A 72,089-nucleotide genomic window follows, 5' to 3' on the forward strand; every position below is an offset into this window, starting at 1 on the left:
CTGTAAACTTTACTTAGTTGAAAATATTTTATATTTTATTATTAAAATAAATTTTATTTTAATTTTGCATTTTATGTCCCTCGACTTGGGGAAACAACGTTAAATAAACAATACATTTTCATATTATAGCAAAATATTTTTCCCGTCACTACAACTTTATTATACTCTTATCTACACATTTATCTCAAATTGCATTTAATTTATTAATTAATTAAATACAAAAATGAATAATTTAAAATCATGCAAATTTCGATTTAATTTTCTTGCCTCTAAAAATGGTTTTGTTTCAAATAAGCCAACCGTGAACTTGAATTTTACAAGTTCGCAAATAAATAAAAACGAATGCAAGCGTTTTTAATTAAAAAAAATCAAAACATCAAAATTTCGCATGTATTTTAAGCTTAATTTCTTAATTTTATTAGCTAATTTACATACAACAAATATTAATTGAAATTTAAAACGTTTTTCATACAATTTTTATGCGACTTTTCGTCTCTTTGGCTTTTGAGTTTTGTTTTTATCGATTTTGTTTTGACTTGCAATTTTAACCAAGTTTTTGCTTTACACACAACTTTTGCATTTTAATTAATTTATTTTTTTTTTTATATTTTTTTGTTAATAATTTTATACAATGACGTAACAGTTTTACACTTCATACCGAGCACATTTTATGCTTCGCTCTTCAAATCTTGCCGATTTCTTCCGAAACGACCTTGCCAAAATCTGTTGTCTGTCTTCAGAAACATTTTTGTCTTGTCTGGTCGTTTTGCATGCATAATTGGTTTTTTGTAAGAGCGGTTTTATTTAAAACGATTTTTACAGTTCGTCTTTTGTTTAGAAAAAAAACTATTAACAAAAAAACTGGTTAATAATATTTTTTTTTGTTTTTGAACCGAGCAAACTGAATCAGCATTTCGTAGTGCCAAAAAAGGCGGAAATGTACATTTCAAATTTAATTCATTTTTTTATTAAATTTTTAATTGTAAAATAATTATTAATTTTTTACCTCAACAATTTTTTTTATTGGTTAAATATTTTCATACTCAATTAGTGCAATTAGCGAATTGACATGAACAATCATGGAATTGATTGCTATAGATATAATATTTTTTATTTATAATTACACAAAGAATTAATGTTGCCGGTAAAATATTTTTGAAGTGTTTAATATTAAAAAAAAATAATAGTTAATCTATTAGTCATTAAAATGTGAATAATTACTATAAAATAATTATAAATAAATATTTACTTTGTTGGTTTTATGATTTGGCTTGAACAAAGAGTTTTATATAAAAACTGATTTGAAGACTGAAAAAGATTTTATTGCAATTAAATATCTTGAGTCATGAATTTAACTATATAAAGAATTAAAGAATTAAATAATATATCTTTTTGTGTTATTAACTTGTTAAACATTTTGCAATCAATAATTTAAAAAAATTTATACATATATATATATATTAAATATATATATATTTAAGTAAAATATAATTTTATGTTTTAAAAAAAAAATAGTAATTTTTAATAGATAATTAGAATTAATAGATAATAAAATATTTTAAACGGTTCTGAGGTTCAAATTAAATAATAAAATCAACAAAGTAAATATTTATTTATAATTAATATATAGTAATTATTCACATTTTAATGACTAATAGATTTACTATAATTTTTTTTTTTAATATTAAACACTTCAAAAATGTTTTACCGCCAACATTAATTCTTCGTCTAATTATAAATAAAAAATATTATATCTATAGCGTAAAAGTAGCAGAATATTTAAAAAATAATGTAACATACCGATCTTATTTAATATCAGAATATAATAATTAATGTAAATAAAAGTAGTAGAATATTTAAAAAATAATGTAACATACCGATCCTATTTAATATCAGAATATAATAATTAATGGAGGATAATATATTTTTTATAGCTTATCAATTTTTTATAACGTGTATTTATTAGTTTACTATTATATTTACTATTATACTACTTCTTATACACAACTACTATTACACTATACTATTTTACTACTATTATTTATTATGCATTATACTATAAGTCGACGGACGACATCGTGTCACAGTCGCTATTTTGATTACATTTATTTATATATTAATTTAAGATTCACTAAATGTACTGTAAAAATGAAATTTTAAAATGAACGTATACATATACATACATAAAAAATAAAAAATATATAAATATTATAATATAATATAATAAAATGTAATAATATATAACAATATAAAATAATATATTTTATTTCATAATAATATAGTTTAATAATACATATAAAAATAATATAATGTGTAATAATAATATTTTGTATAATAATATAAAACAGTAAATATTAATATATATTGCTATATAATATAATAATATAATAATAACATGATGTATAATAATAAATAATAATAATAATATGTAAAAGTAAATAATAATATTATATATTATATTAGTATGCAATAGTATTTATATTACATATTATTAATTATGTTAACTATTTAAGTCAAAGCTTTCCTTATGTGATATAAAAAAAAAGATATAGAAAATCTTAGTAAGTACGTTTCTAATATTTATCTATTAGGTAAGAACAATTTTTGAATAACATAATTTGTGGTATATCCCACACAGAGGAAGATAAAGATAAGAAAGTGTATAGCTAGGTATACAAAGTGTATAGCTAGTATAGCTATAGTTAGTATAGCTATAGTTAGTATAAGTGGGCTTGAATATCATGAAAACCCAAATAATAAAGACCTAGACCATCAATAGTGTATATTGAAACAAAATAATTTATAATTATGAGTTGTGTAGAATATACAACTAACTTAATAACCGGGTTATCATTATAAGTCCATCAAAAACTTGAATTACTACCAATAATTCTCCGTTACTAAATACTCACAATTTTAAACAGACTATAACTCAAATTAAACAATTTTAAATAAATTTTAAAGACTGATCTTTATTGAATAATGTCATGCTAACAAATAGTGGAACTAGTTATGACCAAGTAGGTATTAAATATAAAACGTATTGAAATCTTTTATCAGTCCATAAGACATGTTTTATTAACATTTTTTAACATTATTTTTTTAAGATTATTTCGAAGCGCATAAACCCATATTTAGGAGACATACTGATTTTAGCCATTTTAATTATATTATAATATATATTATTTAATCTAACATAACTACTAACTAAGTTATATTTTATTTCAGTTCCTGATATTGTTATTACAAATTTTAGTTTCCAAGAATTAAAAAAAAAATAAATTTTTAAGGAAGTTTAAATTTTTCAATTAAAAAAGTGTAATGCTTTTAATTATTACAATGTCTAATTGTGTACAATGTGTAATGAGATCAATAAGATCACAAACAATGTAATATGAGTGACCTGGTGATACAAGTATTACATACGTACTATGACGCATATTAAAATACATTTATTATGTGATTTAAAAAGGAAACAGAGTGTACATTCACTTAAAACAACGATATAAAATTGAATAATTAAGGTTAATTAAATGATTTAATAATTAATATAAATAATATAAATTTCTAAATAAATGCAGATCTCAGTATCTACATGAATATACATGTATGTAACTGAACTGAACTGTAGTTGTTTTCATTTTGTATAATAAATTTTATAAATAAATAAATAGAATAAGTATCAATTATTAATGAGACCTAGTTATAAGGTTTTTAACAACTTTCAGATATATGTGAATACTTAATTATTTAGTAAACGTCACAAAAACAACAAAATCAATTAAAAAACAACTAAGTTAATAGATAAATCAAGTTCAAAACTATAATTATCCACTTTGAAAAAGTATAACTTGAAGGAAATTTAATTATTTAAATTTATTTAAAAAATAAGTAATTATTTTTTAGCAGTTTTAGCAATTTTTTTAAATTTATTTTAATGTATTCGAATAGTAAGGGAACAGTCACTATATTATATACACGTGTATATATATATATATATTAGGGTGTCCCAGGGTATAAGGGCGAAATTTTTTTTTCGATTTTAAATACGCATACCTCTTATTTTTTTTCTATTTGATACTAGTAACTAAAATAATAAATATTATTGGTATCGGATAACGATAACCCGTGCCGACTTGATCCCAAAGTTTTAACAGAAAGTTTGTATAGAAACTATAGAAGACATTTTAAACCTTCATGTTTATTCAGTAAATAAAACACAATTTTACCTGTATCTTATATTTATTAAGTATTTATTATTAAAATGATGATAATTATTTAATTTTCTTTTTCGAGTTTGTTTGTTGCACTCTAAATTGAGAGCTTAGTAATGAAATTTTTAATAAATAAATTGCCCTCACCATCCATCGCGCTTGGTGCATGGCACCTGAAGGCCGAATCTTAAATTTCTTTTCTGTATCTCCACCAAGGAATATTATTGAAAGCTCTATTAATTCTCTATAGTCATTTCTAACAATTTTCTTAGTCAATTCAGTTCGGAAAAATTCCAGCAGTTTGCCAATTTCTGAAGCATTCAGGTAAGATAACCTTTCTGTAGGATATTGTACTTTCTTAGGGTCGATATTTGTCCAGTTTTCTTGTAACCAACCTTTTGAATAATGGAATGTTAGGATTGTTGGTAACTTGACTAATTTTAGCTTCAAATACGCCTTTCAATATCAATTCGTAGATGTGATTGCGGCAGGCAAAAATAGGCATATCTCGAAATAATTTTGTTCGAGAAGCACACAAGCACCATTAATGCGACCAGTATTTGAACCAGTAGTATCACAACAAAAAATTTGCACTTTATCTTCGAGATTCCAGTCAGTAACCGCATTCCAAACTGCCTGTGCTTGTTCACTTCCTATTCAGTTGTTTAATTTTGGCACCGCAATAAGTTGTTCTTTATCACCATACGAAATAACAATCGGGAGAAGTTCTTCTCCACATTTGCGCACATCTAAAGCCGACAACAGTTTGCCATCCCAATGGACAGTTACAGTGTCTGGTACTTCGTTTTGGATATCGACTTTAATAATTTCTGCACGTTGTTTTCGTTTTTCTGTGCGAATTCTTTGAATGGAGGACTTGCTTATAGGAAAATCGTCAGTATTGTATCCAAGTGCCTCAATAGTAGCTTCAATAATAAATACAGAATTTCTCATACTTAACTGACTCCTATCTAAAGCTGCCACTTTGGAGTAGTAAAATTTTTCCTCATAGAAGTTTTTTTAGTATCGGACTGTGCACTCCCAGTTTGGATAGGTAAATTTTCTTGTAGATCCATTATTTCAGAATCAGAAGATAAATTTTCTTGATAAGATGACGTCAAAGCAGTTAAGGATAAACAATAATTAGCACGACGTTTTTGTTCCTCAATGTTTCTAAGACGCGCTTTTTCCTCTTTTTTTGGCAAATTTTTTGTCCACCCCAGCTAAATGACCAGGTCGACCTGGTAATCTCTGTCGCTGCAAGAAGATTTTGTTTTCATTTATCTTTATTAATTGAAGCGCGTCAGTATGTGCAATGTCAAACAAATTGTCTAAGTTTGTAATTAACTCTTGTCGACGCTGCTCGTACACGTTTTGTGTTTTGTTCGCATTTTTCTGCAAACCTCTCCAAACTTGGTATAATGTAATTAGCTTCTTAACACAGTTAGGTAAAGCTTTAGTTGGTATACGTGCCTTTTCTCAATAAATAATACACTCACGAATAGTAAGATTTACACTTTCATTGATACTTAGATTCACTTCACGAATATTGTAGAACAGAACTGCCAATACTTATCCATTAGAGAAAAGTTTTGAACCAGTGATTTGATGTTTTACATCCCCAATTAAAAATATTCCCTTTTTAAAACTGCGTAATCCTATTGACATATTGACTGAATCAAAATAATGCGCTTACTACTAAAACAAACAAGTAATAACGAGCACTGCAATAACTTTGCTGCGATGCGCTAAAGGATGCAAGTTCTGATAAGTATTGACAAGTCGGCACGGGTTCCTTTATTTCTAATTACATGAAAATTTATTTACAATTGTTTTGACACCATTCAACAATAATTACAGGGTATGCGTTGAAAAAAAAAGAATTGGATTTTTTTGGGACACCCTAATATATATATATATATATATTCAAGTATATATTAATAAGTTAAATATATAATACGGTAATAACTGCTGATACCATATAAACTATATAGAAGTGTTCTATTTCTAAGTACTACAATTTCAAACGCACTCTTCGGGGACTTTTCGGTTTATAAAACGAAAAAATTGCAAGAGGAGATCTATTTTCAATATTATATAGAGATACAGTTTATTTAATAAAACTTTGTCAAAAATGGTTCATACAAATGGATTTATGTGTGCATCAACTTTCGGTTTAATAATCTTTAATTAAATGGTTAATTTTTGTTTAAATATAATTGACTTCGGAAATTATGGTAGCTCAAAAGTAATTTTTTCAAGATTTTTCAAATGTTGATATATTTTTTTTCAAACACTAAGCTTTATTATTATAAAACTTTTAATTATTCACATGTCATATTTCAATACCTTATTCTCCTGAGAGCATTTTTTGTGTTATTTAAAATATATATATCAAAATTTATCATATTTTAGGCAATATATTTTAGTATTTTATTTCATTTCAAATATTTTTTTTAAATAATTTATTAAAAAATTTTGTAAACAATTTAAATAGAAATAATTAGTTTTAATTATTAGAATGATTATAAAAAAAAATTAAAAGCTAAAGAATTTATATATTAACTATACTATACTTTTTGAAACAATAAAATTTTCCTTTTTTATATGTAATTTTTTTTTATAAAGAGGTTTTTCCGAAAAATAGTGAAGAACAAAAAATCTTTTTTATATTATCTTAATTAATTCAATTTTAATTTTTATAATTTCTTAATTCTTTTATTTATAAGAATTAATAATTATTTATATAATATAATAATTATTCATTAATAATAAAATTAATAATATTTATTATTATCAAATTCTTATAATTTTTTTTTATTTATATTATTTTTAACAATTTATGCAAAATCGAAACTTTGGCACCTATGCTTACAAGATTTTTTATTATAATTTAATTTTCTCTAATATAATTATAATTTGTCTTTTTTATAGTAGTAGTATTTTTTTTTCTTAATAATATTTTACATAAAAATTTATAACAATTATATTATATATATATAAAGCTAACAGGTATGGTATTGCCGCCGTCTCTTTTTTATATAATTCTTATAGTTTTAAATTATTTATATTATTTTTATCAAGTTTGTTATATTATTTATTCGTTTTTAAGATAATCTGATATTTTTATTAGAATATAAATTGAAGTTAAATTTTATTTTATTCTTTTAACTTAACATATTGTAGGTTTATGCCATCTTCGGAGATATCTATTTATTTTACTTAATAAATATTATTCTAATGATAAAAAAAAAATTTTTAATTTTTATAGAACATTAAAAAACTATTTAATGAACAAATTTTTATGTATATTATAATATAATGAAGGAAGTTTTATTATATATATTACACTTACTAATAGTAATATTTATAATTATTTTTTTTATTATTTTATTTATTGTTTTGAGTCAAGTTGTTTTTCAGCCCACTCTGAATAAGAAGAAAAAACTATATACATATATATACTTATAAAAATTGAATAAAAAACTTTTTTTTAAGACATTCGCATAAGCTTTTTATGAACGAATTTTTTTTATTTTTTTTTTAGTATTTTTATTTTTTTTTATTATTTTTATTATTTTTTTTCGATAACTGTTATTTACATCTGTTAAATTTATTTAAGTTGACTTAAATTCGAACACAAAAAATATTTAAAAAAATGTTAGATACACTTTAACACCTTTTAATTGATTAAACATACTTAACACATTTTGAATATTAAATATTTAAATATTATTTTAAAAATAAAGTTCTTTATTTTTGCAAAATGTTAATTGTATATTTTCTAGTCAAAATACGATGAGAATGAGAAGAAAAAAATAATTTCGAGATTTAAGGTACATGTTTGCCTTCATAAGTTTATTTGAGACATTAACAAAAGACAAATACTACACTTTTTTGCCAACTCGGGTAAAATAAAATAAATTAAATAAAACTCGACTTCTACAATAATAAAAGTGAATATAAATCTACAAACTGAACTTCACAAACAAATAGTCTCGAGAATGCAATAATAAAATTTCAAAAATTTCTCACAGACCATTAACGTAATGAGACCGAAACCGAGACCGAAATCCGAACTTACCAAGTAGAAAAGTGAATATTCTGCATAGAGTCGAGGCAGCGGGAAGTGTCATACTGGTTGTTTAAGACACCGCAATAAAACAACGGCAAAATCCTTCAAAAAGTTATATAACCACGAGTTCAGTTGGACCTAAGCCAAGCAAAGACAAAGCGTTGCGAATATGCAACCATGAACTTGGCTACTGTCAGGGCACCGTAAATAAATTTCAACTCACACAAAATAATAAATTTTCAAAATTAAAATTTACAAGATATTTTCCGCATGAAATTCAATTTAAACCAGTCAACCAACCAACAGTTTTTAGAAAATTTTTAATAAATTTTTTAAAAATTTTTTTAAAATTTTTTTTTATAAATTGAAAATTTGGCGCGTAAACAGAAAACTTGTAATTTAAAAATTTTTTAAAAAATATTATATATTAATTAAATAATTTTTTTTATTTTAATTTTTTTTTTAATAATATTATTAAAAACCTTTTTTTATTTCTATTAATTTTATATAATTATTTTATTTATTTTTAATTATTTCCATAAATTTATTAAAACTATTTTTATAATATATTTTTAAATATTTAAAGTTTAATATAAACACAAGTAAGTTTTTAAATTTAATTTTTAATATTTTTTTTTTTTAAAAAAGATTTTTTTTTCAATAATAACGCATCGCTTCGCGTCCGATTCTAAGTGAGCTGTAAGTTATACTGATTATGGGCAAAAGGTAGTTTCTTCCACTACCAGCTCAGTAAGAGACAAAGCTGCGATTTATTAGCTTGGCTCGAAAGCAAAAGCAACAGAATCGTTTAATTGTTTAATAAATAAACAAAATGTTGATTCTCTTGAGCGTCTTCAATTCGCACAGTAACAAAATTTTAACTTTAACGCAAAGCAAATAGCAAAATTTTAACTTCGGTCTTAATGACAATCAGATTAATCGATTAATTAATCAAGTCTACTTTGATTATTAATTATAAAATGTAAATTTTTTTTGTATATGTATTTTTATATAAAAAAATATTAATATAACTAAATATCTAATCAAACTGAATTAAGCTAATTATTGAAACACATGTTATATATACAGATATATAACAGATACATACAGATATATAACAGATACAGACATATAAAAACCTAACCATTTTGAACAGTTCTACTACTGTCATAGAAAGTTATTAAGTATATGATGCATGATGTTACAAATAGGAGAGATGTTAATAAAAATTGAACTCATCACTGATGGCTCTTATTTAGTGTACTCAATATACGCATTTTTTTTAAAAACTCCTCTATAAGATATTTTTATTCCATTAAAGAAGATCATAAAAAAATTTCAATACTCAAATCGAAGGTGTTGAAGTCAAAACCCGTCCTGTTTGTAAAGGGGAAACATATTTCTAAATAGATAATTATAAAAGCAACAATAATAATATTAATAATTATAACAAAAATTACAATTGCAATATTTATAATGAGAATAGCAATAATTTTGCTGGAGAAGAAGGAGTCACTTATATGCAATAATTCTCCTCACTATGTTCTGGTTAATTATTTAAGGGAAATGCTATATTCTTTTATTAAAAATTTCTTATATTTTGTTTTACTTTTAATTAAAAACTGGCAAATTATAAGCTGAAATCTGACAGACTTACCAACATCGCGTTATCAAATCTCAGAAATGTTACAGGCAATTATTGCTTAGTATGATGAAGTGATAAACAATAATCTAGTCAAGGTGTAGAGAGCGTATAGAGAGAGAGAGAGAGAGAGAGAGAGTAGAGAGGGAGTATAAGTGCTTAAGTGCACTAGCTCTAAACAGCTTCAACATAATATATATTATATATACCTATAATATGTATATAATATATATTTACATTTTATTCAAATCAAAAACTCAACATAAGCTGTATGAAAATGATTTGCTAAACTGAGTTAAGTGCAATATTTTTTCTTTTCTAACATGCCTCCTTAAGTAATGCCCCCTTAACCAATAACTTTCACTTTTCTCAGTGTGATATGATATTTCTGCAATTACGTATATCAGCTTATATCATAGTCGCCTTCTAAATAATAAATTAGTTTTTCTCAGCCTTTCTATAGTACACCGATCAATTGACTTCCTCGTAAGTGCAAGTTCTGTCATATTATACCACTGTATCATACAAACGATTCAAAGAGTGATAGTGAGTATTCTATGTTTGGTGAGTCTCATCGTTTAGTACCACTGCGCCATATATTATCGGAAAATCCCTCCTAAAATATAATAACACAATAAACTAATATTATATATATTAAAACCTGGTATATAAACCAATAAACTGAACTTACGACTCGGGTATATTCTTACTTACTAACTATGAGATGAGATTGGATTGGATGCAACAATCCTAATACCAGCAGATTTTATAAGAAACCTAAATAATATCATACATAACATACATCATAACATAATCATTTTAAAAGATCAGTGTTGCATCAGTAACTTAATGACCCATTTTAAAATGTAGCTCAGCAAGTTCAAACAAAAACTAATTTTGACCGAAAATATAATAACAAAACAATAATAACAACAACAACAACTGTGAATAATAGAGCAAAACAAAATAAAAGACTCAAGTCACAAACTTAAATTTGCTGATCAACAGAGTTCACTTATATGTATGTGGACGCATGTGACGTCACATGCTTTAGCACTCCGGAAGCATATTAAAGTTGACAATTTTATGTGTAAACAATACTTAAATGTGTAACTTTTGACATGTAAACAATAAAGTTGGGGCTATTTTGCTATTTTATAAAAATTTTATTAAAATTAATTTTGTAGTTTTGCTATGTGATTTGCATAAAGTTTTTTATGATATTTGGATGTCATTTGATTGTTATATCTTGCGAAAATAAATGAATTTATTTCTTTAAATATGAGTTGTTATAAGAATGGATTTTCTTAAATAATTATCGATATTATATAAATATCAAAAATTTAAAATATATTTAAATACTAGCATTCTTTTGGTCCACCTAAAATTGTAAAATTTTAAAATAATTTTTTTTTAACTTTTTTTTAAAAATAACCTCATGCAACCCTATGAGCATATGGTCCAATGTGTGACTATATATCTATCGACTTAAACCCTAAATAAGTTAAGTGTGAACACAAAGTTTTTACTGATATTGTTAGAGTCTTCTTTACTTGACTTTGTTATTATTTTGAATATGTAAGCAATGTTATTACCTTTAATAGGTGAAAGATAAAGCTTAAACTAGAAACCCGATGTATTCAAAAATATAGCTTAAGAAGAATAAATAGAAAAGAAAACTATAGTACTATATAACCCACCAGTAACCATAGATATCACCTTAAAATACAGCTTATCAATTTTTTCTCTTATCCAATAATACTAAAGTTTCATCAAAATTAACAGAATGGTTTCCGCTTGGATCCGTAAGAATTAAATTTAAATGATATTAATGCTACACACATAAGGTTTCTTTGACATTGAAGATATCTTTATCGACAGGAATAAAAAAATTTTAATTTTTATTTACTTTTACATTTCAAAAAGAATTCGGTCAATAATATTCCATAAAAATATCAACAATATCGAATGGATGGTTTCTGTATGATATTAATGTTACATATTATATATAGTTTTTTTTTGGCATTAAAGATGTCGTCAGCAACAGGAATAAAAATTTTTTTAGTATTCAATTCTCCATTTTTATGTTCCTATTCTCCATAAAGATTTCGACCGGAAGATTATGACTACATGGATCCGTAACCAATAAATAAACACAAAAATTTTATTTATTTTTTTTTTGTTATTAAATTTAGTTTTGATGTTTAAATTATACCTATATCTTTCATTTATTTATTTATTTTTTCTGTGATATCGAATCTTCTCGGAATCTAATAGAATGGATTTGATGAGGTTTATTGGAATATTAGTATACAAAAGAAAAAACTAATAGTTAATATATACTAGAAATAATTTATACGGCACAACCACGTTTGCCGGGTATCTATATATATATGTATATATGTATATATATATATATATATATGTTATTAGCATACAAAAGAAAAAACTGATAGTTAATATATACTAGAAACAATTTATACGGCAAAACAACGTTTGCCGGGTATCTCGATATATATATATATTAATATTATATTAATAATATAAATATATATATGATATTAGTATTAGTATATATATTATATATATATATTATATATATATATATATATATATATATTAGATTACACATTATATATAGTTACTATTGACGATATATAAACATATACTGATTATTTTATTATTCCATAAAACGGATGGTTTTCGGAAATTCTCATTTAAAATTCGCGCGCTGTATATTTTCCGATATTTTAAGTTTATGTAGTTTGGCAGCACTGTCCTTAATTACTATGCCAAAAATGAGCGCGATCTGTCAGACAGTTCGTTTACGGCAGCTGTTGAAACCAGTTCACCTCAGTAGGGCGTTGCGAAAAAAACAATGGAAAAAAATATTGAACAAAGAGTTTGCATCAAATTTTGTGTTTCGAACGAAATTTCGTGTGCAGAATCGTTGCGAATGCTACAAAAGGCTTATGGGGAATCAGTTTTATCGAAAACTCAAGTTTATGAGTGGTACAAAGCCTTTCAGGACGGTCGTACGACCGTCGAAGACATTTCGCAACGCACTACTGAGGTGAACTGGTTTCAACAGCTGCCGTAAACGAACTGTCTGACAGATCGAGCTCATTTTTGGCATAGTAATTAAGGACAGTGCTGCCAAACTACATAAACTTAAAATATCGAAAAATATACAGCGCGCGAATTTTAAATGAGAATTTCCGAAAACTTTTCAGTCTTAATGTATCTATTATTTTATTATTATAATTATTATATTATTATTTATTATTAGTATTATGATATAAATTAATATTTTGGAAATTGCCAGTAAGCAATTAGCTATCGTTTTTTATATATAATATATTTTTTGAAGTCTACATATTTTTTGATGTAAGATATATATAATATATATACTGTATATGTTATATATAAAAGAAAATGTTTTATTAAATTTCATAAATTTTTTTTTTGTTTGTGAAATAAAATGGAAGAAACCCCTCCTTTCTAAAGAAAGACGCGCCCAAGCTATTCATGATGCTAAAAATATTTCCATACAGTTTGTTTCTATTCATAAATTGGGAACCCAATTCACGTATGTACAGACTAAGGTCGTCCCAGTCTTTGCCGCCTAGTGATGCGTATGAAGTGAATGTAATTGTTTCAACCGACTTTTTTATATTTTTAATTGCCTGGTATATTTTCGTACTAATTGAAATGCGCGACAGAGTTTCGCTTCTGTGAGTTTTGTAATTACAATTTAAAATAAGTTCTCAAATAATTTTTATTAGATATTCCATTTGCGTTACTGCCGCCCATCTTACAAGAATCGAGTAGTAAAATTTTATTTCCTTGTACGCAGTCGCGTGCTGCTTTTGTATTCAATTGAATTTCATATAAAATTTATTCTTGTGAAATATATCAAGTATTCCGATATACATATGAGTCGATTTTTTATTGACGTGGGAAAATAATTTCCGTATCCATCATCTGGCATAAAGTGTGAATATAAAAATAAAAATAGTGTTTATTTCACATACATACATACATATATAAACAATATAGGTTTCATATATTATTGATCATTTTTCTTTATAATTTTTTTATTTATTATCATTTGTTTATATTCATAGTAATTCATTTTTAATTATCAGTTTTGATTTAAAAATACTTTCTCTATTTAAAGCAAGAACATAGAAATAGGATTAAACAGGGTACTAGCTTCCAATAGAGCGGAGCACTGCAACAGACCTTAACCTGACAGAAGACATTCCGTTTTCCGAAAGAAAGCCAGAATGTCGTCCATTGTGGACCTCCTAATATCAGAAGAGGAGAGTAGTTCTAGTCCCAGTGACCTCCTCCTGGCGCAAATGAAGGCTGGGTAGTCACAGAGAATGTGACTGAAAGTTTCGTCTGCTTTTAAGCAGAGTTGACAATCTATCTTTTCGAACAGACCCATTTTGTTAAGGTGATAACGCAATCCATGATGACCCGTTAAATATCCCACCAGCAATCTCAACTCTATTCTGCTACTATAACTGTAGGAATGACCCAGTTCTTTAGTCTGAAGAACGTAAGACCATAAATAATGATAAGAACTAAAAAGAACTCTCTTGAGGTAGTTAAATACGCTAGTCGCTTATTGTTTATCGGTAACATACTTCAATAGCAAAACCATTAAAGACTTTTAGATGTTAACTATATATATAAAAAATAATAATTATAATCAATAATTAAAATAATATAAAAAAAATTTTTGTTGTATTCACTACTTTTCAAAACCTCTATAAAAAATAATTAGAAATTTCTTCATCAAATTTTTTTTATAAGTATTTAAACTACGTAATTTTTAAATACTTAAATGTTGAGTTCAAAATAAATAAATGATCAAAATAAAATAATGTTATAATTAAGCTACGCAACTCAAAACAAACACTTATTTTAAATATAACGTAATTAATGAAATAAATTATATTGTATATGCATAGTGAAATAGTATGCGATAACATATCTATCAGATACATTTGCCGGCCAATTCGTTTAGCATCATACACCTTGACATTGAAACATGTAAACCTACTGACTGACTGACTGTCTGTTGCGCTATTTTGAATTTATTTGAAACAGGCTTCGGCCTAAAAGTCAATGTAACTATAAAATTGGTTTATATCTGACATTAAACGACATTAAATAAATAACAGCAACTACAGCAATAACAACATTGATAATTTTTTAATTAATTGTTTTTCTAAAATGTCAAGATACTGTTAATGTAACTTCCCTGCATGCGATAAACTTCACATTCTTTGAAAATGTTTAATAAGAGTCGGCAGTGTAGGCGGTTCACCTTGACCAGATTTTTAATGAAATATTTGTGTATCTCTCTTTTGATACCTTTCCTTTGGAGTCGATCTGCCTCCAATATTAGCATAAATGCTTATGTATCTACAACATGCCATATGTATCTACAAATATACATATTACTCTGCAGTCATTTAAGTATTCATCAATATGTAAAGCATTTTTTTCTTCCATTCGTTTATTAACTTTGGTTTACTGGTTCAAATCCGGCGCTTGCTGGCTTGTCATCTCACCAATGGAGCAAATCACTTTTTATGGTTGCTTAAACGGTGACTACGTGCTTTTGCCCTAATGGCAGTGGTTTGCGCACACTTCCGTTTTTATTCAATTGCCATTTTGTATTGTTGGAAGTGTCGCATTACTCCAAATGACAAAAATAAATAATATTTTTATTTATTTGACAAATGTTTTGATATGAAAATACCAGTAGCTTTGCTAATTTGCAACAAATTATTCATTTTTATTTGATTTTTATTTAAATTTTTTATTATAAAATATATATTCGATCGAGTTGACAATGTATGACACTACTTCAATAGGTCATTTCATTGATAATGAAATTTATAATGTAATCAATGCTTTTGAAAATAATAATTATGATATTTTATCTATGATTAGCACTATCATCCTTTAGGGTTAAAAATGGAGGATTGAAAGATTTTGACTGCTTCAAGTTTTAAACTCAATTATCCTATATCAATAGCTATATTCATGCTTTTATAGATAGTGATTATGATACTGCTTACTCTATGATTATCATCCAAGATGGGGTTTGACTTCTTCCAATATCAATCTCAATTATCCTATATCTTTCGCTAAAACAATTAAGATTTTCATATCATGAGTTCTGATATCTAACAATATATGTTAACATCGTTAAGACGATATGTTAACATCGTTAAGACGATATGTTAACATCATTAAGACGATATGTTAACATAGTTAAGGATATACTTTAAAAACTTTGTTGTCGTACCACTTGAATTCTTACAATAGTTCAAGTTCAGACTCAAGTTCAATTATAAATTTCCAATTTTAATATTTATTATAATATGTTATTATAAAATTATTATAATATTCATTTAATTTATCAAGTGTTATTTCAGTTTTATAATAACAGCGTTTAACTAGATGAAGATTGTTAACAGATCACAAGACAGATCACAAGATCCACATTATACCATTACGTTGGTTCAAATTAAAGAAGAAAACACTCATACTATGGTATCAATGCTGACAGTTCATTGAATTTTAGAAAAGCATACAATTAGATTTACTCTACCCTATAATGGTTTTTGTCTGGACTATAGCTCTGCGCATTTCTTTTGTGGAAACCTACAGGAACAATAAACAATTAAACACTTTCTCTGTGAATACTCAGCTCATGCTTCATGCTTCTGAATACCAGAAACAGATTATTGGGGAAATACTAGTTCGATAATTTTTTAGACTTATCAGTATGGACAAATGATCTATTAAATTATCTTAATTTAACAAAGTGGATTTAGTTCTTGTATTTTTTATGCTTAAGCTTTCTTGCAAGATAGTACAGGCCGTATGCACCACTAGAAGAGAATGACAGCAGTAGAGGAGTAAGTAATGTGGTAGTAAAACGACGAAAAATTATGTTTAGCGAAAAAATATTTTTTAACCAGTCCCTGCAATCAACCAACTATCCATGGCTATGCAGCTAACGTAGAAACTATACTCCACCTTATAAGTCAGTGCCTAACATTGACTAACAGAAGATATAAAATGTTTGGGGCCCCTTTTCTTATTGACCTGACAAAGCTACTATTCCTTAAATTTAGAGACATGCTTATCTTAAAGATATGTTAGGTTAATTTCTTTCCACTTGAGTATGGAAGTTACGTTTTCTCAAAGGGACGAGACTAGATGTTTCTGACTACTACATTTGAGGTGAACCTTGAGATACGGACACTCTATGGTATTAATCAGTATTACAAGTAAGCTTTGCTGCACAAAACTGCTACTCCAATCTTACTTAATCTTCATATTAGCAAGGATTCCACTTAAAGTTTCTATTTAAAACTAATTATTAAAGGTAATACTATGAGATAAACGGTTTAATGAAACTTTTTTAACAAACTCTGTCATAAATTTTGTTTCACAAAGTTAATTATACCCATTTATATTCCACCACTATTTAGATTTTTCAGTTAAATCCGTTATTTATTTTAATATCATACTGCAGTCATATTACATATTGCAGCCAACTAAGCATATTGACCAACATTGTAGCACACAAAATCAATTTACTCACTTGCAAAACGATTATTTGAAGAAACAATACTTTCAATCACGATATTAAAATTAAATATAATTTATTAAAAAATACACTTACTTCTTGAATGAGTTAATTATTTTTAATATTAGTTTATAAACTTTAACTTAAGTTCAGGGGCGTATGAGTAATGCAATCATTCGCAACAGTTAATGATATCAAGATTTTGTATAGAATTCCAAAAAATTGCCATAATAATTACTAGTATTAATCACTAAAAATAATAAAAGTAATTTATAATTATAATAAATAAAACTAATAATATTTCTTAATATATTGATATTCAGATGTCTGAGTTGGTAAAGCACCTTTACTCTATTTTATCTGTGGACAGTTTTAAGTCTTACTAAGAATAACTGAATACGGGGCTTTATAATATGATGGATCTGATGTCTTTGAATCTGCCTGTGTTTATCAAATTTCGCTGTATTTTTAGGATGCTGAGAGTTGGATTATTGTGACTGTCAATTATATTGAACAGTTTCAGAGTACGATCTTTAATGTATTTTTCGACTGAATCGACTCTCAGATCTCTGTGGATATCCGCTCATCTTACGTACCATGGGGCGTTAACCAGTTTTCTTAAGGCAATATTTTACCCTCTTTGAAGAATTTTTAAAGTTGAGTTTGGCGTTTGGCAAAACGCAATACTGCCATAAAGTAGTCCAGGTTTAATAATCTGCTTAAATATGCTAACTCTATTCTATATGTTTAGCTTTTTGCTGCTGATGAGCGGGTGAAGGGAGTGTAATATTCGGGCAGCTTGAGCTCGTTTGGACTTGAAATGTGCTTTCCAGGAATGCTTAATAAATATATTTTTATAAAAAAATTTATTTTAAAAAATACTTATATTCAAAATATAAATAAAATAATATTATAATTATAATCACTATATATATAATGAACATAATTTACAATTCTATAAAAAATAGGTATATTAACTTGTTAACAAATTAACTTGTTCTTAATATAGGTTTCTAATAAAACTGATATTATTTCTTAATAAATTTATTTTTATATAAAAATATTTAAAAAAAAATACTTATATCTAAAAAAGATCATCACTATAAAATCACTATAAAAAATCAAAGTAATTTATAATTATATAAAATATTTGTGTAAATTAATTTATTTCTAATATATCTACTATAACTAACAATATTTTACAATTAATATGTTCTAATTTACAAAACTATAAATTTTTTAATAATACTCGCATCTAAAAATTAATAAATAAAATACTTTTTAAACTCATATTATATATAATATAATTAAGAATTCAAAATGTGTTGATTTTGTTTTAATTATATTTGATAGATCATTCAATCATTATATATTCGACCCATACATAGTCTCTCTGGGTACTATAGCGTAATCATTTGAATTCATTTTTTATCCTAAATGATTATATATTAAAGGAAATATAAATGATAGTTATAAGCACAACTCTAGGAAGTAGTATATAACACAGATACATAGAAACATAGATAGTTTTTATGACTAAGTTTATTAGGGTATAGTATTAAGGTTAGCATAATTATTGACGCCAACATTGTTATTTTATCAATAATATTAAATACATGCAACGTCTATAATGTTATACACTGACTTAGCTGTGTTTATCTAATCCCGGTTGAAATTGTCTTCTGAAGGTCTAAACAAATAATATCAAAAAAGAATATTATATATTTATTTACAAATCATATTCAACACTTAGTTTCAATAATATTATGAATACCATAATATTATAATTTATTGAATATCGGGAACATATATATTATATATTTGTAAAGTACGTGAATAGTTCATATAGATTTAATATATAACAAATAACAGACCTTCCTAGTATTATTTTTTATAGCTCCGTGCTTGAAATTTAATGGTATTAAAAGATGTGAAAAGATGTGAGATGCGTGGATAGACGTTGTTCAAAAACTATAACTGAAAACATCGAGTATATTAATTGAAGTATTGCAGATAATCCAGGAACTTCAATAACTTCAATGTTTAATACAGTTTGGCGTATGCGGTATTATAATGCCTTCTGTATTAATCAATATGAATCTTTATATTATATATTTATGAAGTCTATTTGCACTTCTCTCAATTTGTTTAAAATAATATATAATCAAATAATTATTGAATATTTAATAATTTTTTTCCGATTATCGAAATAATGACTGAAAGAAGCGCAATGCCCTGAACTAGATTCTGACTGAAATTTACATAAAACAACCTCAAATTGACGGTCAATGTGAACTTTAACGTAAAAAATAAATTCACGATCAATTTTTTGTTTTAATGAACAGATGTTCTCCAGCAAAATGCAAAGTTTTGAAACCAAGTAAATGCCTTAACGCACATGAATAAGACTTCATTTATCTTTTCTTAAATGCTGGGAGCAAACGAAGCTCATGTAAAGTCAATAAAATATCTTAACCACAAAAGCTGTTAGATTTATTGGAAGCTAATAGAGACAAAGTGCATTCATTAGACAACAAGTGTTAAAAACTACGGCCTCTACTTAAGAGCAAATGAAATATTGTAATCTTTTTCTGTTTCTTTTTTTTTGTTACTAATATTGTTACTAATACTAAATAAATAAACATAATTTAACTAAAAGACATTTACATGTTGCGATTATTTATTGTAAAGCTTATAGATAACTTGTTTTGGAATTATTTAAGGCGTTACGTTATGTTATAACATTTGCATATAATTAATTATAATTAATTATATTATAATTAATATAATTATAATATTATAATTAATATATAATATAATATAATTTAGTTCCAAGCCTGGCATTTGCAGCCCAACAAATTATATATGGACTATAAACTAATCATTTTTGTGACCATTTTTTGCGACAGGCAAATAGTTAGTGGACCCTTACTGTCTTAGCAGCCAGGTCAAGGGCTACTTGGCCCATCTATTCCAAATATAGAACCTCTGACTTGATCTGTAGAAACAAATCTGAGGTTTCTAAGCTAATATCTGTCTTTACGGGTCACTGGTCCATAGGACGGCATGGAGCTAGACTTGGCCTTCGCTGTGGTACCTCATGTAGTGCGTGTCTACCAATACTTGAAGAAATGACACCAGAACACCTGATGTGTTTTTGTCCAGGTCTGGCCAGAACTAGGTTTAAGTTTCTAGGGGCCCCTTTCTTCAACTCACTTAGCGATATCTCCTGCATCAGCATTAGCCAGATTCTTGCTTTTGTTAATGCCTCTGGTTGGTTCTAGTTTGATCCTCTATCTACTACCCACTATTACGAGGTTTTTGTGGACTCAAAACGGCTTTCATCCTTAGCTATTTGAGGAGGATTCGTCCTCCCTCCACCACAACTAACTAACTAACATAAACTAATCAAATAAAAATTCGAATATTTCCTAAATGGTCAGTTCAAAGACAGAGTTGGGACTATTAAGGCTCTGATAGTAACTCGAAGAAGACTTAAATATACTCAAAGAAATTAGAAAACACTACACAGTATACCATCAAACACAGAGTAGTATTCTGAATAATTCGAAGAAAGTTTTACTGTAATCGAAAAAATGAGAAAAGTCTACACAATATACCACCAAAGGCAGAGTAATGTCCATTAAGACTCTTGGGGTTATTCGAAGAAAGTTTGACTATACTCGAAGAAATCAGAATACACTACGAAATATATTAATTAATCACTAGCAAGGCTCTGGTAACAACGAAACTGGTCAAATTAGTAGTCTAGGAAGTCCTAACACATGATTAAATTAAAACTTAATTATCTGAATAACTTCCATGTGTTTTTACTTTAAATTCCTGAAGTAATTTAACAAGTTTAATTATTGCTTAACAATAAATGGCTTTAATGTTTTATAGTTTTCCTAACTTAAGTCTAATTTAATTTCTGAATAATTATATCCATAAATCGAGACAATTTTTGCTAAATATTACATATATAATAATAGGCCTTTAGCAATTTTTTTTTTTAAAATATTAATACATATTTTTCATTTTACCACAGTCGTGACATTTGATTTTGCAAGTATGTATTGTAATATGACCTACAACCCTCAACCGGTAAGCTCATTACACTAATCACTTCAATGCATTGTTCATATTAAATGAATTCTCATTTTCCAATAATTCCTAAAATTATATTTACGTTGTGTACAAAGGAAACTAAAATACTAATTTCAACGTTATCATGCCTATATATCTTTTACCTTAACAATTTTGTTACAAACCGACTATTTTTTTTAACATATATATATTTCTCTATAACACACATAGGTATATTGAAATGTCTTTTCGACTTAGAATCTGATGCATTTCTGTATATAAAACTATAAACTCATTTTGGGTAGTTACTTGGAATAGACGCTATAGGACATAGCAAGCTAATTTTAACTGTTTGTTTTCTTCATCTGGAATTTCAAAAAATGCTTGCAAATATTCCATCGGCTAGCCTAAAAACTATTACTACTATAAAGTATAGTATAGACTAGCATAAAAACTACAACTATGATATTTGATTAGATATATGGATAGATAGACGTACAGACATCGCTAAGTCCAATATTTTTCTTATTATTATTGTTAGAGGATGTGGAACTGCGACAGTAGGGTTTATTGTGACCCCTTCTGGATTTAGAGTGGGTCTCTAAGCTCTTTTGCGTCAATAAATAGTAGTATAGAATCTAGTTTACAGAGTTTGATTGCCTCTTCCGTAAGAATATACATTCCCAGGAGTCTATTCCGTATATGCATTAACGCAGGGCACTCTAACAGCACATATGTGGCTGACTCTTCATACTCTTCACAGAATCTGCAGTTTGCATCCGTAAGTATACATAGTCTTGTAAGGTGGTGTTTTAGTTTACAGTGCTCTGTTAGGATTCCAGTGATGATTATAAGTTTTTCTTCTCATAGGTTCATACAATCCTGGTATCTCTTGTTGTTATAGCTACCAATAAATGATTTGGATTGTTGTAATCCTGGTATATTATCCCAGTAATCCTTTTTATTCTGGTTTTCTTTTATGTTTATGAGAGGAAGGAGCGTACTATGTACTAGTTCACAAAAAGTGTTCTGGCCCCATCATCGGTGTGGCTGCTCCTTTCCTGACTACTTTGACTCTTCTTCTTACTACGAATATATATGCTCAAATGATCGTCCATCGTCTCCAGGGTGTTATAAATTTCTTCACAAGTCTAATATATATGTAACTTAAAATGGAATACACTTAAGAGCATAATTTGAACCTCATTTATATATATATTATTTTAAACATTTATTAATTTTTTTAATTTGTTTTTAATTTTATTAAAATATAACTCATAAAAAATATTTAGACCAACCACTTTGACAATTTTATACCCATTCAGTTGAGCATTTTTAGCAAAAGTGCAATGAAATGTGTCAAAAAGGCAACCTCATATTAGCATAAAAACCTAAACATGTCATTTACATTTCTCTTCAAATGGCACTTGTTGACCTGATGAGCTGCAAGTTGCACACTTCTGTCAAGATACTTCAAACTGTTGGCAAAATATTTTGTCTCTCGTATTCATTCTCGTATTTCACATTTCATTTGAAATGAAAGCAAAATATTTTTAATGAAATTTTATTTATATTTTCTTAAAAGTCAAAATACTTTTAATAGGCAAACCACTTAAAATTGAATATTCTTTCGACTTTATAATAAGGAAAATGTTTATAAAGATATTTTTAAAGAAATTTCAAAGGCTTCGAACCGGAATTTTTCCCGTTCCGGTTCAAAACAAAAAATCGTATCGGTTCGGTTCCGGTTTTCACTCCAACAAAAATATCTGTTTTTTTTGGTTTTCGGTTCGGCTCCGGTTTAAAGCCCTGGAAGTTATTAGTAGAATTATTTTATTTAAAATTTTTTAGTGCTGTTAGTTAGCAGTTAAGATGTGTGTCTTCAATGAAATTATTATTCTATGATTTTTTACTATTTTATTATTTTTAGTTACAATGTTTTTTTATTATTTTCTCGCGTTTTAAGTATTATCAGCTAACAAATTGGTTTTTTCTTACTTTTATGTATACGTCATAGTTCAACTAAGTTGAGCACTGTCTGTATGCATCGGTGAAGTGAAGTTGTTCGTAATTTATATGAATTTAATTTAGTAGGCTTATTCATTATATTGTATATATTTGCAATTTATGACTCAATCGCTTAAGTAAATGCTATTGATGATTTATTTACTATTTCTTACTGAAATTTATTAGTTTATTATTTCCTTATTATTATACATATCGTTTAATATATTTTAAATATTATCTTATTATTATGTTGTTGTTATATATACGTTAGACGAATAGACGAATTTATTTTGAAAGAGAATCTTTACTGGAAGAGGAAGTAATCAGTGTGCTTAATGGGGATAATGATCCTGATTGGGAAAGATTGATTAACTATATTACTAGTGCTTTGAAATACAGAAAACTAATTATAAACGAATTTATTACTTTTTAATTAAAATTTGAAACATAATCTGTAAATTTTAATTTGAATTGTATATATTTTCATTTTTGAATTACGAATAATTTTTAAGCTAGAGGGCAACTCAAAGTAATCATTGTGTTTATATCTAAAATTACATTAATATAAATACATATACATAAAATAAAATAAGCTTAAAATATTTTTAAATATATTCTCTTTTATAAAACAGAAATTGTATTCATATCATAAGTTGGCCTCAAACAAGATCTTTCGACTTTTCGTTAATCGTTCGGAATAATACAACCATCAGTTAATCAGAATAAAAAATTAAAAGATCAGAACTCAATATTTTCTGAACCAATAACGATATTAAAATGAAATTTTTCTTAAATATAGTTTTTAAGATGGGTTTTGTTTTTGAGTACAGGGTTTCTTTTTGAGCTCAATCACCTTACCGGAACCCCTCCAACTTTGAACGCAAACATATATAAAATATTTAACATTGTATTCAAAATAAAGTTCATCTCTAAAATTATATTTAAGAAAAAGTTAATTTTAATATCTCTACTGATTCAGAAAGTATCGAACTATGATGGTCTTTTTTTTTATTTTGGCACACTGTGCAACGGTTCTTAAATAATGAAATTTTTACCTTCAAAGGCAATATTTTTTTTGAAATGCTATTAATACTGGGCTTTACAAACTGAATATTTTACCGGCTCTAATAAAAGAGAATTATATATTCTGTAAGCTACAGTATGTTTTGGGTTGAGAAACACTGGTCTAAATGAATTTAAAAAAATTAAAGAATCGATGGATGCCATATTTTGTTGCATACATTTAGGCTTAATTTACTTAATTAAAAACTTTGCTGCATGAATTAAATTATTGAGTAAAAATTTATACTCAATTGTTAAACTCAAAAAACTAAAATAATTAGTGAAAGAAATTTTAAAAATAATAATATTCATTTATTATTTAATTTTAACAATACTAAAAAATTTTATTAAAAATTATTAATAAAATATAAATAAATATTATTATTAATAATACTAAGCGCTCCATAAGCTGGCAAACATAATTCTACCTTTTATTACATTTTTATAAAAATATGTAAAGTGCTTTCAGCTAATAATTGTCAGTGTTATTATATGACAATTTAATTAAATAATATTTTAGAAAAATTAGAAACAAATATATAATTATATAAATAAAAAAATTAAAAAAATAAATATAACAATTTTTATTAAATAATAAATTTTAAATATAAATATAAATAAATATAAAAATATTATTAGGAATTATTTCAAATCAAAAATAAACACTTTTCTTTTACATGGATTCAAATCTATTTAAATCCAACTTAATAAGAAATTATTTTTAGAGATTATATACACATAAGCATTGTATATTTCTTTACATTTAATTGTAATTATATTAAAGTTTAATTTAATTTAATTTTCCATCATTTTTTATTCTCTTCTCCAGGACAAACTGCTTAGTAAACTCGAAGAAAGTGAACCCGATCCTCCCACATCACAAGAAGATGAGTGCGTTATTTGTATTAATGCACGTGCCACGATGCAAACATCGCCTTGTGGCCATCGCGTTGTGTGTAGACGTTGCTTTGTGAAGACTATACAAAGTGCAGTAGCACAACGTTTACTGCCTTTGCGTTGCGTTATATGTAGAGCACGTGTAAATCGTTTGACTTCCAGTTCGGGTACATGGCGCATACAAGAATCAGCGAGTAGTTATTCCATGGGTGCCAAAAGTTGGGCCTCTGCTGGTGTAGGACCAGGTGGTTTACCTGCTTCAGCAAGTTCCTATTCTATGGGTGATGCCCATTTGGGGCACAATAACTTTCATGTATCAGTACAAGGACGATATCCGCGTAGTCCTAATGGGCGAGTAGCGCAATCATCTAGTCTTTATTCAATGAGTTCAACAGGTTCCTCTACAATGTCTGGTGTTTCACATATGTCGGCGTTCTCGAAAACGTCTTCCATTTCAAGTGGTCTCTGCTCGCCTGCTTCACCTATCTCACCATCAGCTAATTCATATACACAGACTGCAACAGTGTTAAATAATCATTTAGCACCACCAATACATAATATGTCACATTCATCATCGTCACCGTCGGGTTCATCAGGTGGTTCATTATCGCCACGTGAATTTCATCATGTGCATTCACATCATGCCGGTTGTCCTAGCGGTTGCTCAGGTGAATATAATTTTATTTTCTTTATATTACTTTTCATAAAGTAATTCTATTTGTAGGTGCAGTACCAAGGAAGCCACTTCATTCTTTAAGCAACTCATCTTCAAGCGGTTCGTGTAGTAGTGCAGGCAGCTGTATTAGTTTTCCCCCGCCTACAAATACCTATCCCGGTCGACGACATACCAAAGGACGTTTAGTTGATTTGCAAAATCGCTTACCGCCTATAAAAGAATTCCGTAGCCCTGCCAAAGTACCGCATCCTTCACCAGTGCATATAAGTAATCCACGTTTTCGGTATGTGTTTGTTGTCTATTTTATTACATTATCCACTTACAATTTAGAACTTAGAATCTTAATAAAAATTAATTCAAATCTATTTTTATATTAGTTATGCTTCCTACACAAAATCTGCTACGAATGCACATGAAACGGCTCCGTTGTTACGGGAACCTCCCTCGCCTCCCAGGCGTCCTATGAATATACAAATTAGTTCATCACTTTCTACATTGGGGCCGCCTCCACTTAAAGCTGGTGGCGCAAAAATAAGTCCAATGACCTCAAAGAACGCATTGCCCAAAAACGCGTACGTAGTTGGCAAAGATAAGAAAGGCAACGCCAACGCAAAATCTATTGGCAACAGCAACAAACTGAGCCTGTCGACCAATTCCAACAACAATAACAACAGCAACAACAACATCGGCGGTAAAAAAATATTGCACGACCAGAACGCTAATGCGGCAACAGTTAAATCAACTGCCACGAACTCCAAAGCGCACACACAGCATTCAAGCTCTTCCACCAGAAGTTTTCCATTGTTCTCAAGCAATAACCACAGTAAGTCATCAGCATTCCACAAATAATACAGATAATAATAATTTAATTAACGTTGGGGCTTGTTCATTGAGCGTACGAATTTAATTATTAAATCCGCATGAAAGGGAATTGTTATTCCATAATTCGAAATTAATTCATGTTTATTCTCATCGTTTCATTTGGTTGGGAAAATATTTTTATATAGTATTTAATATAGTACATGGAATCCAAATAAATCAAATAAACAAATAGAATAGATAGTGCTCAAAGGTTAAATTAATATACATAAAGTATTTATTAAGTACTTGATTAGTTAAATTTATTAATAATTTTGCTTTTATTATAATCGAAACTAATTCCTCATGTGCGACTCTTAGTATCACAATAAATCACGAACAAATTTATATATTATTTATATTATCACACATATATAAAACCCTGTTATCAAACAAATATAAAATAAATTATATTAACTCTCACTCAATAACCTCCAAAATATTGCCTGAACCTACTATTAGCGTACATATACCTAAAAGTAAAAAAAAATGCTTTTTCAATAATAAAAATTTATAGCTAAAATCAAGTCCCGAAAATCTCTAGGTACACCTTTCCAAAAGCTGTGATCAAATTGTTCATCTATAAAGAGCTTAAAAATATTACCCGGTATTTGATTTCAGATCAGAAAAAACTTTGTCAGCCTCATTTCTAAAATAATTATTTTTAATAAGCAACACTAGTAAAACAATGCATCCGGGATCATAATATATGACACTAAAGAAATCTACTTTACTCTCAATTCAAAAAATAAATATCTCTAACAAGTAAACTAACTAATATATGTTAATCAAAGAAATATATCTGAGCATAGCAGACAAACAATTGGGCAGACGAACCCTGCTGTCGGATCTCTAGACTGACCTGGCCTAAACTAAACAAAAGCCGTAGCAGTCAATTGCTCAATTAGTTTTACAATTGTTTTAATATGAAGACATGCTATTTGACTGAGTCTATCCTATAATGACTGTTGTCGAGGTTCTGGCTCTGCAGATAAGAACAAAACTGTGTTCCACCTCATGTGTCAGTGTCCGTTCTTAGCTAGGAGAGGAGCTAAAGTTTTCAGAGCCCATTACCGAACTGACTGTACTGTCATTCTACAAAATTAGAAACTTAAGTTTATAGTCCATAGACTTATCAGGTTAATTCATCTTCACCTTGCTTGTATGCTGACCTCTAATCTGTAGATGTACTAATACTAACTATGTGGTACTAGAATGGGTCATTATTTGAATTCAAGAGAATTTTGAGCATTGACCGCCACTCAAACCTAACCCAAACTATCTAATATTACAAAAAATGTTTAGTTTTAAGATATTGATTTATTTAGTCTATTTGTTTGTTTTATATACATCTTATCATGGTATTTTATTGTAGCGTTAAGTCTAAATAAATACGATTTTACAATGAGATCTTGACCATACTGAAAGATTTGTTGCGACGTGTGTGCCTAAATAAATACTAATTTTTAATGAGATGTTAACCATACTGAAACATTTGTTGCGACATATGTGCCTAAATAAACACTAATTTATAATGCGATTATAATTATAATGAAATATTTGTTTCGCCGTATTGCCTAAATAAATAGCTTAAGATAATTAATTATGTGCCTGATTCAACATCTTAATTACTCTAAGATAAGACAATAGATACAGGATATATAATTTTCTTATACAATAATCTTATTCTCTAAAATTTATATCTTATTTTTCCTGTATTCCGCTTCCTTTATTTAACGTTAGAGTGCACAACATTCTATATTTTAAGAGCTTCTAAATGATTCCATAAGTGAGACATTTATGCAGTTGTATCAGAATGGACTTATAGGTTCTAAGTAAGTTGATTAATAGATCAGTAGTTCCCACCCTTTTTTGGACCAAGGAGCATTATGATATTTTTTTGTTTTTGGTAAAGACTACTAAGTTTAAGAATTATTTATTTTAATATATTTTATGCCTCTGTGGTATTATGTATAAGAAATTGTAAAAGTGCATATGTACATTATATAGATCATAAAATAGATATATAATTACTTGAAAATTTTTTGTTATTCTTTTGTAATTAGTGAGGTTTCAGTAGACAAACTACCAGCAATGAATCCATAACTGTTAAACTGGATTCTCAGATCATTTTTAACCAACTCGCAGGTCACTAGATTGTCTGTCACATTAATCTAAACTAACCTAACCTAACAATAATACCAAATAGTTTTTCTAATCGTAAATAAAAAAACCAAATCATATAATTTTTTTGCAGTGTATCAACATTTATAGTTTAAAGTCTTATTCTCTTCTTTTTTCTGATAATAATTTCAGAGGAAAAAGCTGACAATAAAAAGAATGAAACGGTTGAGCGTAAGAAGAAGGAAGAAAAGCTTAAATTGAAAGCAGAAAAGGAAGCAAGAAAGGTGGGTCATTGTGGTGAAAGTGGTGGTGGTGGTGTTAATGAAGGTGGTGGTGGGTTATTATGCTTCTATGGCGGTTTGGCTGCCTGGAAAGTGATGTCGGTAATTGGCTTCATTCATGGATGTTTTTGATTTGCTTGTCCTTGTTTGTTTCTTTTTGCATCCATTTTGATTTTATATTTTTGTGCATATTTAAATATATATAATTTATGTATTATGTATATTGTAATATCTAATTTTAGTTTCGCATATGTCAAAAATAGACTTATATGTCTTTAGTGGGTTAATGACTTGAATTATAGCGAATCTCAAAGGAAAATAACTTTGTCTTGCATGTCGCATGTGTGAAACTTTTCAAGAAAAAACTTTATTGAGAAGTTTTCTTTGATTTTTGTTAAGTTTTTCTTTTCTTGAAGTTTAACTGAAGTTTGCTTGGGGTTTTCTTAACTTTTCAAAATATTTATATGTAAAATATATATTTGTAATGTATTGATATTTATGATAAATAATCCAAAGAGTTTTCTTTTATATAGTTTGGATGTAAATTTTAATATATATATATATATATAAATTTTTTTTTCTCTTTTGATAGGAAGAGAAGCGTCTTGCAAAGGAGGAAGAACGTCTTGCTAAAATTATAGCTAAGGAAGAAAAGAAAAAGGGCAAGAAAGAAGCGAAAGAATTACTATTAGCAAACGATGGCAATAACAAAAAATAAAAAAAATTTAATATACTTAATTAATTTAAATATAAATAATTTTAATTATTATTAAAACATTGTAGAAGAACGTTCTTTTTTATATTGTTATCTAACTAATCTTATTTTTCTTTATACAGAATTTGTGTTGCATATTAAAATGTAAATAAATAAAATATATTCAATTTTTAGTTAATATTTAAAAATATATAAAATAGAAATAAAAAACGATTTACTTAATAATAATATTCTCAAAAATGCCAATCTTTAAAGCAATATATTATCAAAATATTTTTGAAAAAAATTTTTAATTTTTTAAAACTTTATTGCCACTGTATTAAAAACTTATCTTATAACTCTTTAATATCTTCTATATAAAGTTTTTATATTTTAATCACACCTTATCTGCACTTTTGACATCCCAATATGAAAGAAAAGCCAAGGTTTTAACACTTTTTTTGTACAAATTGCAAAAAGTTGTTTTTTAGCGCAACAATTTTAAAGAACAAATATTTTTGACACATTTAAGCACCACAAAAAATGACTGATTATAAACCATGGAGTGCCAAAATATTTTAAAAAATTATTTATTTAATTCTTTATTACTTAATTTTTAATAATAATTCCTAGTAAGACTTAGTAAACCTTTTCCTAGGCTCTATGAGTACGAGAGTTTATTAGAAAAGGACTTAAAATTTTGCACCTTTTGCACAGAGAATATTAAGTTGCTTTATTGTTGCTATTTTTAATTAAATAAAATAATATTTTAATCCATGTTTGGATTATTTATGAAAATTTAATATCCAATAAGTTCAATCTTAAATTTTATATAGTTCCATAGACCTTAATTAATTTAATTTTTATTCTTAAAGTCAATACTGACGAAAGAAGCTATGTTTCTTAATAGAAACTATTGTTTTAATAGAGAAATATTATTTTCGTAATACCTAATAAAGGGGTATTTTACATTCGTAATACCTAATAGAGAGGTTTTTTTTTTGTAATACCTAATAGAAAGATATTTTTATATTCGTAAAAATTATTTACAAGAAATATGGTCAGTCAAAAATTCAATTACTTATTAAATAATAAAAATTTTGCTGTTGTAATTCACTACTGTTCAAAATACCTCTTTAATTCATTTAAATTTTTCAATAGTTTATATAGAATAAAGGAAATCTAACTCTCTTATTGAGCCACCCCGTAAAAACATCAATATTGTAGTAGGTTTACTCACAAATCACAGCATTTAAGGTAACCATGTTAGAAGATTAAGTCTCCCTTTCAATCATACCCGCCACAGTTGGAATAAAGACGATGAAAGTACCACCTACCTGCTTTGTTTCTGTCCAGCACATGCGTGATGCCCCATTTACCACTTTAGGGGCATTCTTTTTTAAGGATCTTGATCAACCGCACGACCTTCCCTTAAATAGCAATACAAACTTTGCCAAAAGTTCTAAGAAGAGGTTGAGTTTTTCATTTTACGGTAATACAATGGACCTATAAACCTAAGTGAATTCCTTGGCATCGCCAGTATAACCTACTTCCCTACCTTATTATGGAATAAAATATTCTAATCTTATTGAAAATCAGTCTAACAGTAAATTTGTTGAATGCTCTCTTTCCGTAAAAAATAATGCTAGCAGATCTTTAGCACCGAAAATCACATTAATGATTGTTGTCGAAGGATTTGTTCTCATTGGGATAGAAACAGTGCTTTACTTTGTCTTTGTCTGAGCAACCTATATAAAATATGCTAGAAATTGTTTTCTAGATATTTTGGACAATACATAAAATATTATCTAATATATTAATACATATATATAACATATAAAACATACTACGTTTACTGATAATATACTTAAATACTTAAGGAAAGTACATACTATAATTGCAATCATACTACCCTTATAAATTATATGTGTATTCCGAATAATCTCTCAGCTAGATTTTACTTGCCTTTAACGACAGGCATGCTTTACTTGAAGAACATATTTTCATTCTATATCTGAGGAAAACTCTGACGGACAATATAACCACTATTATATTTTTCTAAACACGTGTAGATCTGTGCGTCATAATTAACATTATTTGACGTTTAAGGGAATAACGATGAAAGGAATAGACCGCTCAACCTCATATCTTCAGATCACATGTCATGGAAGATCATTCTTTTTAGTTTGTTGTTCAAATACTAAATTATTATGATACAGAATGAATCAATTAAGGTTTCAACATTATATATAGGATATAGGATATATATCATATGAAAGTCTCAATACTTTATGATTATAATTATATATAATTTTTAGCTTATTTTTATTTGTATGATTTATCATCTAATTTATAACTGAGTACTCTTATAAAAATGTAACCGATATTCACTTATCTATGTTATATCACGGCTTATGTATTGCAATTTTTTTATATTTATTTCAAAGATATTTTTTTAATATCAGTGGCAATATCATGCACATTCTAAATAAAATTATAAAATTTATAATAAAAATGGGTTAAAAAAATTATTGAACTGGAAACATAAAAACAATTTTTTTTGTACAATAAACAGCTAATATCTGGTAAATCTGATTTTTTTGATAATTGCATAGGATATATAATTTATATATAATTTATAGTTAACGCAAACAAAAATTCATTGAATATGATGGAGACCATACTCCCTTAACATTAGCTTATGTCAATATGACTTTTTTCAATGCCTATTTTCTAAAGGAGTTGAAATCCATACCTGAATCAGTCTACAAAAAGTGTGTAGGAGATTGGGTCAGCGCAGCCTTACATCTGGTATATCATAACTTATTGGCTCCATCTAATTAATTAATAGATAAGTTGTTTATATTTTATTAAATAATTCCGAACAGCTTTTAAACAGAATACATATGGTAAACTAATTAATCATTGAAATGTATAAAAGAAGGTGTCTACCAGTAAAGAATAATGTATGATATGATAGAACCGACTTCTTATCATTTTCGAAGTATATACATATGATATGGATATTTAATTATTATTATTATCTATTATAAAAATCAAATATAATTTAAATTGGGTAAATGCTTTTCAATAGTTTAAAGTCAAACACTGTACATATAAATCTATTTGTATACATTCAATCATATATAATAGAATATAAACGATCAATAGTTATGCATATAAAAAAGGTTGTTAATTAATGTTAATTAATGTTAAATAATAACTCAATACTTAATAAACAATTACGAATAGAAACAGTTGTAAATTACAAAACAAAAAATCTTGATAAATCTTAATAAAAATTACAAACTTATTAAGTTGCAGAAGCTGTAGAACTTCTTCTATACTAACTACTACAAATCTTAATTATTAATTTGAATTTTAATGAGAAATACTTGTATCTAAATATAAACTTCACTATATAACTATAATTAACTAACTAATTATTTACAATTTATTGACTTAAATTACAAAATGACTATATAAATCGTTTGAAATTTCTTAATTTAATGTTGACTCATAATCAACCAATGCCAATTAAAAAAAAAAATAATTATTAAATATTTAAAATTATATCGAAAAAATAATAATTTTAATGTACCTATATGGCGAGTTACTTGTACTTATTAACTAAACTATATCCACTTATTTACTGTTGTATTTTAATTTATTTGTAGAACGAATCTAAACTAGTTTAAAAATATTAATATGTACTCGTATATATAGTGTATATATATATAGTATATACTCGTATATATGTAGTATATATATAGACATATATATATGTATAGAGTCTACATATAGAATCATGTAAAATGTTTTCTTAACTATACCGTACGTAGATAATTGTATGAACTATTGTATAAATTTCAAAGAATATAAAAAGAACACTACATAAACAATTATTTACTTATTAAAAAAAATCTTAATATCTAATAAGAACTAAGTATTGTATGAATTGACTATATAACTGATTGATTGAACGAAAAGCAATGATTTGATGTAAAAAATTTCAAAAAAAAAAATTTGTTTTAAACGTCAAATATGTACAATAAAAATGTTATTTAGTTATATTAACTTTATATGAATTTAAGGAATATTTATTTTGGAAACTTTTTCGGACATGTTTTGGAACTACAAAATTTCTCAAAAAAACTTTCCGCTTTAAATCTGGTGAGTTGTATGTTTCTCAAATATATCATCAAGGATACAATAAACCCTATTATTAATAGTATTTTTTAATTGTACAAAAAGAGGAATAGTTTTTTATGCAGAAGCTATTCAAGCCAGTGCACTTAAGCACTTTTACTCTTTATTAACTCGAGTTATCTTCAAAACCTCTCTTTACGCCTTGACTGGATTAATGTTTATCACTTCATCAGACTAAGCAATAATTGACCTCCGATCTGCATACCCCCGAGAAGCCTGTAACTATCCTGAGATTCGATAACGCGGTGTTTGTCTGGAAGTCTATCAGTTTTCGCAAATAATATCAGGGCTCTATCTTTTATGTATTTTTTGATCGGATCAATCTTGTGGTCCCTGAGGATGCCATTCGTCCTAATGTAGCATGGTACCTTGAAAAGTCTTCTCAAAGCCTGGCTTTGTGCAATTTCTAGCTTTCTCGATACACATTCATATAAAAGTGACGAACGAATTATTTGGTTATATATCAGCTTCCTGTCCTTAGCATAATAGGAATATTGTTTTATTTAATTTTTTTGTTCATTTTTTTTTTTGTGTCATTAATTATTTTTACCAAACAAGATCTCGTAGAAAGGCAAGTCATACATTCCTTAAGTACTTCTTGTTGTAACTTTAAAGCGAATTTGATTGAAGGCTTCGCTACATGCATTTAAAAGACCCTGTCAAATAAACTTACTTATTACAAGCAAATAAACAATACTAATAATCTTTCCGCATAAAACAATTTAATATAATATGGGCAGGATCTAATTTACCCATAGTAAATAGGAAACAATTTCCGAATGTTTATATAATCAGTTAATGGATTACACCTTGCGACAGAATCCAGGCTTAACATCACGGTGTTCTTTACTCACGCATTGGTATATTGCGCCGATGAACACCCCATTGGAATGTCCTTAGTAATTCCACCGAAAATGAACATTCTTACCGTGTAAGTTTGGGTATTAACCACAGCCACTACGAGTCTAACATCTACTGTTCAGCACCCACTAATCCACGTATTACCAGATCTGCATTTCTGGTCAAATGTCTCAAATGTCGTGTCACTTACTACCATGCACACTTCTTACATAAGTGTCGGCGTGGCACCGAAATTTTAGTCGCCTCTTAGCGACAGGCATCCCTACCGAGGGAATATTCTAACCTCTTCACCGCAGAGGGATACTCTTTGCGACAGTAAAATCTTTTAATTTTCTTTGTTGTCTTTTCATTTCTATATGAACCCTTCTAATATTTAAATTAAATAATTTTCAATTAGTGTGTAAAAAGTGGATGTGTATAAAAAAAAAATTATTAATTATATGTGCTTTTATTATTATATATAGCTACAGATGTAGATAGGCGATGGGGGGTTTTAGGTTAGCTAAGCGATATTTATGTATAGTATGAAAAGTATAATAATATTTTCAAGTATGGTGAAAAGCACTAGGTATTTAAGCTTTGAATTTGCCAAGATTTTTTGTTTGATAAAAGAATCTTGTTTAATTCTCAATACTTGACAAATTTGTGAAGTTCACAGAATAGTGGAGTGCATTTATATATAATAATAAAAGCAATAATAAAAATTGTATATAAGCTTTTATTTTTTATTCACCACCTAAAAATAATTAAATAAGTAAACTCACAACTACTCTAAATTAAATTAAATAAAACTTGTGTACTGTATTGCCAGTGTAATATAAAAATTCTGGTCATCGTTAACTGATATGGAATTATATACGACCCAGCAATTAAAAATACACCCAAAAAATTGCGTATACCAAGAATCCGTCTTTACGTGCAACGGTACACATATTGATATTTTCCATAAAGGAGGCAGTATTGAAAAAGATTGCAATTCAGTTCAGAAACATGATCTCAAATTTATAAAACCATCTGAATTAATAATATCTAGCAACACTTCAATTCAAAATGAAATGAGTTTTATAAAAGATAAAACTTTTGCCTTTAATAAAAGTGTATATAAGTACTTTAAAAAGAAAAGTTTTCCACCTCAAAATGAAAGTCAATATTCGAGATTTAAAAGTTCCCTTAGAAATATCATTAGGAAAATAATGGAAATTTTAACGAGTAGGGAAATTTTAAATAACGATTTGATCGATGAAACTGACGCACGGGAACCTCACTTGGGAATTAACTCAAAATTTTCCATTTATATTTCAACTACTACATATATAGTTCAAATATATCTCAAAGAAGAGGTGTTGAAGTTTGTGATTACGTTACGTATGGAAAACAAGGTTTGGAATATAATGAGACCATATTTTAATTCCTTAACAATTTTAAGATGGCAAATATTACCAGATTACTCTTTGATTGCAATACCGTTACCAAAATGCTCTCTCATTCGAATACCGTAAGTTTTATATTATATATTATATGCTTATTATAAATAATTCCTTAAATATTTTTTTATTGATAGAATTGAACTTTTACCGATTGATTCAATTGGTACACCTTTAATTTCGGAAAGAAGTAAAACAAAATATATTAATTTGAAGCAGTTTCTTTCGAAAATCTCAAAATATAAAAGCATACCTCAAATCGGAAGAGCGTGCCAAATTTTGAACAAAATACTTACTTTAAATAATAATAAATTGGGTTCAACTTCCACAAAAAATGGACTTTTGACCTATAGAAAACTGAACACCAGGAAGAGTAACAAGAAGCAATTGATTTTCACGGTAGAAAAGTCAAATTCAGAGCCATTGAATTATAAACAACTGTCAAATAAACAAACTTCTTCAAATATTTGCAATCAACATTTCAACGATTTAATATCAAAATTATCAAGAGTTGAAAATATGATTTGCAATATCATTGAAAATAAAAATGAATTCAGTCTAATGGCCATCAAAGACAAACTCATAACTAACGAGTATCAAGATAATTACTGTCAAATTTCAAACGAAGAATCTACCATTTCAGAAAATGATGGTGTTAAGAAAGAACTAATATTAATCTATTCTCGGGATCATAAAGACAACAGAATGAGCTGTTTTGACGAAACGATGTCTTCTGATATTTTGACCACTGGTAATGAACCATTAAGGTCAGAGAGAAATTTTGATAAAATATCAGTTAAAACCACCACATCATCAAAGCGTAGCGTTGACTTCAAACAGTTGATTATGTCAAAGAAACAAAACTCAGAGCAAACTCAGACATGTACAAACATGTCAAATGATTTTAATCAACTCACACATTCAAATGTCTATGTCGATAATAGAAGATTGATTCTAAATTACTCAAATAGTGTACAAATCAATATAGAAAGATTGGGAAGGTCTGATAGTGATACGGCACTTCACACGTTCTGGACCGGAAGTGAACAATCAACTAGTGAAATGGAATCTTCTGATCAAATTTCAAGTTTGGAACATTGTATTTCGTATAATTTTACTGATGAAGAACAATTTACTGAAACACCTGGAGAAATCGATGCCCTTAATAATGCAATAATATTATCATGCATGTTTATTTTAGTAATATTTCTTGGAGTGTTTTAAGGTCAAACATCTGTGACAAATGAAAGCCTGAAATTATAGAAAAATGAACCTTCACTTGTACTTGAGTTAATGACTAACGCTTTGGCTGATGTGAATTCAAAGTCCTTCCAAATAATTAATAACGGTTTTTCAAAAAAAAAAACATTTATGGAATCATTTTATTCCATTCGAAATTTGAAAAGCAATATAATGGATGAAGAATTTGTTTATTACCGCACACTGTTTTGAATGATAAAAAATAAACTAATTTACACATATTTTTGAATAATAAAATTTTCCAAAACTAAAATTATTTTAAATTGTTTTAATTTAAATGTAAATGGGACCTAATCTACTATATACACACATTATATTTATACATCATTTAAGAAAAAATCTATCAAGCTCTCCAGTTATTTCGCCAAGTTAACAATGAACCTACGTATAATTCTTGAAAAAATCTTTTCGAGGGACTACGAAGAACTATTCGAATCTTATATCGGAAGTCTCATAAACCTATAAAAAAATAAAATCTGACAGCGCTTGAATTAGGACTACACGTATCTGCGAAACCCTTTCACCTTAAATACTAAATCACTAGAGGTTGTTAGATATCTCATAACAAGTGCTCTTGGAAACCATAGCGATTTGTTGTAGATTCAGTTCTTATTCGAAGAGTCATCAACATATAAAAAAAAACTAAATTCTGACAGCTTATGAAACAGGTGAATATATATCAGAGCAACTCTTTTAGATAGAATATTAAATCAATAATATCAATCAATTAAATCAATACAAACCCATTTATTAAGTCAATAGGTAGGTGGATATATAATAACAAGAATTCCTGAAAAACGCAGCGATCTTTAACTAATATCGAAAGTTACAAAAACTTTTCAATGAAAATAACTTCTGACTACTCTTGATTTAGGAAAACATCTATCAAGAAACTCTTTTACCTAAAAGACATTTAGTCCAGAGGTGAATGGATATCTAATTACAAGAGTGAAACGGACTGTTACAAATCAAGTTTTTACTCTATCTAAATTAAACTGATATCGGAAGTCGCATAAACTTTTCAATGAAAATGAATTCTAATAAGTTTATTAAACGGGAAAACGTTTATCCAAGAAACCCTTTCACCTAAAATACTATATCACTAAGGCAGTGGATATCTAATAACTAATTAAGTTTGAAATTTTCTAATATAAAGTAATATCGGAAGTCTCAAAAATCTTTCAGTTGAAGACGCCTATCACAAAAACACTTTTACATAGAATACTAAATCATTAGGGATGGGTGGCTGTCCCTAGTGATTTTGGCCCTTAAGAAGTGCAACGGCTGTAACACTCGTATAGGTTTTTTTACTTTACTAGTAATTTCAATTATTTTTATATATAATATTATGATGTATATATAAAAAATTAATTATTGATTTTGAACTATATTTATATATGTAATGTATAATATATACATTCTATATAATTGAAAAATATTTGCATTAAAACTATTAAAAAACGCAAGTTTTTTAAAGCTTAAGTTTACACTTAAGAGACAAATTTTTCAATCAGAAAGATGCCTTTTAATGTGAATGGATTGCTCTTCACCCATTTCAGTCCTTAAATGTAAATTATAATATTTAACCTTATACTAACGTTCAATATAAATAAATAATTTTGTGTACATTATTCTATATCTTATTATATCGAAATCGTTTATTTTTTATTAAGCATATGTATATAGAAATATAATTACAATGGCTGGAGTGTTTAATTTTAAGTTGTTTACATTATAATATTCTCTGCACAATACAAATTAATATCAGAATTTGAAAGCTTATACATACAATATATATATATATATATATAAAGAATAAAACTTATTTGGCAGTTCTTACATCTAAATTTTGAAATGAATTTAGGCAATTTTGCAGAGTTGAATAATATTGATAACCTAATTCACCCTTGCATCCGTAGCCACCCAATTTATGAACTGCCGCATAATCATAGCAGTCGACCACATTGTCATTGTTGCAATCTTGACCGAATTTCGACATATAGTTTTGGATTGTATTCGCTGCACAGTAAGCATCATTTACACAATTTGGATAAGCTTTGAAGCCACAAAGAGAAAATATTATATTAAACCAGTTTGATTCGATAGCTATGTAGAGCTACTTACCCGATTCAGATTGTGGATCTTCATTATTTATAGTCAATTTGCCACCATCGGCCCAATACGCCCATGTAATACGGAAAAGTCCACACACGCCTCCACTACAAATAGCGGTTTGATTGCAGCCACTAATAGCTTCACATATGCAACCAAGACATATATCAGTAACAGGTTTTTCTAAAATTAATAAAATTGAATTAATTATTACTTATAAAACAATAAATTTATAAATTAATATAAATATATGTAATACATATGTATACATATGAAATAGATAATATAGCACCTCAAATAGTTTCAAAGGAATATTTATTAAATATATATATATATATATATGCTTTTTTTATATACGGCTATAGGTCGAAATCAAGACCATGACGTTTAGATATAGATTTTATTAATATTAATTTATGTTAGATCCTGATACTGATGATGACTTTCAGATAGAATCAAAATATAGAATACATATATTAAAAAATATTAAACAAACATTTAATTTTAACAAAAAGTGACCTATAGCCGAATATAAAAAAATATTACTACTAAAAAAAAGATTTGATGTATAAAAATTCACAAACATGAGTACTTGACACGTGAAAAATTTTCATTATAATCTATAAATTAAATAGATAGAATACTGATTATCATTTAGAACATTAAACAAATTTTTGATTAAAATAGTCTTACAAATCTGTATATATAGTAAGTTTATTCTATAATAGTTACAATAGATTTGAATATGTCTATTTTTGTGTCCAAACCTTAAATTAACTGTTATGGCTCCATAACCACTTATATGGGTTATCGATATATGCAAATTTGTACAATACAATTTTCGATGATAGTAGAATGGTATAGAAAAATAGAAAATAAAATATTAATAGAGAAAACAACTTTTAAGGAAACAGAGCTCTGCGACTAGAGTAGAACTTCGGTGCTACAACTAACCCTAAACACTAGTAGTTATAATAATTTATATAATTTTTACAAGTACATATTTAAAATATTATGTTTCTGTTTATATACTATATAGTAGAATAGTATAGAATAAAAGAAATTAAAATATAAATAGAGAAAACAACACTTAATGAAACAGTGCTCTGCGACTATAGTAGGTAGTAGTACCGGTTCCACGAACGGTCGGGTCTACGTTCCGGAGCCACTCATTACCTACAACGATCAAGTACCATTCAACACCTCCCAAAGGGACTCCACAAGCAGGTCCCGACAGGTTACAACAACAACAACAACTATAGTAGGTCTTCGGTGCTACAACTAAACCTATCCACTAGTAGTTATAATAATTTACATCAGTTTTATAAGTACATATTTAACATATTATGTTTTTGCTTATATACTATATAGTAGAATAGTATAGAATAAAGGAAAATAACATATTAATAGAGAAAACCACATTTAACGAAACACTGCTCTGCGACTATAGTAGGTCTTCGGTGCTACAACTAACCCTAACCACTAGTAGTAATAATCATTTTTATAAGTACATATTTTAAATACTATGTTTTTGCATTTCATATAATTATTAATATTTTTAGAAACCCTGTCAATAAAACAACAACTACTAAGACTATTATTTATACAATAATTATTTATACTAAGATTAATGCTAATACTCTGATGTTGACCCTAATTTTTGTTTGCTGATTAAATAATTTATTTATTTTCAAGTGAAATATTGTAAATAAATCTAATAAAAATTGATAATAATTTAAAACAGAATAGAGACTATAAAGAATATAAATTTAATAATGCAGAATAAAAATCAAATTCAAATTTAAAAAGAAAAATATACAATAAGAAAAAATCACATCTGACCCATAAAATTTCTTAATCAAATTCATTAATTATGCAAGTATTTATTCGCTCATCTTCACCGCAGATCAAAAATAAATATGAAATAATTCTAGGCACTAAAGCGCAAAATAAACACGATTTAAAATAAAAATTAAATTAAAAGATTAAATTAAATTAAAGAATTTTTAGGGTTAACAAAAAAAAGAAAATCAACTAAAAACTCGAATTTATTTTCGCAAACAATTTTTTTAATTAAATTCCATGCTAATTGATGTAGGCTGAGATATAAATTGGAAATTAAAAAATATATATTTATTAAAATATTAAGTGTGTTTAGTCATTCAAGTTGAAAGGATTAACTTTTTATATAAATTTTGTCCTTGCAAAACCACTAAATACTTTCCCAAGTGATTTTCCGAGAATCATTTCAAGTTAATTTTATTAAATTTTTAAAGTTGAAGGTTTTTAAAAATAAATGTATTTTTTTTCTTTTAAATAATATATTATCTCATGTAAAATGAAATTTTTATATTGAAAGCAATTTATTACTCTTCTTGATTCCTGTGAGTTAACGTCATGCATTGCAGATTGCAGCCGGCATTCATTAATTTCAGGGCCAATGTTAATGTCACACACAACTTTTACAAGCGCTGACATTTCCTGAAATTCCACCTAAAATCCAAAAAGATACACAGAAATCTATATTGCAAGTAGCTTTAATGGCCAATATATCGAGATAATTTCTCACTCACATTCAATTCAGCAGCACCTATCGTACATCTCGTTTCGTATGTACGTACGCCCCTGAACCCAAGACAGAACTACAATATCTCAATAGCTACATAATAGCCTAACTAGTTTTGCAGCTTTAATGATATGCAATAAGTTTTTTAAGTGACAATTAATTATCTCAAAATTAGCTGTTATCTTTGTATTGAAACTTGAGTAGTTAGTAACATCTTTCATTTTTAATCTCAGCAAAAATTAGTATTTTTATTTAATTAAAAATATTAAAAAAAAAAAAAATAATGCAACCTATTTGTTTTAAAAAAAATGTAAGACGATAATGTGTAGTCTGATCTTAAACTAAAATCGTATAGGAGCTAACTTAGTATATACTAGCGATTATACAGTATACACACTATCATTGATTTTCATATTATCTATTTTAAAAAAATTTTATTTAATAAATTTTTTAATATAATTACCCAACGACAAAATGAAGATGTTTGTAGTTTATTCTATTATTAAGAATAAGAAAATAACTATTTAGTAATAATTAATAAGTAATTACTTTAAAAATAGATTTATTTGTAATAAATCATTTGTAGTATATTTTAATTTAAATAATAAAATTATATTTAAATATTAAATATAAAATTAATATTATAATTTTATATAATAATTAATATTATTATATTTATAATATAATAATTTATATTATTATATTTATACTATAATAATTTAAATTAAAATTCTATTGTTTATTAAAGTTAGTCAGACAGCAATTTGTGCTTCAAGCTCGGTCAAAAAAAATCTGCATTGGCATAGGGGCAGTCATTTAACATGTTCCCACTGCAGCTAATTAATTTATGTTAATCAAATTAAGATTTAGTCGTTTCCATTAGCATAAATTGATTTATGCATATGAAAGAGCTTTTCTGTGCCAGAAAGTGCTGTGAACGATCTAGGAGGGTTTCTGTTTGTTTATATCTCAATTACAAACAAATAATATTTAGTTTAATATTGTTAACAAAAACTAAATAATTGATCATGGAAAACGCGGAAAACGTCAACAATGTTGTGTTTATTTATTAATAAAAAATTTATTAATAAAAAATTTATTAATAAAAAATTTTTTAATAATAAAACGTTTTGAAAAGTTCGTACCTCTTTTTAATATTTAGATTTTGTTTCATGAGTCAAATATGTCAAATTTCGACTATTTTCCTTTTGGGTAATATATTTTGCAAAGTTATATTGGACACTTTTGGTGTAATTTCCCTTGATTTATTCTTAGCTTAGTTAAAAACCATTAAACAACCAACCCTCCCGTCCCGATACAATGGGGACACTGTATCACTCCCTACGCACTGTATCACTCCAACGTCTCCCATGGCGAAATCAATGATAAGACGAGGAGTATCGCCAAACTACTGCTGCGGCCTATAAAAGGACCCTGCAGTCAGTAGCAACACGAACCGTGTATGAACAATATCGGGAGATGAGGAAGGTAGAGAGGCGCCTATTAAGATGAAAGAAACGAGATCAAGAAAGGCGCGAGCGAGAGGAAATCGAGATGTGTAGAAACAAGAATGATGCCCGTAAATTTTATCAAAAAGTCAACCGTCTGACTCAAAGCTTTAAGCCTGGTGCATCAGAAAATAGTAATCTGGCGCAAAAAGTATAAAAGAAACACTTCTCCAAACTACTATCTGGCGATGATAACATCAACTCTGCCTTTGGAGAAATGCTCTCTGTGTCCCCAATCGAAAATGATGACGTTGAAATTCCACCACCTAGCCATAACGAAGTGCGTGTTGCTATACAGCGACTTAAGTGCAATTTATATATAGAGTAAAAATTATAGTTACTTGTAGTTTATTATTTTTACATTTTATATAAAATAAAATAAATATCTACAATAACCCAGCCAAGGTCTAGAGAGGGCTTATGAAGAAATCTCGCAGTTAATAGAGAGTAAAAGTGTTCAGGTGCACTGACTTAACTAGCCTCAACATAATAATAATAATTATTTAGTCAAACAGAAAAGAATAGAATAATAACTGACAAACAAAAGTACCGTCATGCCTGAATATTTCTTTAAAAAAGCTCTATATAAACATTTCTAATGTTTATTCTGTTCTAAAATAAACAGAATCATTTAAGCGGAATATAAAAAAAAATTTTTTTACAAATATTCCAATCACGCAAATTATAATTAAATCAAATGTGTTACTTTTGTTAATTAGTAGAAATAAATTTTTACTTCAAATATTTTGATTTCAATCGATGTATGCGTCATCCAAACATGTCCATCAGGGAATTAAAATAAATCCCGATTGACAGTTTTAATTTCTTCTTTTTTTTTTTTTGTAATTTCTTATTTGTAATTCAAAACTGTTTAATTGGATTAAATTTATTATTTTGGGTTTTGCATATATTATTTTTTAATTTATTGCCAATATGTGTTGGAATTTATAAACGATTTAATATTATTTACACTGACAATACGTATATTTCCATTATCGAAATTTATAATTAACAGTTCATTTATATATAAAAAATATATAAAAAATAAGATCTGTTTATATACAATATAAATTAATATGAATCATTTAATATTAAGAAACGGCTTTGTATATTATTTGAAGTAATACTTTAGATGACACCAAATGTGTTAATATATAGAAATATGTTCAAAAAAATAGAAAGATATAGAAACAAAAATAAACTTATTATATTTTTTAATAATAATAAAATAAAAGAAATAATATTGTAATAAAATATACTTTCTATATATAGTTTAAGTCATGTTTATGGGCTACCCTGCATCAAACTCCAAGTAAACCGCATTGCCTTGCCCTAGTACTCTTATTTTAAGATGCAAACACTCTTAATTAATTGATTTTTTAGAAAGTTTCTGTATTATATGTATTCTTAAGTTAACAACAACCTACATTAGTTGATTGGTTATATTAGCTGATCAGCATATATCCACTCATATGGCATATATCTAGCACATAATAAGCAATTATTATACGTTTTAAAACTACTTTCTTGAAAGTAAACTAGAAAGACTGGAGCCATTCTATTGAGCCATATATTTGAGCCATCTTATTGAATTTATGAAGTTTAATAGATCTATCATTGGAACTGGTCTAAAAGTGTATGCGTTCTGATTCCCATATCTGGGCAACCATAAAAAATGCTTACTTATCTAACTTTTCTCAACTTCTACTTCTACAACTTCGGATGAATGTGGTTGTTTCATAAAGTCATTAGGTGTAAAGAAAATAACACTGATGGTCAGGAATTGATCTTCTCCAAAATCGTAGCAAATATAACCAATTTATTTAGTTAAAATCAGTCAATGATTTAATACTCATATATTAAAAATATTACTATAAAGAATTGGTGAAATGGAAAGCTTAAAACTATATGGAATATAGAATTTGGAAGTAACTATAAACTAACCCAGAAAAAGAGAATATGAAACAGATTACATTTATTATGTCACTTAAATATGAATGCTGATAATCATTTCTCTGTTATGTACCCATCAGATCTCCCTAACCGTTAGGGCCTAACGTTATCTAAAGAACTAATTCTTTAACAAAAAATTCTATGTGGAACCATATTGGAAACACCGGTTAGCGTAGCTCAGCAACTTTCGGATCAACTCGGGTCTTTTAAACCTAACCTAACCTTATGTTGTTTAAATAAAATGTTGTTATATGTAACTGAAAAATAGAATTTAAGTGCAAAAATCAAATACTCAAAAAATTGTTTAGATCTCTCAGAGTTGAAGATATTTGATAAGAGTAATAAAGATGATAAAGATACATACATTAAGACTGAAAAGTTTTCGGAAATTCTCATTTAAAATTCGCGCGCTGTATATTTTTCGATATTTTAAGTTTATGTAGTTTGGCAGCACTGTCCTTAATTACTATGCCAAAAATGAGCGCGATCTGTCAGAAAGTTCGTTTACGGCAGCTGTTGAAACCAGTTCACCTCAGTAGTGCGTTGCGAAATGTCTTCGACGGTCGTACGACCGTACTGAAAGGCTTTGTACCACTCATAAACTTGAGTTTTCGATAAAACTGATTCCCCATAAGCCTTTTGTAGCATTCGCAACGATTCTGCACACGAAATTTCGTTCGAAACACAAAATTTGATGCAAACTCTTTGTTCAATATTTTTTTCCATTGTTTTTTTCGCAACGCACTACTGAGGGGAACTGGTTTCAACAGCTGCCGTAAACGAACTGTCTGACAGATCGCGCTCATTTTTGGCATAGTAATTAAGGACAGTGCTGCCAAACTACATAAACTTAAAATATCGAAAAATATACAGCGCGCGAATTTTAAATGAGAATTTCCGAAAACTTTTCGGTCTTAATGTACAAAAATCTTTAACTTTAATTGATTATCAATTGCTCAAAAAATTGTTATTATCTATTAGAGTTATGCTCCTCCTAGGATTTAAAGGATTAAATATATATAAAAAAAATATTAGAGTTAAAGATAATTGCCAAATAATAAAATAAAATTCAAGAAAAAAAAATGTAAATAAAAAATAAATATAAATAAAAATAAAAAATAAAAGATAAGTACAAAAGCAATGTATAAATAAAAAATATATAAATAAGCAAAAATTATATAAATGAAGATAAAAATATATAAAATATATAAAATTATATATAAAAAAATATATATAATTTAAAAAGAGTATATAACATATATAATTAAATAATATATAAATAAAGAAAAATTATATAAAGAAATATATTTTATTTATAAATATATATAATTTAATAGAACTACTAACTAATAGTAGTTCTAAAATGTATAAATAAAAAGTATAAATAAACAAAAATATGTAAATAAAGAAAAAATATATAAAAAACTATATAATGTAAACAATGTGTATATAAAAAGTAAAAATATATATGTATAAAGAAAAACGATATAAAGAATAATATGTGCTTTAAAAAAATATATAATATATAATATAAAATATACAATATATAATATAAATATAATTTAATAGAACTAACAGAGCTATCAAATAATAGTAATTCTAGTAATAACTAATAACTAGTGAAGATTATATACCTATATAAAAAAATACAACATTTAAGTTGAGTTTAGTTAAGTATCTGAGCAAACAGCAGATAGTCGAGATCAACTAACTAACATTGTATAAAGTATCTTAAAATATTTAGTCAAAAGATATTAGAGCAAGAAGATTAATATAAATCAAGTATTTATTATTATATGTATTATATATAAATATATAAAAATATATATATATAAATGAATTTGTGTTCATATATCTGCTAATTTTATTAAATTATAAAAATCATGACTTCTTTCTAATCAACTCATTTTGGATTTATAAATTAAAAACACAATAAATCGAATTCACGGATTTTCTTAGAAAATTAATATGTTAATTATTAAAATAAAATTAATGATTTAAAATAAATATATATTAAAATAAAAATTTTATTACAAATACTTTCTTGTGGCTTTTTTAACATGTTTAATGCATTTTTCGTTAACAGACAAAGTAATTAAGATTTGAAAACCGTTTTTCTTTTCTGCCAGTAAGTATCTTATAGTATGTATATTACAGTATGTATCTGTAAGATACATGAAATCTGAAATATTTTGCTACATAACAAATGACGTAAGCCCAGTTTACTGCAAACACCTTGGGTGCCAAAATGTCATATTTTTTTCTTAACCTTTTTGTGACAAAACATATATCACTTTGACTAATTATTTGATTTTGAAATACAAATGCCAATTCCAAAACGATATTCATACATTTAACGTACTCTGAATATTAATATAACCATTCTAAAAAAACATAATAATAACAATAATATTATTAATATAAAAAAAATACAAAATTAATCACAAAAACTCAGAGAATGAAGGTCAGAAGGTCAATAACCAGTTTAAGTAGCGGATTTTGTTAAATATTTATTCGATTTGAATTTAAAATAAATATATTTAAATCTTTGATATACGACATTTTTTAGCCGAAAAGATTTCTATAGGAAATTCCCAAAAGGTAGTCGAGATTTGCATTTTCTTAATCTGCGTTGCAAATCTCCATTCGGTAAGCAACAATTTATAGACACGAAATCCAATCGTGGCTTTTCATCTTAGCACTGCGCGACGTTCTCGATTGGATTGGTTCGGTGTGGAATTGATATTCCATGAATGAATGAAAGAGCTTTGGCTTTTAACAAGTTTATACAAATTTAATTATATAATGTCTCATAATAAAATTCTATAAAAATAACTTAAGATCCGCATAGGTGGTTTTTTTGTCTCAATAAAAATATTTCTTTATCTCATAGATTGTTATTTAAAAATATTTAATTAATTATTTATTTCAAATGATATAAAAAAATCTAAATAATAATATATTGTTTATCTGAAGACAGCACAGCTTCTCTATAGCTACAGTTATGGCATTAGCAAACAATACCAAACTACTTTAAAAATAACTTCTATATTACTTAAAGAGTACTATGACACTATACATTAAGACTGAAAAGTTTTCGGAAATTCTCATTTAAAATTCGCGCGCTGTATATTTTTCGATATTTTAAGTTTATGTAGTTTGGCAGCACTGTCCTTAATTACTATGCCAAAAATGAGCACGATCTGTCAGACAGTTCGTTTACGGCGTGTTGAACCAGTTCACCTCGTAGTGCGTTGCGAATGTCTTCGACGGTCCTACGACCGTCCTGAAAGGCTTTGTACCACTCATAAACTTGAGTTTTCGATAAAACTGATTCCCCATAAGCCTTTTGTAGCATTCGCAACGATTCTGCACACAAAATTTCGTTCGAAACACAAAATTTGATGCAAACTCTTTGTTCAATATTTTTTTCCATTGTTTTTTTCGCAACGCACTACTGAGGTGAACTGGTTTCAACAGCTGCCGTAAACGAACTGTCTGAAAGATCGCGCTCATTTTTGGCATAGTAATTGTCCTTAATTGCTGCCAAACTACATAAACTTAAAATATCGAAAAATATACAGCGCGCGAATTTTAAATGAGAATTTCCGAAAACTTTTCGGTCTTAATGTATTATAGTATTACATATTATTCTATATTTCTAAAGAGTACTATAATACTATATTATAGTATCATATATATTATATTATATCGTATATATCAAATACTATATTACTAAAGGGTTATACTAGTAGTAAAGGGTTATACTTAGTGGCGTATTAGGGTTTGACGCCTCTAAGTTGAGTAATCGGTAAATCCTATGGGAAGACACTACAATATATTACACTCACAACTAACCTTATACATAGGCATCCCAAAACAGGTGAATACTGATAAATGATAAAGACACACTGAAATGTTTAATCGCCAAATACCCAGCTCTATACTGAGGCCAACAATTGACGATTACAAAACAAAAACTCTCAGTAATAAAGCATCTAACTGAATCCTTAAAGCACCGATTGAAAGTTGAAAAATGCCAACTCACAGAAATAGACTGCCTATAAAGAACTTCAATGCAAGTATCCTATCCGTCTCATGTCCAGTGCAAACGTTATTGAAGTTATTGGCACAATAGACCCATCCGTGGTTCTAGCACTTAAACATCTATATAGGTAGATGTCAAGCATCTGTTACTTTTAGAGTAATATTGTGCGGCTCTATATATATATAGCTAAAATCGCTATATATCAAATATGGAGCAATATGCACGCTCTTACTTACATAATAAGTAAGAGCCATAATAACCTGTTACCGGGTTTAAGCCCGTCCACGCCCTGGAAACTACAAAAATGTCAAAATATTAATCTAAGAAAGACATTTGATATTTCTTTGAATGTCAGAAACTCTCATATACATATAGATCTTTCTATTGAAACCATAAAGTTTAAAGCATCTTATCTATTCAGCAAAATAGATGGTAACCCGAATAATATTTTAGCTCAACTTGAAAGAATTAAATTAACAAAACAAAATTTACCTCTGTCAGTATATTTATTGTATTATACATTGAATAAAAAAATGCATTTAACAATAAACTTATGTAGAATACCAAATTTCCCCAATCTTGATTAATTGAAGTGCACCCATAGGCAGGAGTATGGGTTGTAGATGTAAGCAAACCTAATAATCCACAATTCACAACATTAACCCTATCGATTTCTTCAAACTGTCCTTAATTACTGGAATGGTATTTCAGTTATTGACTTTTTTGAAAATTATTTTTGGAACTAATTACTGAGATAGTTTTACTGGATTAAAGTCTCTTATATAGATGTTTTGGACATACCAATTATTCATCATTAGAGATTTTTTTACCTTATAGAATAGATATAATTATTTTACTGGGTAGATAGTTAAATATTAAATATCTTTTAAACGATTATTTTTAGACATGTCACTAAGAAACAACTACATTTTCAGAGATAATCAAGCGACAATAAACCTTATACTATATCTCTGAATAACACCTCAGTGCATTTATTAATTAACCTAAAATTGACTTCGGTTCATAGGGACACCAACTAAACAATACCGATCTAACACACGTCTTCCAATAATATTAATTAGAATAGATATATAGCTGTATAAAACTGGCTATATAAACAGCATACTTTTAACTAGCAGTCTATATTTTGACTTTCCTTTAGCTAGCTTAACTAGTTATATTAAACAAAGAAAATACTTTAAAATGCACTTAAGGTGAAACGAAGAGTAGACATGTGACACAATCTCTAACTCTTCTTAATCTTAACAATATTGTATTGACTAATAGGAAAACATTTCGACTGGTTAAGGTCTATTTTCAATCACTACTGTCATAACTGTAGGTTTGTGCAAGAAAAAAATTGTCTAAGTCTCTCTCCCCTAGGTGTTATTTCAATATCACCAGTTTAGGTATAAGAAACATTACCTATTTTATTAAAACGGTACCGTCTTATAAAAATGGTGCATTTACCTAAAGCTTCTTAGAACTCCTGGCAGACTTTGAAACTATGGTGAAAATCAGCTTATCCCCTTAGACCTATTATTAAACAGTGGTACAACATATAACTGTGCTAAAGTGCATTTCTTAGGGATTAAATAACTTGAGTCTACTGCAAGTCGGGCGCTACTGGTCAAAACAGCTCAAAAGCACTGAATTAATTGTTATTCAGGAACCTCTTTAGGCCCACATAATAATTTAAATAAGAAACGTGTGGAAGTGTTGTTTGTTTAAGCCGGTAAAATTATATATACACTATTTTAATTATATACTTTAGAAATTTTATTGCCTCTTTAGAATTTTTAATTAATCAAATAAAATTGTTTAAAAATAGTAAACAAAAAAAAAATAGTCATAAAATTCTAATTTATAAAATTTATTTAAATATGTGTAAATTTGAAAATAGAGTCGACAATTGTAGAAGTAACTAAGATAAAAATTATTGAAAAATTTTTTTATGATATAAATTTATCGAAAAGTAATTAAAGAGGATATGAAAAAGCCGTCTTTTTCGTCATCTGAAAAACTATATTTATTATTTAATTTATTTAAATATACAGAAATATTGTCTAGAATTTTAACCATTAACCACATTTACATTTTTTCATAATTATTTTCCCTATTTATATTTAAATTAATAAACTATGTATGTATCTTATTAACAATTAGATGTTTTGTTTTCTATTCTAAAGTGAGTAGGAGTACGAAATTGTCTATTTGGAGGCTAAAAAACTGGAATAATTGATTGACTGGTTTCTTTAGAACTCGAGTGACAATAATTTATTCTCGACATATGCTAAATTGATTCATCGAAAACTATTAAATTTTTTTTGTAAATTTTATAGACTAATACGTGTATATATATTGCTAAAGTATATACAACTTAAATAATATCTAAAAAAAAAAAGTTAATACGATGATATCAAGTTCTCGACTCTAAAGTTTGATTAATTCAGAACACCGTAAACTTGCTAAAAATATTCTCATAATTAAGTTTCTAACACAATAACAAATAAATTATACTTGTATTATTAAATTGAGAGAATCAACTAAAATTAAACAATAATAATTCATAGCAATAATGCATAAAAAAATGTTTAATAATTAAATCATAAATTATTCTCACCCTGTCCGTTAATTATTACGGCAAACCCAACACAAATCAAAGCAATTGCGATTGCAGTAAAATATTTATTCGCCATATTAGTAACTTAAAATGAATTTGGATTTATACTAAGAATTATTAAATAATAATTAAATAAATTTATTTTTTCACACTGAAATTATTATAAATTATTTCCAAGCGCAATTATCACACCGCAGTCTTCCGCGTATTTCGAGCAACTGATTTCAGTTTCTAAAATCTCGGAAAGTCTTCGAGTTCGAAACTCGCAAAGCACGAAATCGGATTTTGTCGATAGTCGAAGATGAGCAATAATTTTCAATGAAAGAAAAGCTTCTTTAAAAGCTTCAATCAAAATCACTGCCAAAAGAAATGCGCAGACAAAAGACTTAAAAAACAAACTTGAAATTGATCAATAAATACAGGGTCAACAAACAAATTTTGTAAAAGATTTCAAACAATAGATATCAAGTCTAAATTTCAGATATTACCTTAAAGGAGTTTTTTTAGTTGAACTTTTTACTTGAAATTGATCAATAAATACAGGGTCAACAAACAAATTATGTAAAAAATTTTAAACAACAGATAATAAGTCTAAATTCCAGATATTACCTTAAAGGAGTTTTTTTAGTTGAACTTTTTACTTGAAATTTATCAATAAATACAGGGTCAACAAACAAATTATGTAAAAAATTTCAAACAACAGATAATAAGTCTAAATTCCAGATATTACCTTAAAGTAGTTTTTTTAGTTGAACTTTTTACTTGAAATTTATCAATAAATACAGGGTCAACAAACATTTTTTTTTGAGATTTCACCTAAATTAAACCTAAATTCTAGATATTACCTTAAAATGGTTTTTCTTGTTAAAAATTTTATTGTAGAAAATGAGTAATTTCATTTTTATTTATTATTTAAGTAATAGGCTATTAAAGCACCCCGACCTAAAAGATCTATTGTGCGCCTAAAGGCCCAACTAGGACAATTTTAGACTGTTTATAAATCTTGTAATTGCTGTGGGCTTAATTTTACCTATTTGATTTTGGATTAAGATCCCGCTTCTAAGGTAATCGAGTCTACGTCTTGCCACCGCCGGGCAGTTGCATAGAACTGCCCGTATCATTAGATTAAATTTGACGAACGCTTTGACGAAAGAAAGTACATTCTGAATATAAACTATTGTTTCCAATATAGCGGTATTTGGAATAGTATTAAATTACAACAACAAAATTTTGTTATATTATTAATTAATAATTAATTGAATTTTTGACTAACCATGCACTTGTTTCCAGTATTACCCAATACCCAGCATCAGCGGTCTTGTAATTATTTCCTATACTTAATTATTCGTAATATGAATATAATATATCTATGGAGCTCAAAATTGCACAAAATATTGTTTCACTTACACATTATTTTTAAAGCAATGTCAAACATAAACATAAAAAGAGATCGCGTCACGTAGATCGGGTAATTAATGATAACATTGGAGGATTTCCTTCACCTACTCAACCAACTCTGGAGAACTTAATGGTTTCAATAACAAGTTTTATATTTTTTCTGTTGGAACTATTACTTTAGAAAATAAATGTAACAAACATTAAAGATATTTTCTACGGAACTTAAAATTATAAAAAAAATTATTGAATTTTTTTTTTACTTCTCTTCAACTTTCTTTAGTGAAGAAACTGGTTTCAATAAACAAACTTACAAGTTTTTATTTTTGATGTGCCTTTGCTTGGACTCATACCATATAAATGGCTAGGTTTCTTCGTCTTGTTCCTGGTGAACTTCAATTTAAATACCACAATCCAATCGCACTTCCTAACAATCCCCCTCTCACACAATCATTACACACACACATCGTAACCCAAATATTCGTCATGCAATTCCTTTTATGTTAACTGCTTTACAGATTTCTACGAGCTACATCTGTCTACTACGAAAAGTAGGCTTTAAATATGTTTTAAGAAGCAGACGTATCGCAAGATATCAGAAATTGTATAGAAAACTGCTAAATAACACCGCATTGAAGAACCTTCCAAACACCCGCCATTAAGACTTCCCAACACCCGCCATCAATTAAGGCTCGAGTTATTGTGTGCGCTGAGTAAGCGAACAGATAGATGACGTGATGGCATTGACGTTTGCAATAAGGTGGACAGCTTTAATGAGTCCAATTGATTGTCTTAATGTATGACATGCAATGAAAAATAATTTTGACAGCAGCTGTTTGTCCCTTTTTAAAAAACTCTTTGATTTCGCACAAAGATGGTGCAGATGCGACATACAAAGGTAGCCGCTTGAAGTTCGTAGTGTTGTATTTTGGCATCATTAATTATCTTTCAAGATTTCCTTAATTTTTTTCTTAATGGTAAAAAATAATCACTAAGAAATGTTTTTCGTAACAACATTTACAGTAGCGGAACTTTTAAATAGCTTAAAGATTGATTCACTTAATTTTACTTCACCCTGAAACTCTGCACGCCCAGAACTATTTTAGCACATTTGATAAAATTGCATAAAAACAATTTAATTTTCTTGGTATAAAATTCTTAAATCTTTATGGATATAAGCGCTTTAATGGACTCATTTAACTGTTTTACATAAACTATTTTAAATATATGGACACAAAAATTAATATAATCAAATTGTATTAATACAAAAAAAATAAAATTTGTGATATAAAATAAAAAGTAAAATTTACTTAGATTTTGTTGAAGGCAGCAATATCAACAGATTGTACGAAATCTTCGAATTCCTGAATTTGTTCAGTAAGCAAATCGATGGAAACTTTCTCATCCTCAATGACGCACATGATTTGCAATTTGTTAATGCCATAACCGACTGGCACCAATTTGGAGGCACCCCACAAAAGACCATCCATTTCAATGGTGCGAACTACTTTTTCCATTTCTTTCATGTCGGTTTCATCGTCCCATGGTTTTACATCAAGCAGAACAGATGATTTGGCAATGAGCGCAGGTTTTGTTGATTTTTTAGCAGCATAAGCAGCAACACGTTCTTCACGGATTTTTGCTGCCTCTGCATCTTCTTCTTCATCAGAACCGAAGAGATCAATATCATCATCATCATCGGCAGCAGCAGCTGGAGTTGTTGGTTTAGCACCAGCAACTTGTGGCAATGGTGCACCACCCCATGCAGCACGTTCGGCAGCTTCAAATGAAGCAATGTGACGGTACCAACGTTGTACATGTACCAAATCACCAGTTGGTGCCTTGCCTAAAGCATCGAACACAGATAAATCTGCTTTGCTGGGTGTGTAACTATAAGAAAATTCAAATTTATTGCGAAAATATTGCTTACGTGTTTATCATAACCTCAACTCGCTGAACTTACCCGCTAATATAGCTGTTGTCGGCCAAGAATTTATTCAATTCCTTAACGCCTTGTGGGGTTTTTACATCACCGAAAGCCATTTTTATTTATCTTTAATTTTAAACCTGCTTTTTGTTAAAATTTGTTCGATGCGCCTTCAAATTGCTACTGCTTGCAATCGACTTGACAACCGGAAAGAATGTGCCCGCACTAAAATTAGTGATACCAAATCAATTTTTGACAGCTAAGGCCGCAGTGTTATATTTAGTAAACATACTTGTATATGAAATATAAGGAAGACATATCATTCTGTCAACATATATTATACATTAAATTAAGATCTTATGTCGCTAATTCACTAGGATTTGTTTTTAATTTCATAATAATAATTAGTACATTACTTATAAGTTCTATTATTGGCGCTTTCAGCAGCTTTGAGGTATTGATTTTTTAATAATATTTGTGAAAAAGACTGACAGGTTAGTAATTGTTAAAAAGTTAATTATTTTCTAAGGAATTTTTAATTTCTTTGTTCATTAAAAAATGCAGTACATAAATAAATACAAAACAAAATCTTTAAAATAAAAGCAAAAAGTTATAAGACAATTGCAAGAAAAATAAAACAAAGTAGTTTGAAAATTATAAAAACATTTTTATTCACGATCTCGTATTGCCTTTTTGTATATGTATATAAAAAAAATTCAAAAATTCAACCGCACATTTTTTTGAATTTCTTTACTTGTCATATATTTTCTGGTTTAGGCAGTGATGCCAAGTTATTATTAAGCACCATTCAGTTTAGCAACTTTAAGCGAGCGACTTGCTGTTTTTTACCACAAGTAAGAAACTACCGAAAGCTACAATACTAATACTACAAATACCATTGTATTTGTTTATAAATGAATTATAGCTCTACAGCAAGTAGTTCTGAAGGGGTGTATTAGTTTTCAAGAATTGAGTACGATTACAAATGAATTTATATATATTTATATATTGTTTAAAACTACAACTGTGATATTACGGTCAGCAGTACGGTCAGTCCAAAATTTCAATTTATTATATATAAAATTTTTGTTGTTCTAGTTCATAAAGTTTTGATTAATACTTTCCAAATAATTCATCGAATTTATCATAATGTTTCAAACGAAATTTCTACTTCATTTTTATTCGATTCCAATATGACAGTTCCAGGTTTCTATGCATGTCCTGGAATAGTGAGTGCCACAATTCCTTTATAAATAATAAATAGAATATTTCACACAAACTATAATGTGAAATATATAGTATTTATATAAATAATATAAATATTTTAAATATTATGCAATATTATTAAAATATTTATATTGTCATGATTAATATGAAAATTATAAATATTATATACGAAATCTAAAAATCCTTACAATTTCATAAATGCAAAATGGTCAATAAAACTAAAAACATGATTTTTTTTATTTTTACTGAAATTATTGTCTATACTTTTTGTGTAAACTACTTCTTTCTGAGAGGAAATATGATTTCATTTTCATTTTTAAATATACTTGAAACATACAAAAACAGGAACTATTAGTTTTTTATTCAATCAAACCACATAATAAGAATTAAAATTCATGTTTTCCTAGATTTTTGCTTAATATCATTTAATTTTTCTGAATAAATTGCTTTTTAAGAAAGATAATATTATTTTATTTTCATTTTTTACTTGGTTTAACTTTACTTTAAAATTACGGAAACTAACCAACTATTTGTTCAATCAAGCAAAAAGGCTTGTAGCATTTTAACAGATGATTCACTAGTCTTTTAATTGAAAGTGTTGCTGTACTTTCTGTGCAAACTGCATTTGTCTGATAAGAAATATGATTTTATTTTTATTTTTAACTAAGGCCGTGTGAGGTAAAGTAAATTGAAATTTTCTAGAGATTTTTTGCACTGCTTTTATGTAAATATTTATTCTTTTATTTATTGAGGTTATTTATTATATTTGGTTAAAAGTTTTTAAATTTATTTATTAAGCATCTTATAAAATTTTCACATGGGTAATATCTAATTTTTATCTACTTCACCCTGCTCGAAATTCTGGTAAATACTAACATTCACTGCTATATATATAATTTATATAATTTACTATTTCCCTCAATTTACCATAAATTTAATCAAACTCGCACAAGGTCTTAATTTGACTTTTTTTTTTATATATATGCGATCAAGTCTAATATAAGAACTTTAAAAATTCTATTTACAGCGGTTAATTTCATTTGAACTACAAATGCAACCTTGCCTTGGTAAAGTATGCGAAATGTCAACGAACAAATATTGCCAAAATTTCTATGACCAGAGAATGCGCAGCGTAAAGCATACAAAAGAGAACTGTTTTTCTCATAATACTGCTTTAGTCCGTAAAAAGATCGGAAAAAAATCTTAATTTAAACGGTAAAATTTGTATAAAATAATAAAAAGAAATAACAAAATTTGCAATTAAATGTATTGAGCTAATTAAAGCATATATGAATAGTGTTAAATAAAAGTTACAGTGTATTTTGCAAAATCTCCGTAAATGTAAGGAAATTTTTTTTATACAAAAAAAATCTCATATATTTTGTTGCTTCACCGTCGTTTTTAGCGTTGCGTTATTATGTGATATTCGTGCGGATGGATTAAGAGTGGAACTGTTGGTAGGGGGTCAAAAAGGAAATGTAGGAATCAAAAAGGAATAATATGTATAGTTTTTTCCGTGCTCCAAGTGTGAAAAAGTGAAACAAAATCGCGGATACAAAAATTTTGTGGTGATTTAAGCGCGAAGAATTAGCAAAAATAAAAGAAAATCCCATGCTAAACGCTGTTGCAATATTCAACAAATTGTGTGTTGCTGTTGTTGTTGTTTTTTGTTTTTGCAAAAAAGGAAAAAGTGTTAAAAAATAAATAAACTTAAACCAAAATCTCATCTCAGTGGGTTTTTCAAAAGTTTTAAATATTTTAAAAATGAATTAAATTCTAATTTTAATTCTTTCTCCCCCCTGCATAAGCCATATCAACAATTTCTTTAATTTCTTCAAAATAAATACAGTTTGTTAAAATTATTAACTAAATCAATGATGTCAAGACCTCAAAGGCTCCAATGCATGTATAGACGACTTAGTCCAGTGGAAGCCTAAGTAAAATCGTTTGTGTTCTAAAATAATTTAAAAAATTAAATTTTTAAATTCACTTTAGTGTTCTTAATTAAATTGAATTTTTTTTTAAATTTTGCTTAGATTTTTATTTTATATATTTTAGCTTTTTATTCTCTATTTTTGTCTGTCAAGGTGATTTAGTTTTTATTTTTAATAGATTCATTCTCTAAATGTTTGGTTCATAATTAAGAGTGAATTAAATATAAATAATAAGCAAATACAATATAAGTAAATTATTATTTCAAATAAAAATAAATAAATAAATAATCTAAGTGATCCAGACTATATCCTTTTCAATATACTAAACTCAGTAACAGGTTGGAGTCCAACGAACGATTCTATATATTTTTGTATATATATTTTTCAACGGACAAATTAGTTGATTGCTTAAATAATACACAACTTTTTTAAACTATTTTTAAAAAATGTATTTTATTATCAATAATATTTTGAATATAATTAAATAGGGTTAATATAATAATTGTTTGATATAAAAATATTAATTAATTAAATATTTATATATTTGGCAATATTTTTTTATGAAACATTAGATAAATATATAAATATTAAAAAATATGTGATCAAAAAAAAAGTTGTACTCAGATCCTGGCCACAAAACCCTTAGAAATCAATACACTTTTGGTCTTGTGAATGTATCTAAAATCACAATGGTTAGTTTCAGTTAATATAATACACTATATTGCTGTTGTTGTGGTGGTAACCCGCGAAGATCTATTGTTATAGTTCCTTATAAGAATGTTGAACGGCGCTTGATCGTCAAAATCAACGAGTGCCTCCGGCTTGAAAGCTGGATCAACATATTATATATCATATATTACCGTATATCTTGAAACCATAATAACATATACTACAGATATTTTTGTTTCAAACTAAACTTCATATTTGTTTATCATAGTTTATATATAAAAATAATATATTATACTCTCAAGTACTTATTCCTTCCTTTATTTACACAAATCTTCAGCAATTTGTAATATCTTAAATAAATAAGATTTACTAAGGACGTGTGCGAGTTAGGTTAAGTTGATACTAAACCAAATGGGAGATTTTTTGGGATTTTTTGTACTGCACACATTTAGCCATTTATCAGCATGACTACATTATCGGCACAACTTAGAATTTTTCTCATTTAGAACGCAACTCCTAACTCGCACACGTCCTAAATCTAAAAATTACTACTCTGATTAAGTTCGAAGCTATATATATACTTAGATCTGGTGTTGTTGTAGCCTTATTTGATCTAGAGAGCGAGCACGTATAAGGATAACAGAACTTGCACAATGATTAGAATGGGGGAAATAAAGAGATATAAAGTAGGAGTGGGTGTATGATATTATCTATGATCGTTGTTATTGTTACTTAAAGTAGTTGTTTGTTGAGTCTCTATTCGTTGACTTTCGGATATTGATTTGGACGGTTCTACTATATATATACTAAAATTTTAGGAGTCGTTCTGAGAAAACTACTCAATGTTTATATAATACTTTTGTAATAAGTTATCTAGATCATAGCTATACATGCGTTTGGGTTGGTCCTGATACATGTACCACTGGGTTCGGGAGCCATTCTGCAGAATCTATTCATTTTCATATAAATCTAATTTAATATGTTCGCTTAGTTTGTAGTTATACATATGTTTAGTTTCTTAGAGTTTGATTGGTTGTAATATACGTATGTGTACTAAGGTTTTGGGGGCTATTCTATAGAATATATACTTTTTCATATAATTTTTTTTAATATTTTTTCTAAATTCGTAATTATACATCAGCATCGTTGTTATGTCATTTAATAGAAAGTATATATAGTATACATAATATAGAAAATATACTTTGAGAGAGAAAATAAAGAGGGAGAGAAATTTGAGTGATTTTATATATTGTTTTTAAATACGAAGAATAAATCATCCTATAACCTACTGAATTTAATAAGTAACAAAACATAACCTTATGAGACTGTAGGTCTCCCTATAGTCTTTTATTAAGAACCCTGCTAAACGACTTTTAAAACATGTCTCAATGTGTGTGATATATATTTTTGCCAATTTCTTATTCTGTTTCCCGCATTCAAAGTAAGTCTCTTATAAGCTATTTACATCACATTAGATTACATTATTGACTTCGAGCTTAAGTTGTTGCTTTTATACATGTGTTTATTGTTTTAAAACTGCTTTCAAGAAACTAAGCAGAAGAAACAAACTATAGAGATCTATAGAGACTATAGAGATTTTTTACTTATTTCTGCTTGTTCACTGGCAATATGGAAACCCTTTTAACCACTTTTCTATTATGAGTTTATATGTATTCTTATTAGAATGTTGCTTTTGAAATATATACATAAAGTATATTAAATTTTCCGTCTTACTATTTCTGTAGGTGATAATCACTACAAACTTTGTGTACTTTAATTGTTTCGAGGTTGGCAAAGGTCCAAAGTTTTTTTTAATATCATTACTTTCCATTTAAGCTGTACACCACAATGTTTTTAGCATACATATCTCTACAAAGCAACGATAAACGCCTCCATTGGAATTCGAAGAGATTTGGGTAATACCAATTGAACTATACGTTTCGATATAATTTCCTCATTGAGAGTAAACGAAGTTCATTTGTTATTCTTTAAAGCACAGCATCCGGTTGTAAAATACAATTCAACATCAAAATAACGACTACAATCAGTCTTTCTGCGTAACTTTGGATTTTAACCACAGTCAGCACGATACTCCCATTAAAAGGGTCAACCTTCTATCGGTCAAGTTAGCCGAAGCTTTGGGTCCTGATCCAAGGGTACTAGATTTAGACCTCTAGTTGGGTAAAACTCGCTCACTCACTACCATTTATACTCCATGCAGTATCGGGTGTTGTCTACTGAATATAAGTTGTCTCTTATGACGGGTATAACCTGCCTTGGGAATAATCTAAATCCTTTCCTGCAAGGGTAAAAATTTAGCGTAGCGTTTTCATGTAAACTTTTGATTTAATTATTGTTTTGAAAACTAAGAAGCTAGTGTGTCTTCTATTTGCCAACTATCGCATATTATATAGGCATGTCCTTATCCGTTTTGTCATACTATGTCGTTTATATGATCTTCGACATCTGCTTAACTGTGTAACATATTTAATATACCCTTTTTTCACAATTATATGAAGCATACACAAATAATAAAATATTTAAAAAACTTTAAAATAAATAATTAATATTAATTTGAAATATTGTGCACAATTTTTCCCTTAAAATAACAAACAAATGTGGTTCGCACCACATGTTTGCGGCTTTTGTGGCGAGAAGTCCAAGCGCCCAACAAGAATTTATGCTAACTGCTGGTGGTTAAAATTTTGACATTTTATATTCGTACATAGTCCGAAGTTGTTTTTTTAGTAACCAATAATAATTCAAATTTTTTTATTATAAAATTTAAAAACAAATTTTAAATAATATAATGTGGTTATCTCTTATCATAGTACACATTCTGGTTTTTAATGCTGACGATAAAAACTTTAATTTCTATTGGATCTATTAGTCTAAAATAACCGATACAATTATTAACATATAACTAAGTTTAGAGGAAGAGTTAGAATAATAAATACTAAGTAGGGGAAAGGAAAATTTTTTTGTAAAATGAGGTTTGATGTGCTTTTGCATGCGTTATATATTTAGCTCTAGACGTAGCTAATGAATAATGAACCGAATGAATCGGTGACGTACAATTTAAAAAAAAATCAGTATATATTTTCTTAAATAATATAGTCACATACGAAGTGTTTTATAAGAAAAGTATGATAAATGTTAAAGATGACTTCTTGATAAAAAAAAAAATGATAAAATCGTATGGGAAAGAGGGAGGTGGAAGTTCAATTTGCAGTTAATATTGACTGAGATATAAGCTGATAAAAAAGTGTATTCGAAAAAAGTATCGATCCAAATATTCCTAATAACTTAAAAACAGATGATAGAGTTGTCATCCTGCAAAAGTAAGGACTTAGCCAAGAGTATAGAACTGTCGGGTTGGTTTATCTTTACCTAATGTGGGAGTCATTTCCTTTCGGCGTTCTTCATATGCTAACCTCTAAGTTCTATGTATGAATGAACTTCAATCCAGTAATTATTTCAAGATAGTTTTAAGTACAATATAATCTTTCATTTCAAAGGATGTGATTATAACTCTTATCTTCTTCTTCCGTCAGACAATAGTCAGTCTTATATTGATGAGATGATAGTAAGCCAGTCTAAGCTCTATATAATTATGTATTTAAATGTTTAAATTTAATTTTAAATGTTTACACTTAAAATAATTATAAACCTCATTAGTATATTTTTGTATTAATTTTGTATAAAATAAGTTATTTACTGCATATTTATCGATTAAATTGCGTTAGTGTGTAAACGTACTGATTGATTTAAATTTTAGAATCATAAAAAAAAACTTTTATAACTCTTGTAAACTAGAAAAGTCTAATGAATAAAAGTAACTAATGAAAATCAAAGTAATAAAAATAATATTTTCTTTTAATATTATTTTAATTAATTGAATTTTTGGCTGACCATACAGCTGTTTCGAGTATTGCCAAATACCCATCATCAGTGGTCTTGGAAATAATTCTTATATTTAATTATTCGTAAATAACTTTTTGAGACTGCAAGTACCAGGAATCGAACTTGTGCCCTGCCAAATTTGAAGCTCAGAGTCAACGTTCATTAGCCTAGCCCACTGAAACAAACAAAATAATAAAATTTAATATTTATTTTATGCAGAATATAACTAAAAAGTTAAAGTAACAAAACCTCGTTCCAATAGAAATTTGATGCATAAGATGTTCAACTTTTTAAACATTACATTTAATCAGTGGTGAACCCTTATATAAGGAAAATACCTTGAAATGTATGATTATTAAAACAAATGTTTTGCTAAAAATTGTTTTTAGTCACATAATGTGTACATATTGTAGAAGTGTAAGTATATCTCTCTTATCTGAAATTACCTCATTGAGCATTGCCACCAACTCCATTTCATTTTAACAAATTTCAGAAAAACGTACTTCGGTTTCATGTTCACAAAACATAAATGCACTGTTTCCGATGAAACGTATCCAAAGAAAAAAGTTTAGCTTAAAAACACATGCTTCTTTTATCTAAAATACTCTTAGTAAAAAATGCCTGACGTAAAAATTTTGTAACCGCTGGCAACAAATCATAATTTTCAGCGCAGTCCGTACACAATTAACAAAAAACTTTACCTTGAAAAAAATAGAAAAATCATAAAAAAACTGGAGCACTTAACGCATGCCGTCACGCACTCCAAATAGGGTTACCCCAATAGTTTTCAAGATTTCTCGAAAGAGATTCGGAAAATTTAAGGACTCTAATAATATATACAACAGTCACTATACTTAGAACAAAACGCTAAGTCACACAGAACTGCTTTAACTATTTAAAATAGTAAAAAGTCCTTTTAATTGACTTATAAGATGTTTCTATTATTTATGATGGGTAATTGTTTAGGATTTAAAGTCAGAAATGAGCTACTCTAGAAATTAACTGGGTACTAGCACCCAACGGAGAAGGAACACTGCAAGCAATGTAGTTAACACTGGATTTTGTGTTAAATCCAGTAATTGGTTTAATTCTGGAACTCTCTTTCTCTATATTCGTCTGAACGAACGAAGGGTGTTAAGGGTGTTAAATATTTACAATTAGCAATGAATGAATGACTATCTTATCAAATGAATCAGCTGTTGGCAGATGAGAGATATATCGTATTCGGCAAATATATAGAAAGTAATCATATCAAAAGAAAATCAAATATTGCCATATGAGAGATATATTGTATTTCGGCAGATATATAGCCAGTAGTTATATCAAAAGAGAATCAGCTTATGTCATACAAGAGAAGAGTACTTCGGCAGTTATACAGCCAGTAATCATATCAGAAGGGAACAATATGAGAGATAAAAACTTCGGTAGGTATATAGACAGAACTCATATTAAAATAGAACCAACTGTTACCATATGAAAGAAGAGTAATTACTTCGGTAGGTAATAAACCAGAACTACTAAACGATGGACTTACCAAATCAGATATCCTCCGGTATCGGTTGATAACGATATATATTCGATATCCTTCATATAATTAAGTTGTGGTGTGTGATGAAATACATGAAGTGTCTGCATTTGAAATAGCTTAGGGACTGCAAACAAGTACCAAAAAAACTAGTTCTAACTGCACCGATTGGTGACATTGTTAGAATCATGTCAATGGATTGAAAGATTGTAAAATGTACGCCAAAGAAAAAATAGAGCGATCATGTAGAAGGCGAGCTTAACAAAAAGGGTGTTCGTGATGGGTAGCCGACCTATCAGATTAGAAAAAAATAAAACGCATTGTTTATAGAAAATAGAGTCTACTAAGAAATATAATTTAAAGAAGTAGTAGTTTTGTTTAATTATAATCTACCAAGAACTGTTACGCTAAGAAAGAAGATTGTAGTCTTCTTGGTAAACTATACTTTACCAATAATCGTAGTACTAAGAATGAAGACTGTAGTTTTGGTTAATTATAGTTTACCAAGAACTGTAATGCTAAAAGAGAAAAAAAAATTCTTCACTGATCCTAAAACCGGGTACTCTATTAGTAGCAAAAATTCCAATCAGACAAAAATTTCGCGTATAAGAAAATAAACTGATTTAGAATAAATCTCATAAGAACACTATAGTCCCCATTATGTGTTCTTTGGGTTGACTTTGCTACTGAACTGTTAATTACTTTTAGCAAAATTAGAAAACAGCATTATGTGATGTGAGCCTGCAAACATGATGGCAATTCAACTCTAGTAAAACCTGTAATGCTTTTGAGCCGCACACAAAATCGTTTAATATTTTTTCATTGGTGTAGCCCCAAGATATCTGGGCTCTTACATATTTATTTAAATGTGAAAATGTTCATTTTTTCATTTGTTTTTGGTTGTTGTACGTCAATGTTAAAATAATGCAAAAAAAAAAAAAATATATATATATGTAACAGCATTCAAAAATTTCGACCGTGCACTAAACAACGTCACAACAACATCAGCAACTACCAAACATCTTTTAACCCCCAATTATACACCTCACTTTTTATTTGAATATATCTGATGGTTGTTACCACAAAATGTTGCCCACTCACCTCCTTCAACATCACTCCCCAATAATCATTCCATTCCATAGCACTACCTCCACCCATAGACCTCAAACCGAACCACAATAGCATTGGAGCCACTGACAACATTTATGTTCCGTTTTATTTTTGTTGCTCTACATTCATTTTCATTTTTATTATGCTTTACTTTTATTCTTCATTTTTCTCTTTACTTTGCTATTTCCGCTTCCGTTTTGTTCGTCATAACACGTTGCTCTGCTCGCCTGCTATATAATCATCGTCTGCCATCGCTACAAACTTACATCCCCGAAAAGTTGGAGGCTATAAAATCTATGCAGGTTTATTACTGAACGGCGGAACCGCGTGAGAATGAAACAGTTTACGGACGAAATTTTTGAAAATGCCGGAACGTGCACAGCATCCACACCAACCACATCCAACAGTTGTAAAAGTAAATGTCTGGCGATTATGTATTTTGAATGTATGTCTGCCATTTTGCATCCCCATTTTGTTTGCTACTCTAAAGGACTACATTCTGTAGTAATTTTCATTCTCACGTTCTGGGCTTGTTTTTGCTCTGTTTCGTTGTTTAATTACGTCGTGATTTGAATGATTTAAGGCTAGAAATGTTTTTCCTGTTCATCTTTATTGCTACTGCCGCCTTGCCGCCTTGCCTGTCCGCCTGCTGCCTGCCTGCCAGCCTGCCTGACTTACAAAATTATCCTGCTTACATGCGTTATTACATACCTAAGGAGGACAAGATCTGGGGTAGGAATGTAAAGGGTTTAATCTGAAACTGTCTCGTCATGCCTTCATTTTGTTTTTGTTTTAGTTTTGTTCCTATTTTTGGATTATTTGTTGAATTTGTCAAGAATTATAAAACTTAAAACCAAGACAGGAAACGTATGTAAAATATATTTTGTCACAATATGAGATAATCAGTAAAATTTAAGTATTTCTATGACTAATATGTTATAAAAAATTCTTTACTATTTACTTCTTTTCTACATTTTGTTAAAAAATAAAAATAAAAATAGTATTGTGAGTTATAATATTTATATGTGATTGCGATTTTATTACTAATATTTTAGAAATATCAAAAAATTATTCTTGTTCTATATATGGAGAGAATTAAAAACAACCAAAGAGAGAGTCAATGTTTTAAACCAGCTGTGGGGCTTTGTTGCCATTGCTGTTAACTAGTCTCAATATGTTATTTATTGTCTTTAACTAAATAAATAAATAATTTGTTTATAGATATAATGTTAAACCAATGTAAAATATGTTTCAATCGGTGCCTGCCTTAAGAAAGCACTACCGACCTCTTCTTTCTGTACCTATTCATTAAATATATATCTATTTATTGTGCTATCAAGCATTTATTTTCATTATTAGTAATAAATTATAGATAATTTACCAGATTAACCAGAAGTTTTTGTGACCAACTTATGCTGATCTAAATATAAATAATAATATGTATAGTCTAAAACAGGACTGTTCAAAGCACGGCCCGCGGGCCAACTGCATCCGCCGCTTATGTTTCTGCGGTCCGCCTCTAGTGCTTTTAATCTAATCTAGTACTAGTAAAACTACATTATTTTTTATGGTATATCAAATAAATGAATTTAAATTTATAAATAAATGAAAGAAAATTTAACATTATAGCCGTATTTTTATTTTTATTTATGAACATTAGTATTAGTTTTAGTTTTAGTAGTATTAGTTTCTGCGGCCCTCGATTTGTATTGACCCGCGATCGCATCTGGTCTGGACAGTCCTGGTCTAAAGTATCGTATTCTTGAACTCTTAGTAATATATAAAACATAATTTAACATATATTATTCTGGTAAAGGTAAATAAGCTTTTTATAACTTCTTGCTTGTCTTAACTATAAATCAGAATATATATAACTTAGACTCTAGAGTATCATTTTCCACATTTTCTTAGAAAACACCAAATTAATTTCCCTTTAGCATTAGCACTATTTTTATCCCGTTAATGACCGTTAATGATGCGTTAATTAAAAATAATTAACAAAAATTTGCAATGAAATTAAGTTTATATTATTATATTATTTCTTATATTTAATTTCTTAAAATTAAAAAATCCAAAAAAGTACTAAATTAGGTTAAATAATATTATTGGCACACGTACGCTCTAATGAACCATTTTAAATAATGTCAACGATTTGACATCTTCTTTCTGGAAATGACCTGTTATTTCTATATTATAAATTACGTGGTGGTTACGTTTCTAGCTACTCACGTCATAACACCTGTAATAGTAACAAACTTAATCCATTTGAAATAATATGAGCAAGTAATATAAGCAAATCATCGAATCTCTGCGGAAAATAATTCTATATTTGCACAATCAAGGCAAATTTTATGACGATATTGGGGAAATGATGGACAGAAGCTGCTATATTAATTGGAGGATTGTTCAGCTTTCTACCAGGGCAACATCATTCCAAAATGCATAGTAGACATGCTGATCTAAACCTTTGAGCGATTGTGAACGCAGCAAAATAATAAGAAAGGTGGAGGTCAACCTAAAAATATCTTCAACCCAGATCGCAGCTGATGTCAGATAATGACATTATATAAGTCATTATCGCATAATGCTCAGGAGTATACTGCATGAAATTAATTACAGTTGGTGTGATGTTAGACGAAACCCGTTTATTTGGTATGTTAACCATTAGATTCATTAAGCCTATGCAAAGGAGTACTTAAGGAAGTTAATCGATTTTTAAAACAATAATCTTCTCGGATGAAAGAAAATTTAATTTACTTTTCTTCGTTGCTTGATGTCTGCTCAATATTGTCTGTGAGCAATTGGCTGATTCACTGTAATAAGAGCTCCGTTGAATTCTGATAATAAGTTATAGAGATGATTTTATAGAAGTACCTATACAAGATTCATATGCTTTGAAATCCAGCATATCTTTCTGACAGAATATGTATTGTATTTGATTTGAACTTATAAAAGAGCCGATATGGTCTGTAGTCACTGCTATAATCTTACTTATATTAATTTCTAAATTTAAATTTAAGATCGTTTCTATTAATTTTCATAACGCTGAAGATCTTTATAGTTCACCAGTTGCTCGTCAGGATATTTGAAATCTTCCATATATATGAAAGATGTCACCATTAGGTGACAAAATATGGAATATGGAACTATGCAATATCGGACCTTAAATACGTTTTTAAGATTTTATCTAAAACTGGTATCAATAACATATGATGACTTCTGTTTTCACCTTAAACACGCAATAATGAAGTATCTTTACAATATAGTAATCAACATTTATAAAAAATCATTGGCTATTAACTTCATTGTATATAATAAATAGGGAAACAAAACCTTTCACTTCAATTATCCTTAAAGAAATAATAAATAAGGCTACAAGACCTTTCACTTCAATTATCCTTAAAGAAATAATAAATAGGGCTACAAGACTTTTCACTTCACTTATTCTTAAAGAAAGAGTTTATTGAACTTTATCAACTGTTTTTATAGAGTTTTATGGTGTATGTATCTTAGATGTAAAATATATTTATATTCATAAGTTAATTCATTTAAATAGATATATAACAAAACCTTAGCAACTTAAAAAGTCTACACTCACATCGCAGGGATAAAAAAATTTTCCTTGTAGGATATGTTAAAGAGTGTATCAACCTTAATGGAATTAAATATCCTTATTACAATATAAAAAGGTATAAATTTGTTTCCCAATATGCATCGATTGTTTCCCTTAACGGATTTAATCCCAACATATCACAGATACCTTCACTCAACCTTCAATTATGCTCATACCTTGTTCCTAACATTGGAATCTCTTGATTAAGGGTTGATTACAGCTTTGATTTGTCTGGAGTGTTTTGCTCTTTTCATGCATTATTTCCCTTTCAGTTCGGTTAAGTGATGATGAAGCACACCACACATCCTATGTGAAATTAAAATTTAATTCCGTATTCAAATTAAAATCACTTTCGTTTACAGAAGAACTTTAAATAATTTGCTAGTAATAATATATCATATAATATATAATATAAAATAAATTAAAGTATATATTAAATAATGTTAAAATCTTTAAAGTTTTTTAACACTAGTGTTGTTTTAATACTGTGCCATACGAATAATAATCGCTTGTCGAAAAATTGGTAATGAATCTCTTAGTTTTATGGCAGACATCCTAATCTAAAAATGAAATCTATAAAGATTTCTGACAATATAAATATCAAGGACATCTTGACAATTAAAAATAATTTTTATAAGTTCTTTTGCTTTACGACTTTTTTATGGTATATTCGTAGATGTATGTAAACAAAAGTTAATATGATGTAATGAAATTAAACATCCTTCCACATGACGAAAGTCGTGAATTTCCTTAAAGGAGTCCTTGTGAAATTGAACCCGTCAGCATTTTGTTTTATAGTCAGTTTATGACTATAAGAAATAAATAAGTCATACTACCACTACCCGTTTTATTGTTGTATTTTCACTCATTCACTCTGGTCAATGAAAATTTATCCCTTCAGTTTTATTCATTTTATTTTTTCTAGTAAAATTTTTTTATTCTTCTATATTTTTTCTTCTAAACAAAAAATATTTTGTAATCAAAATTTTTATTAAAGATACATCTTTTTTAATTTTGCTGATTTGAATTTGTTTATGACGCGTTGTGCTCCTTTGCATAATAATCATTTATTCATAATTTTTACTTTTCATTTACAACTTGACAAACATACAGAAGAAAATTATAAAAATATATAAACAAACAAAAGCAACTGAGTACATTGGCAAAATTATTTTTGCAATTAAAACAAATTTAGATTTAAAAATTTTCAACAACACATATTTCTAAAATCTGCACGCTCTCTACATCCCTACTGTCAGCAATTAAATACTTTATAGCCAATTATTTGGCTATTTTAAATAAAACTATGTTGTTGCTGTTTATGAGGCTCTCAGTACTCACTTACTGTTGTCTTTCTCACCTAGGGCCTCAAATTTGATGATTCGATTACTCAAACGTGAATTTGGCTCGGTATTAGCCATGGACCGGTTTCCCCGTGAAGAGTTTTGTTCCGCTCTGATTTTTATGCATGTTTGTTATGTATGTAGAAATTAGTTAGCATATGATGACCTCAAAGACTATGTTTTCTTAGTGAGTTTTAATAGAGTTGTTTGTCCTCACCTACTTCCTGAGACGCTAGAATGTTCAAAAGCCATTGAGACTACCTGATCTTATTCTCTTCTCATTTTTTTACCGCGCTTGGGATCGGCTACGGAGTAGTTGTGCATAAGATATAACTAATATTTAGTTATTGTAGCCCATATTTATACTCCTATAAGTTTCAATAAATGAGAATATTATCAAAAGTATATAAAAATATATACTATAGATAGTTATGTGAAATGAAAAGGTTGGTTTTTCCTCAATTTGGTAGAAAGCATTTGAAATAATAAATTGTATATGTATATGATTCTATGATTTGGTATAATTCAGTCATTAGTATATAGAAATAAAATAATATTATGATATGTTATAAACAAATAATAAATATTTACATATATATACTATAGTTAAGTAGATTAAGTGGAAACGTTCAAATTTCT

General features: G+C 27.7%; 5 protein-coding genes across 6 annotated transcripts in view; 2 read left to right on the plus strand and 3 right to left on the minus strand.

Annotated features, from left to right (window-relative positions):
- Positions 1 to 8,548, minus strand: part of LOC119682243 (phospholipase A1-like) — a 19,395-nt gene extending 10,847 nt beyond the window's left edge. The window contains exon 1 of the mRNA XM_038095627.1: positions 8,299 to 8,548. Within this exon, the coding sequence (XP_037951555.1) occupies positions 8,299 to 8,350 (52 nt within the window). The 5' untranslated portion in view covers positions 8,351 to 8,548. The remainder of the gene's footprint in view (positions 1 to 8,298) is intronic.
- A 13,090-nt stretch (positions 8,549 to 21,638) lies between these two features.
- On the plus strand, positions 21,639 to 30,264 carry LOC119674440 (rho GTPase-activating protein gacF-like). The gene is made up of 6 exons (XM_038085579.1): positions 21,639 to 21,659; positions 25,540 to 26,275; positions 26,332 to 26,566; positions 26,661 to 27,106; positions 29,458 to 29,549; positions 30,139 to 30,264. The coding sequence occupies exons 1-6, from the start codon at positions 21,639 to 21,641 to the stop codon at positions 30,262 to 30,264; spliced, it is 1,656 nt and encodes a 551-aa protein (XP_037941507.1).
- A 4,066-nt stretch (positions 30,265 to 34,330) lies between these two features.
- LOC119685625 lies at positions 34,331 to 38,205 on the plus strand. The gene is made up of 3 exons (XM_038099969.1): positions 34,331 to 34,413; positions 36,628 to 36,805; positions 36,872 to 38,205. The coding sequence occupies exons 2-3, from the start codon at positions 36,678 to 36,680 to the stop codon at positions 37,956 to 37,958; spliced, it is 1,215 nt and encodes a 404-aa protein (XP_037955897.1). The 5' UTR covers positions 34,331 to 34,413; positions 36,628 to 36,677; the 3' UTR covers positions 37,959 to 38,205.
- A 1,537-nt stretch (positions 38,206 to 39,742) lies between these two features.
- On the minus strand, positions 39,743 to 53,006 carry LOC119680980 (lysozyme-like). Its single transcript, XM_038094030.1, has 3 exons — positions 52,805 to 53,006; positions 40,119 to 40,289; positions 39,743 to 40,049 (listed from the first exon to the last, which is right to left on the minus strand). Exons 1-3 carry the CDS (start codon positions 52,878 to 52,880, stop codon positions 39,817 to 39,819), a joined length of 480 nt encoding a protein of 159 aa, XP_037949958.1. The 5' UTR covers positions 52,881 to 53,006; the 3' UTR covers positions 39,743 to 39,816.
- On the minus strand, positions 40,274 to 56,350 carry LOC119680979 (probable elongation factor 1-beta). 2 transcript variants are annotated; one of them, XM_038094029.1, is made up of 3 exons: positions 56,163 to 56,350; positions 55,510 to 56,089; positions 40,274 to 40,289 (listed from the first exon to the last, which is right to left on the minus strand). In XM_038094029.1, the coding sequence occupies exons 1-2, from the start codon at positions 56,240 to 56,242 to the stop codon at positions 55,510 to 55,512; spliced, it is 660 nt and encodes a 219-aa protein (XP_037949957.1). In that variant the 5' UTR covers positions 56,243 to 56,350; the 3' UTR covers positions 40,274 to 40,289. The 2 variants fall into 2 exon arrangements, with proteins under 2 accessions (XP_037949957.1, XP_037949956.1); XM_038094028.1 differs by lacking the exon at positions 40,274 to 40,289 and having other exon boundaries at positions 55,339 to 56,089.
- Positions 56,351 to 72,089: the final 15,739 nt, after the last annotated feature.

The sequence above is a fragment of the Teleopsis dalmanni genome, chromosome 2 (assembly GCF_002237135.1).
Source record: "Teleopsis dalmanni isolate 2A chromosome 2, ASM223713v2, whole genome shotgun sequence".
Lineage (NCBI taxonomy): Eukaryota > Metazoa > Arthropoda > Insecta > Diptera > Diopsidae > Teleopsis > Teleopsis dalmanni.

Coding starts and splice junctions, on each gene's coding strand:
- LOC119674440 (XM_038085579.1), top strand. CDS start 21,639: ATGACCTACAACCCTCAACCG. Junction 21,660..25,539: donor TGACCTACAACCCTCAACCG/GTAAGCTCATTA, acceptor TCTCTTCTCCAG/GACAAACTGCTTAGTAAACT. Junction 26,276..26,331: donor TTGTCCTAGCGGTTGCTCAG/GTGAATATAATT, acceptor TTCTATTTGTAG/GTGCAGTACCAAGGAAGCCA.
- LOC119685625 (XM_038099969.1), top strand. CDS start 36,678: ATGGAAAACAAGGTTTGGAATATAATGAGACCATATTTTAATTCCTTA. Junction 36,806..36,871: donor TGCTCTCTCATTCGAATACC/GTAAGTTTTATA, acceptor TTTTATTGATAG/AATTGAACTTTTACCGATTG.
- LOC119680980 (XM_038094030.1), bottom strand. CDS start 52,880: ATGGCGAATAAATATTTTACTGCAATCGCAATTGCTTTGATTTGTGTT. Junction 40,290..52,804: donor CGTAATAATTAACGGACAGG/GTGAGAATAATT, acceptor TATTAATTTTAG/AAAAACCTGTTACTGATATA. Junction 40,050..40,118: donor AGATCCACAATCTGAATCGG/GTAAGTAGCTCT, acceptor GTGGCTTCAAAG/CTTATCCAAATTGTGTAAAT.
- LOC119680979 (XM_038094029.1), bottom strand. CDS start 56,242: ATGGCTTTCGGTGATGTAAAAACCCCACAAGGCGTTAAGGAATTGAAT. Junction 56,090..56,162: donor GACAACAGCTATATTAGCGG/GTAAGTTCAGCG, acceptor ATTTTCTTATAG/TTACACACCCAGCAAAGCAG.